The 60,558-nt window shown below is 39.2% G+C and overlaps 2 protein-coding genes across 2 annotated transcripts in view; both read right to left on the bottom strand.

The window, feature by feature from the left end:
- Nucleotides 1-586, bottom strand: part of STARD3NL (STARD3 N-terminal like) — a 26,670-nt gene extending 26,084 nt beyond the window's left edge. Inside the window, exon 1 of the mRNA XM_053467004.1 lies at nucleotides 453-586. The gene's annotated coding sequence lies outside the window, so the exon portion shown is untranslated. The remainder of the gene's footprint in view (nucleotides 1-452) is intronic.
- Nucleotides 587-4,150: 3,564 nt separating this feature from the next.
- On the bottom strand, nucleotides 4,151-53,918 carry LOC128497646 (transmembrane channel-like protein 2). The gene is made up of 26 exons (XM_053467810.1): nucleotides 53,873-53,918; nucleotides 52,985-53,032; nucleotides 50,031-50,367; nucleotides 44,016-44,168; nucleotides 41,199-41,289; nucleotides 38,089-38,170; nucleotides 37,078-37,184; nucleotides 35,914-36,012; nucleotides 35,379-35,521; nucleotides 30,101-30,248; nucleotides 27,479-27,667; nucleotides 24,886-25,065; nucleotides 23,190-23,336; nucleotides 22,922-23,050; nucleotides 19,653-19,720; nucleotides 18,202-18,441; nucleotides 17,269-17,394; nucleotides 16,701-16,779; nucleotides 16,110-16,233; nucleotides 14,961-15,119; nucleotides 6,618-6,810; nucleotides 6,182-6,375; nucleotides 5,919-5,977; nucleotides 5,145-5,230; nucleotides 4,817-4,985; nucleotides 4,151-4,459 (listed from the first exon to the last, which is right to left on the bottom strand). Exons 1-26 carry the CDS (start codon nucleotides 53,916-53,918, stop codon nucleotides 4,151-4,153), a joined length of 3,705 nt encoding a protein of 1,234 aa, XP_053323785.1.
- Nucleotides 53,919-60,558: the final 6,640 nt, after the last annotated feature.

Raw genomic sequence — 60,558 nt, 5'->3', positions numbered from 1 at the left:
ACATATAAATAAACACAAACATATATATGTATATATATACACATACATGTGTGTGTGTATATCTATATATCTATATCTATATATATATATATATAGATATAGATATATATATATAGATATACACACACACACACACACACAGTATATACATATATAGTGTATACATATAATCAGACACAAACATGTATATATAAAAAGTGTATAGATATATACACAGCAGTGCCAAGCTGGTACATGCAGTGCCAATACAGTATTCCACCAGCTCAGCAGCAGGAGACGTATAAATAAGCAGCTGATGTCACCGCTTCGTCCTCCCGGCAGCACTGCCTCTCCCTGCAATATCCTGTTGTTTTCTAACTCCGTGCGGCCTGTAAGGGAACGTAACGCTGCCAACTCCTGCCATACCCCGAAGCTACGCACCCGCGCAGATGCCTCGTCCCCACCCTGTTTACCTGCACCCCGGGACTCATGTGCGAGAACGGCAGCCTCCACCTGCTCTCCCCCAGGGCTGCACCGTTCTATGAGTAGTGCGGCGTAAGCCCCGCCACTGGGAGAAGAAGGCAGAGCGCAGAAGCAGAGAGAGGGGAGGGGAATCAGGAAAAGCAGCGCATTCATACAGCACTGGGTTATAGCAATGGAAGCATGCAGGGTCTTAAGGGGGTCTGCACTTAAAAAAAAAAAAGGGGGAGATGAGGTGTAATAATAGCAGAGATGTACTTATCGTGCTGCTGTGTACTAAATCCTGTAAAATGATAATATAACCCCTACAGTACAAGAGACAACTATCTACACCGACACAGGGTCCTTAGGGCCACATAAAGCTTCGGATGATCATTAGAATATTAACATTGTCCTGTTATAATGTATATATTATTTCTTTCGATTTTAACCCTTTCACCGACACATTTGCCAATGTGGTTACAAGCCTTTTTAATTCTATGTCTCCTACATAAAGAGATTCATAAAAGCTGGTTTTGGATTACAGAGAAAAAAAAAGTGTTTCTCTTTTTTTGAAATGATCTGCGCGGACATGATACGACATAATATATAAATACTAAAAAAATATATATTTTCTTAACTGTTTCACAAAGTACTAACAAAACAAATGATTTAGGTAGCATTTTTTTTATCCTATAGTAATAAAAACCCTGGCTGTGTCTTATGTTAAAAATGTGTGGTTTTAAACCTGCGCAGGTTTCAACATACACACGCAAGGTGCACCAAGAGTGTTTCATTTTAAGCATAATTCTCATTGTTTGTGTTAAAAATACCTACAAATATTATTTATTGTTTTTCAATGACAAGGCTATCACCAATCGCTTGATCATAGGACAAAATGTATTTAAATTCACTCATACTTAATATATGCTCTGGAATAAGATCGAGGGTTCCACGAGGGTATTTTGTTTGTATATAAATAAAAAATATAAATAAATATAAACTAGTTTAAAAAAATAATATACATTTATACAAGCAAAAATGAAAAATATCCCAGGTTTATTCATTTGTCCCCATTTTGGAAATACCATATCATGTATAGAGAATTTTCCTTTATATAGATAACAATAGAAGATAACCTTGAAGAAGGTAGCATTTCTGATCCGTATTGAAGTCCACAATTGTTGAGTGGGGCAGTAAGGGCAGTGTAGCTACAGTACCTCATTAATCCTCTTTCGAAATAGACTCTGTGCTGTGTCTTGGGTGATTTATTTTGGATGCAGTGGGAGGAAAGTGCGAATAAAATTTCTGATGCAGGGCAAAGTCTAAAACTATCTCCTATGTAGTGCTGCCACCTGTCCTGATATTTGCGGGACAGTCCCTACTGTGTGTGGCTGGCTGAATGTAGGCCTGCAGCTTTCCTTGTGTACCAGATATCTGTGGTCAGAGGACCATGGAGGCCTGTGAGCTGATATGGACCCCAAAGGCAGATAAGTCCAGATGAGAGCGTGACCCTCCCAGAGCACGGTTATTACAGCACAGTTTTAATCTGTTTTCCATGTTTTATAGTACAGGTTCCTTACAAGATACACCACAGGATTTGCGTGGCACAAGAACCAAAGAGATGAACCCTGCTTTGATCAAAAATGTGAGCAGTCACAGAATGTGCTTCAAACCACCGGTGAAAAGGAACACTGTCATTTTGTGTAAGGAACCTGTCTAACCTAAGGTGAGAAAGGGATACAAACAGAGAGAGATAGAAAGAAGCAGAGGTAGAGAAAAGAATGGAGATGGGGTAGCCCTAACAACAAATCAGTGACTGAAACATTAAGACCAACTATTCACTCATAGAGGCTGGTGTTAGAAAATCCAACGATAGCATCCAATATCTATATGAAATAGTTTTCATACGGGTCCCTGCCACATAAGAGCAGCTCATCCATTCATGAAGTTGCACCCTGTCCTTCTGGTGTTTAAGTAGGGGAGGGTATAACTTGAGCCAGAGGAGTGTAAGACGCATTTAGCTGCAGACTTGTGCAAATTGTTCAAAAATGATTTGGACACATTTTTTGTTCAATTTTTGGTCTATTTGTTTTAGGAGAACAAATTTTGGAAACAAATTTTGTTGTCATTCACTCTCATTCACTCTCTCATGCTCTTTTACACTTTCTCACATTCACTCACATAGTCATTCACTTTCTCTCAAACAGAGCTCAGAATTGTTGCTTGAATTTCATTTTTTCCCAACACCCTTTTTAGCTGCAAGAGAAGAAGTGGAGCTGCGCAGCAAGGAGATGGGGCATGGAAGCGTATTGACAAATTCAGGTATGCAGTGAAATTTACTTCAATTCAATCTCAAGTTTAAACTTGAAATAAGCCCACTAAAGTAAGAAATTAAAGGAAAGTAAGAAATACACTAAACTCATACCTTGCCATATACACATACCTAATGTTGATCCTCTGTAATTAAGGCTACAGGTCCCCAGACCTGATATTCAGATCACAAATACATATTACGTCCAGTTCACATGGTGGACATTTTAATTTGTATACATATGTAAATCAGATTTTTACATACATACATTTACATATTATCTCACATTTAGTGACATTTACATATTATCTCACATTTAGTGACACTTATACACACTCATGTACATACAGAGTCACAAATATAGATCCCTCCATCCTTCAAACACACATCTAAAGTACATTTAGGACCCCTTACCAGCTTGCCTACCTTTACAGGCCCAGGAGAGGACTCATCCCAGGTGCTCCAGTGGCCAGTAACAAGTCTGATCTATTGTTCTTTCTTGGCCTGCATCTGAGTGGTGAAACATTACATCAAATACCGGCACTTATAATCATTCAGCACACTGAGAGTGTTAATGGAGAGGCCTTTGCTAGAGGTCATCCTTAACTCTATGGGTCAGTCCCACCATGCATTTACTGTGCACAGAAGGACTGATCAATGGACTGAGGACCAGCAGTTTCCTGGCCTGGGGGGCATCTGCCCCTCATCCCAGTCTACCCCTGCCTCGATACACTCTACGACCAAAAGAGTGTGGAAAACTTGTCATCACACCTTGTTGGGCATCCCAGTTGGACATCCTGGTTATAAAAGCCTCCAGTATTCTCCACTTCTCTTACCATTGACCAGGACAGGTCTAGCAGTGCAGACATTTTACAAAATAACTTGTGGCACAGGTGGCATCCTATGTTTAATTTTATACACCTGTTAGTTATAGGTGTGACTTAAACTCCTAAACTCAGTAATTTAGAGGGGTGGTCACATACTTTTGGTCATATAGTGATATAGGTCATATACTCTGTGAGATAACTTGGGAGAATATTGCACATGTTTTATACAATATGCTTTTCTCATTTTCTCATATTGCAGCTAAAACTGTGGGACAACAATAGGGCTAAATGTGCCCCTTCCTACATTAACCTATATGGTTTGGTTGGAGGAAAGCCACATTTTGGAGGTAAAACATGTTCTCTTTAATTATATATTAGATTATTTTATTTTTATTTAGAGAGCTAAAGAACCACAACCCTGTATTTGAATGTCTTGAATGACAACGATTTTTGTACCAAAATGTATTAAGGTTCCTTTTGTAAGTTGTAGTTTTGTTATATTCTGAATGTTTTAGGCAAGAGTCACCCCATACCTGTCCATAAGCAATGTTTAAGGGATGAAAACAATGCTCTACTTTGATGATTGGTCTTCCATGCCATTATCCTTCTTCACAATCCAGTAATTAACCAACATGAGCAGTAAGACTTCCAACAATATAAATGATACTTTTGAAACAACTCCCCATTGTGCTCCCTGGTTGGAGTGGAAGGAGCTGTCTTGGTCATTCAAAAGATGGCACAGATGGCATCGAGGAGGAGTGTTCAATCGGCCACAGAGGAAGAATTCCTCCCTGTTTCGGACATGATTTCTAATAGCCCAGCTATGATGCTCTTCCCTTTGTCTTTGCCAAGCCCAGTGGCCTGGGTTTTCTGCCATTGCCTAGATAAAAATAGAAGCTTTTTCATGAGCTAGTTAGTCCTCGCTGGCCCAGACATATATCGGAACTTCTACATGGCCAACTAAAGACGTGTTTAAGCTGAGGACTGTGAGTTGGCCCGAGGGTTAAGGTACGTGGAACTTCCTCCCCTGCACAAAATCAGCTACTATGTGTAAAGCCAACAAAATCTTTCACAGTAATGGTAAGACATGATATTTGAGAGTTAAGTCATTCTCTTCTAACTTCATTAAATACCAGTATTTTGAGCTTATCTATACCTTAAACACTTTTTTTCATCAACCCAACAAACTCTAGCAACATAAATATGAGTTATGCATCCACATTTTACTATTACATACCTGCTCACATATAGTTCTGCTCACCAGGGCTTGGTGGCCCATCCTCACCCAGAGCTGGACCATCCTACTGTGGAATGTTCTCCTCTGGTTCTTCCATGATTTTCCTAGGGCCCAAAGGTATATCCCATAATTAAAGGGTACCTCCTCCTCCATCTTGTTAGCAAGAAACCTGAGGAACAATGGACATGTATATTGAAAAACACAGTTTTGATGTGCATACATGTGGAATGTACAGTTGGTAAAATGCATTAATTATAGGTATTCCTAACAATATAGTCACAGGCACCTATTTAGCACATTTCTTTGAAATGATTTTGAGAGGACTCACAATGCGACATAAAAATTTCCCCTGGTGTACTCTCTTCTTTCTAGGGCAGCTCTCCTGAAGTAGATTACAACCATGGCTAACAGGTACTGGAATATATGAGAGTACATTAGTGGCTTGACACTTGGCTTCTTGATGTAAGATAAATACATACAGTACATGTCTAGATAGATATAGTCACGTATCATCACATATAGAAAGCAGTAACCAGATGTTACATTTCACCAAAAACAATAGGCTTTGGCTCCACTATTGTTGCATTTCATATATCAGTTATAACATTATAACTGATGTATGAAATTCAACAATAGTGGAGCCAAAGCCTGTGAGTAGGAGCCAAGTGAGCATGAATTTAAGCAGCTTTGAAGCTTAAAATAACATCATCAGATACAACAATGTGATATTCGTTGCTTGTATTACCATACGACCTACGTCTACCAAAAAGTAAGGTGCAAGCAATGAAAGGAGAAACTGAGAATCGATGCCGGACGTAACAAAGTAACAGAAGGTCTATACAAGTTGACTTAGAAAACAAGTGATTTCCTAAAATAAATGATACCATAATGTTACTCTAATATTGAGGTTTCATTCAAAGTTGTGTAGGCTTGTGATCCCTGATGTGTTTATGGGTTGAATGTATCTTGAAATATATGCTCAGTTACATCTTTAGCAAGACATCAAGTCATTTGCTACTCTTCGCCGCTTGTCCCTATATAGGATCCTATTGCTAGAGAGCTCTGACCCTGCAGAAATCAAGCCCTCTCTGAAAATCCTTACCTTGTCTGAAATCCTCCGGCATCTGTCCTTAGCCAGAAAGGAGCGGATGGTACAATCATCTGTGGTTTTTAAAAAGGTAGGTTATATTCAGCTAACACAGCCTCAGTTTGTATTCTTTTCCGAATGCCAAATGCTATTTGTTCTTTAAATATTAGATTAAAAGCAAGTGGGTAACTTGTGATTGTATGAAATGATTTTGTGAACTTAAAAAAGAAAGTTGGTAAAAGTATCTATTTGTGGTGTGAGTGGAAAATGTAATTTACCAAGAAGCTGATAAAATACATCATCAATCCTGTCCAATGCTGCTGGTTCACTCCTCCAGGTCCGTGTGTGAAAGGTGTTATGTGCTCTTTGATTTGCAGAGAATCCTTCCTTGTCAAGACAGGCCTGTTGCTGCCTATTTTGCTCGGGCTTCTTTGTCATTTTTAAATCTGACGAATGTTCCTTAGGTTTTGCCCTAAGATAGAAGTAATCAGAATGTTGTTAGTTCTCCTCTGAGGTTCCACATAGAAAGCATACAATTATCTGAATATGTTACCCCATCAGATGGGTATTAATGTGCATCAGGGGCAGACTGGCGAAGGCCAGACGCCCCATCACTTTATGTCTTGCAGCTGCTTGATGATGTCTGTGTGGCCAACTGCTGGAAATATATGCTTGTGTAGTGTGCGCTTAGGTCTATCCAGCCACTAGCCTCACACTGTAGCACCTGATCTGCCACTGGAGCATGAGAGTGATGGAGTATGAGGTGAGGTTGGCCAGCGGCCAATCGGGTATTTGCCTGGTGTGTCAGATGGCGAGTCTGGGCCTGATGTGCAGGAAGATGTAGGGTAAGAGTAGGATGTAGGGTAAGTGTAGGATGGTGGTAGAAGAATAGAGATGTCATTCATCTCTACAGGAGGGAATTAAAAGATGCAGACTGGGAATGAAAACCAACCCTGGAAAAATGTGAGGCACCATCCCCGTATAATTGATTGCATGGTGGAGCTCATCTGCCCACATGCCACACCCAGGGCATAACTAGAAACCACAAGGCCCCAGTGTCTAAATTGCACACAAACATGTCTAAGCCACCTTTGCTACAAACTTGTCTATACTATCTTTGCCCCCAAACAGCTTGTCTGTGCCATATCTGTCCCCTAAACAGCTTGCCTGTGCCATCTCTGCCTCTTAAAAGGCTGCCTATACACCCTTTGGGTCTTTAACAGCTTGCCTGTGCCACTTTTGCCCTAACTACCATGCGTCTACCCCTAAACAGCATGTCTCTGCCACCTTCCATCTCTAAATAGTGCCACCTCTGCCCCTAAACAGCCTGCCTGTGTCACCTCTGTTCCTAAACACCCTGCCTTTAACACCTCTACCTCCTAAACATTCTGTCTGTGCCTCCTCTGCCCTCTTAACAGCCTGCCTGTGACATTTCTGCCCCAAACAGCAGCTGCTCAACCATGGCAATTCATTTCATAAAGCTCCAGATACCCTGTGCTTGTTTGCTCTGCTTAATGTATGAGCTGTTGTTACTGGACCCCAGCACTTACAATGGACTGGGGCACATCTAGCCCCCGACATCAGCGGGAACAGAACTCCCCCGACGTCAACAAGACCGCCCACCGACGTCAGCGGGACCGCCCACCGATGTCAGCGGGACCGCGTCCCGCAAGGGAAGGCTCCGGGTAGCCGAGAAGTTCCCAAGTATGGTCGCCCCACACACATCGAGGTCAGAAAGGGGTCACTTTAAGATCCATGGATGATTTTTACATTTCTTTTATGTGACAGTTTAAACAGTAAATACTGGCAGTTGCAGGTAAAAGCATACATGCTGTCATTACCTTTGAATTTCCTCACCTTTAAGTAACTTGTAAAATTTATGTTGATCTTATTGGTGTTTCAAGTACTTTTGCTATTTTCAGAGTGCATGATGTGGTATGATAAGGTGAAACGGTTATTTACTACTTACCATAGGCGGCGCTACAGGGGGAGCAATTGCCCCCGTAGATACATTTTTGCCCCCCACCGAATTTGGACCTCCTCCCCAGATGCAGGAGCAATTGGCACAATGCAATGTAAACATATGGGCACATTGGCAGTTGCCCAAGGGCCACGCATTCTGGGGGCCCTGTGGTGAATCACATTGCTGCCAGCAATGTGATTCACCACGAAGCCCCTAAAACAGTAGCACATCTGTAGGGGATGATCTCCCCAACCAGCCCTGGTCAGTGGGCGCCCGATGAGCAGGGCTGGTTAGGGAGATCACAATCCTGCTCTAACCAGCCTAACATTGGGGAGCGCGAGGTCTGTCACTTTAGACCTCGACTTCTGTACTCCCTAATCATGGGGTGGAGGCATGGCTGGTGGTCTGTGCCTCCAATAGAATTTTTGTTGTCATTATTTTATTCTCCATGCTCATTGTGGAGAGTTGGTAGAGCAGGTTAAAGCGGACTATTGTTGTAGGGGATGGGAAGAGAATTTGCAGTCAATCTGCAGATTACTAAATTTGAGCCTTGCCTGTTTTTTTCTATTCCCATGCACTTACATCTCCTGCATCAGTTATTTTGTTCACCTTTGAACAAAGTGCTAATGGAAAGGGGCTTTAGTGAATTTGTGAGTTGGACCAAGTTTGCTACTTAAAACTCACAAACTATTATTCATTACCGTTCTAAGACAAAAAAAATCACTTAAAGTTCCAGGCAAAAATGCAAACCGGATTTCTATATACTACCTCATTGTGGCCACTAGGGATCAGTAGCATATCACCAATACCTTGAATCAAGAAATAATGTTGTTCTGAAACACATAATACCATTCTAGTTACAGAATATACAATACGTTAGGCCAGTAGAACAAAAAAGCTATATGTGAATCTGGGCCTCTTTTCTGTAGAAACTGGTAGAAAAAAAGCAGTAAAGAACCTTCAGCAATTTGACTATTTATGTAGCATCCGTGTCCTCTGTCCTTGCTGGCTGTTCAAGGCCACTAGACAGACCAAAAGTCGTAGCTGCAACGGGAGACATTTGACAAACAATCCAACGAGTGGTAAAACATAGCAACTTTGCTCAGAGCAAATATTTTGAAATAGGCGCGGCATGGCCGTGCTAGAAGGAGAAAGAAAAGTGTGGTCTACCGTACAGCCCTTAGGCTAGGTTTCCACTTGGGTATTTTTTGCAAAAACGCCAATTCAGCCACACGCCGTTTTATTAGTGAAAAAACGCTGCGGCCAGATGTTAGCTGTTCTTCAATAGGAAATCGCACAAGGCCATATCCACTTGACGTTTTTCTGTTTGGCGTTTTTCAGTCCTCTGTCGTTTTTCTGCTTTTTTTGGGATCTGTGGCAGTTTTTCAAAATCGCGGCATGTTGACACTCTTACGTTGTTTGCAAGGAAATCTTGGCGTTTTTCTCCAATAGAAGTCTATGGGAGAGAAAAAACGACATGAAAACGCCATGTGGGTTTTGCCTTGGCGTTATTACTGGTGTTTTTCATCAAGAAAATTACGCAGGAAAGATACCCAAGTGGAACCCTAGTCTTAAAGGACTGGGTAATTTGCTCTACATTTCCAGTGAATTGTTTGTGTGGGGTCTTTGATAAGTATATGGGGTGCAGATTAGGCAGCCTGGGGTGGGGGCAACCAAGATCTGAAGCAAAGTGTTTTTTGGGGGAATAAAACATTTTTCAACGAGAGAGAAATGTGCTAGACGCACCTTATTGGGGTTTGTGGCTTGTGGTACTATGCAGAACACTTGTTTAAAAATGTGGTGAAGGCGGGTTGTCTTCTGAAATCTTTTAGATATCCATGAATTTATGCAAGTTACTATGACTTATTATTTGAGATTTGTCCGGTTATATTGTCTTGTGTATAAAAAGTTGTCATGTATGGGTTGTTTTCTGAACAAGTGTTCAATAAATTGATGAAGCCATAAAAATCTTGCTCTATGAGTTTTCTTTGCGGCGCCTCTCATTCTCACCTTTAAAAAAATGTGAAGGTCAAGAAGTCACAGACTTTCGGCAGACAGGTCCTCAATTGTTATGGACACCCTAGAAATAAATAACACTGTGCTCTACATTGCTTATGCGCAAAGACTCGTCAGGTCATTTCTGGTATCCAGAACAGAAGATGTTATATATTTATCCAATATGGCGTGCTTCATACAGCTTTCAAATTCTACAAAGCATGTGGGTAGCTTTAAATTTAGATGGGACCTGGTGGAATTCAATACTGCATTTGCTGCATTGTAATCTGACTACAATTGTGTACAAAAACATGTAGGATTACAGCCTGATTACTGCCTTTAGGCTGCTTGCTATCATGGTAACAGATTCTGTCAGAGGGATTTAAATGGCGGCATGCCAGCCAGCGGATCAGTGGACCCCTAGTCCTCAAATGCAGGTGTGCCAGAGGTTAATGGTTGGTATACATTCAGGCATATGTATTTTCTACCTAGAGTTTGTGTCTTTAGCACAAATACAGAATGTAACCCCTTTCCATGTGCCCACCCTGCACTATATGGTGTATTTGTGATCCTTATGGGCTGAGTGCACAATGTATGTACAACTAAATCTATTGGATACATTTACGAAGGGGAGGGGTCACTGCTTTTAAAGTTATTCAGTTTAAGTTACTTGTGCTATTCGGTTTGACACATATGGATACATAATAAATATAATACATGAACGGATGCCCAGTTCATAGCCAATCTACAGATAGCTTAACTTATCCTAAAAACAATATATAAATGTCACTAAATGTAACTAGGGCTGCAACTAACGATTATTTTAATAATCGATTAATCGGCCGATTATTTTTTCGATTAATCGATTAATCGGATAAAAAAAAACAATATGCAAATTTTTCGTTTATTTAAAAGAATTTAATGAACTGGATGTTAAAAAACAACTTAAAATTTACATTAACATTCTTATTTTGTTATGATGTAATAAAAAACAATATTTTCAAAGTACAAGAACCCAAACACAATATTTATGAAACAAAATAACCCCAAACATTCTGAAAAGAGGTGGACTATTACTGTTCAAGAAACTTTGCCCCAGCACTTTGCACTTTGCACCCAGCACTTTGCACCCAGCACTTTGCACCCAGCACTTTGCACCCAGCACTTTGCACCCAGCCCTGGCACTTTGCACCCAGCACTTTGCACCCAGCACTTTGCACCCAGCACTTTGCACCCAGCCCTGGCACTTTGCACCCAGCACTTTGCCCCAGCCCTGGCACTTTGCATCCAGCACTTTGCACCCAGCATTCAGCACTTTGCACCAGCACTTTGCACTTTGCACCCAGCCCTGGCACTTTGCACCCAGCACTTTGCCCCAGCCCTGGCACTTTGCATCCAGCACTTTGCACCCAGCATTCAGCACTTTGCACCAGCACTTTGCACTTTGCACCCAGCCCTGGCACTTTGCACCCAGCACCCAGCCCTGGCACTTTGCACCCAGCACTGGCACTTTGCACCCAGCACTTTGCACTGTGCCCCTGCACCCAGCCCTGCCCCCACATTCTGCCCTGCCCCCACACTCACACTCTGCCCTGCACCCACTCTGCCCTGCACCCACACTCACACCCTGCCCTGCATCCCCACCCCCACTCTGCCCTGCACCCAGTCTCCCACTCTGCTCTGCACCCACACTCACACCCTGCATCCCCACCCCCACTCTGCCCTGCACCCAGTCTCCTGCCCTGCACCCCCCACCCCCACTCTGCCCTGCACCCCCACTCTGCCCTGCACCCCCACCCCCACTCTGCCCTGCACCCACACTCACGAACCGCTCTGTGCGAATGGAGCCACTCGCACAGAGCGAACCGCTCTGTGCGAATGGAGCCACTCGCACAGAGCGAACCGCTCTGTGCGAATGGAGCCACTCGCACAGAGCGAACCGCTCTGTGCGAATGGAGCCACTCGCACAGAGCGAACCGCTCTGTGCGAATGGAGCCACTCGCACAGAGCGAACCGCTCTGTGCGAATGGAGCCACTCGCACAGAGCGAACCGCTCTGTGCGAATGGAGCCACTCGCACAGAGCGAACCGCTCTGTGCGAATGGAGCCACTCGCACAGAGCGAACCGCTCTGTGCGAGTGGAGCCACTCGCACAGAGCGAACCGCTCTGTGCGAGTGGAGCCACTCGCACAGAGCGAACCGCTCTGTGCGAGTGGCTCCATTCGCACAGAGCGATTCGCTCTGTGCGATCCGTGCACATAGACATGAAGAATACTTACCTCCGGAACGCGTCACATCCGTCACGTAGCTAAAAGAAGGCGGAGACTGCAGAGCGTGTAGCAGAAGCGGGGAACGCTCGCGGAGGTAAGTAAAAGGAGCCGAGTGCTCCAACAACGAATTGATCACTCGATTAATCGATAACGGAAATCGTTATCGATGATTTCCGTTATCGATTATTATCGATTTTATCGATTCGTTGTTTCAGCTCTAAATGTAACATATAGTAAAACTCCAAAACTGCAGCATGGGGAAGTGTTCCCTAACTCCAGCACTCAAAGGGATATATGCATGCATATACATCTTGAAATTGTTTGTTGTTTTGAAGAGACCCCTTGTCCACCACTGCAGCTAATTGTACATTGATCAGCAAGCAGGACTCTATAACCTTACATTGTTGATTGCGGTATCAGTGGTCAGTCTGCACAGGGTCTTCAGAGGTTCAAGCATAGTCTGGAAAGAATGTTGTTTCCAGAAAATAAGGGAAATTTTGAATATTTAGCATCATTTAAGTGTAAATGTTGCTTGCCGTATGCGTGCAAGCTATCTTTATAAAATAATTTCTGCTAGATGTCTATGGGTTGTGCTGTTAAAGATGAAATTCTGAGGCACATGAATCATTCAAAACCTTTTGCGCACACTGTAATGCAAACAGATTAGACTTGCTTTAGACATGCGTTAGGTCCAGGCCTTTTGGATACATATTTGATTTACATTTAAACTAATTAAAGCTACCTACAGGTCGAATGGCTTTGTTGGTTTATAAATCAGTGTATGTTTTTGGAGATATTTCAGCTAAAAGTAAGAAATTATCTTACCATGGTAAAGCTCAGATCTTTGGCTAATATATCCTAATCACTGGTGGGGCAAAAAAGAGGGGTCACAGGGGATGTAGCTGCAATCAGGTCTTAGCCCAAGATGGACTGTACCCAGTGAACCCTGTGCTCAGTGGTCCAGAATGGAGCAGAGAGATGTATTTCACCGTAAGCCCCAATATCTATTTTCCTACTCTTCTGGCATTGCCATGTCAGCACAGTATCTTGGTAGAAAGACTCATGTTCTGGTACATGAAAAGAGGACGGTCCTAGGCACAAATATTAGTGTATTTCATATGAATCCCTGCCCTTGCTATTGGAAAGGGAAAAGGACTTTTTAACCAAGATACCGTCAGTAAAAGAGACCTTTAGCCCCTTTTTGATATAAACACAGGTATCATCCAAACTGCTAGAACAATTAACTTATAATTAACTACTTTTCTCTCCACAAACTCTCAGCTTGACCTTCTACAAGCTGGTTTCTACCCACAGCATTCCACCAAGACCGCATTCACTAAAATAACTAAGAACCTCATCACCGCTAAAATGGTCACTTCTCACTACTTATACTCTGTGACTTCTCTGCAGCCTTTGACAGAGTTGACCACTCCCTCAATCAAATCCTACTACTCAGACCGCAACTTTACTGTCTCCTTCGCTGGAACATGTTCCTCTCCCATACCTTCTTGGGCCTCTACTCTTACCTATCAACACCTCTTCCCTTGGACAACTAATATGTTCCTTTGGCCTCCAATACCACATATAAGCGGATGACACCCTAATCTATATTTCCAAATTAATATATCAAAGTATTAATCAACTCCCTTGTGATATTACATCTGGATTATTACAACTGCCTACTAACCAGTCTCCCCCTCTCTCGCCTTTCACCACTCTAATCCTTAACACTGAACTAGATTAATATGTTCTTCACCAGCTGCTCCATTATGCCATTCACTCCATGGCTCCCCATACCCTGCAGAATCAAATTCAAACTTCTGTGCCTGACCCACAGAGCCCTTAACAATTTGGAACCCCCATATCTCTACCATCCTATCAAAATACACCCCTAACCACTTGCTTTGTTCCTCTTATGAACTGCGCCTCTCTTCTACTTCCTACTCCTGTATTGAGGATTCAACACGTGCTGTACCCCCTCTCTGGAATTCACTACCCCGATCTGTCAGACTTTATCCCTTGTATGCAAATTTCATACCTTTCCTCCTAACACTCAGCCAGCATCCACATCAAGCCATCTAAATGATAAACAACCTCTACATATAATGCTGACTCAATCAACTCAATCCAAGCAGTCCTATCCTACTGTTTCACTTTTCTCTCAACCATCTTCTTCTTTTGTATCAGTTTATTATGTGTGGTTTTAAATTATTTTACTCACTCTGAATCTGCTGGCACTAACAAAATAAATGTATTTAACAGAATACATTAAAAAAAAGTAATTTATTGACCCAATTAAAAATGAATGCTGTGCCCAAGATATACAAAGCTGGAAAATGAAGTATACATTATGTCTTTATTTCCACAATAACTTACAGTATTTTCCTTGGCAGAAATATAAAGAATGGATGTTTTCATACATTATTATGCTATTTGTGTAATTTTAGTGCAATGAACAACCATTTTTCCAAGAATAAAATCACTCCTTTTTGGTGCCAGCATGTTATCAAACTTGTGCTATAGTACTTGTGCTTTATTTGTGCATGTTGGTATGTGTGTGCGCATTGATATAGGATAAATATATATATATATATATATATATATATATATATATATAATTGGATATAGCCATACTTGTCCAACAGAATCAACAGTTAAAGGACAACATATTATTTAAGCATTTGTGTCATTATTATTACCTAAGATTGTTGTTATGCTCAACATATTGAGACACTAAGATAATGGAAGACCAAAATGCCGGCTCAAAAGAGCCTTCAATGTCTAGCGTGCGACCCGTGTGGGTTTATCCCAGGTAAGCGGGATGACCCACCTATAGGTGGGCCCATTTGTCTTGGCAGAGGAGGGCTTGTAACAGCTATACGAGGTGCTGGCATTAGTGACCCTTCCTTTTTTGCTAATCCAGATCCGCTGTTATTTGTAGCTGTTGTCCCTGGAAAAGGATGTATTTGTGAGGAGCAAGGCTGATTGTCTGAAAATGAGAAAAAAAACATAACATATGAGAACTCATCTTTGGGCAAAGTATGAATGCTTAGCAGTTGCTTGAATAATTGTGAAATAAATGTATAGTCAGCTGTAAACAATGATGCCACAACTAGAGCTGCTGCTTGGTTACCCACATTTTTTAGATCTCCTTTTACTCATTTTGTTTACAGTGTTCCATAGATTTGTGTTTATTTGGTAGTATATGGATATCTACTTTTTTTACTGTCAAAAAGTTATAAATTTAGTAGCTAAACTTTTAGAGTAGCTAGGGGAACAACAGCTCACAGAGCACAATTATCAGGTGGCCCAAGCTCACTAAACCCCTGGTTCTCTGCTAGATGATTAGTACATTCCAGGTAACCTCTATACCACAGATTGAAGTAGGCATGACGAGAAATGACAGACTGTCCCACATTCCAAGCACAGTATCCCAAACCTTGCTCGTACATAAATCCTTATGTTATACATTATTACGATCAATCACTGATCTGATGCCTAATGTGTCCAAGAAGTAGTCTTGGTGCACAACTCCAGGCCTCAAGGGCTGGAGACAGGTCACATTTTTGGGATATCCCTGCTTGATCATGGGTATCTTATTTCAAAGTAATGTATTGAAAATTCAAATGTTTATACATAACTACTCAAATATATGTTTTAAGGAACCTACACACTAATCTAACCCAAGTTTAAGCCATAGCCCTCTGAAAAGAGAACCAAAAAGATTGCAGTTGCAATCCTCAATTTGGTGACGGTTCTTTTTGTTTCTAGAAGAGATTTGGATTTGTCTGAAGAAGATACCTCTGAGGTATATATGACAGTATATCTTAATTAGAATGGCCCCAAAAAAAGGGATCACTTTCCATCAAAGTCTAATCTAATCAGTAACAGTGGGAATCCCAGGAGGAGTAAGACAAGATATACATTGAGAATATGGTCTTTGTTGCATTTCACACTGGCCTGTGTGCTTTTTTTTTACCATTTCCAGCTGCTTGAAGTCCAAGGGCATTTCTTGCACTTGGAGGAAGTAATTCTTCTAGGTCTCTCATTACAGAATTAGCTTGGGTATTGTTGTTTCTTTTATTTTTTTCCTCTTCTCTTTGCTGAAAGAGAAGAACACATGAACATATATGTCTTAACACTGAAATCTAGGTCAGTAGTTTACAAACCTGTTAGATGTGCCTTTTATTCTATTTTTTTTGTTAATGTCCCTCCTTTGCAGCCTCATCCATGGTATATGGGAGAATGCATGGTCTTAGTTATTTATAGAAAAGAACATGTATCTCACATAATACATAGGAGAAATTTGCCCCTCACATAATACAGTGGGGTGTGAAGCATGCCATATAGACAGCCTGTACTGTGCCCTGTATTATAGATGTAGGGTAAATAATAATACTTCTGTGGCCTTATTATTCATGCAAAGAACACTGCAGCCAGTTATAGACATACAGGCTATGCGATGCCCCATTTTATACACGATGTGCGATGACCTGGTTTACAGTATATATATTCTGAGTGACTGTTGGAGGCATGAAAACAAAGTTTTCCCTTGTCACTAAAAACATACCATCTGCATTTTCTTCTTCAGATCTAAGTTTGCTTGTTGGTAAGCCTTTGAAACAGCATTGAGGTAATAAATAGCAAGTCTGAAAAAAAAAACAATAAAAGTACAGAGAGTGCATCAGCAACACATGATAACAACTACATTATCGTGCATTGGTATTACACTTTTTAAATATGTATAAATATTTTTTTATGAATATTCAGCCAGTTTAGATAACAATTTAACTATAAAGCTATCCAATGCGTTTTCATAATTACAAATGTGTAAGAAGAAAGACACATTCATAAATATTATACATATCAAAACATATTAAATAAAAAAAAGTATAATAATCAGCGATCGATAGGTTGATAATGGGAGACAGATTAAAGTCAGGATCTTTAATTGCACTCTTTTGAAAAATACATCCTTGACATCGAGGAAGAAGACAAGATAAAGTTATATCTTACCATTACCTAGGTAACTACCAACAGATATTTGGTAGATTTAGTTCAATAGTTCTCAGATGTCCTTTAGTTAGACCAAAATCTATATATGAACATTTTTACAACAAATCCATGATGTTACTTACACCATTAGAAGTATCGCTGGTATAATCAGTCCAGGATTTGCAATTGAACTGAGAATTTTGGCAACAAACGGTGGGAAGTCATTTTGCATGGTTTCTTGGATAACATCGAACATTCTTTTTTTACCACTTAAAAAGATAAAAATTCTATTGAGTACCTTGATCTTGTGAGTCAAATAAGAATAACAATAAGGTTAAATGTGACAATATAAGATACGACAATAAGATTAACACTCATTAAGATATATTGGGACAGAAGAATAGGGCACTGCTCTTGTGTGCTTTCAATTCATTAGGTGGTTAAGGGAGAATGAGAAGAAAGGATAGCTGTGCTTGGAATACCACGAGCATTCACATTTTGTACACACACAGTGAATATTAAAGCACTCACTTGTTGAACATTCAAAAATGATTGATTTATTAATAAGCAAGTTAAATGCCAATTATTCAACCAATATATTAACAAAACTGGGTTGTTGTTAGTGCAAGGAATCAATGTGACCCAGCATAAACTATATTTAATTAAAATAGATTTACATTTTGGATAAGAGGCATGTTGAATCGAGGATGGTGAACATATATTTATTATTTACTGTTTCAATAAAGGTGTTATACTTAAGCCATTTGTTATTAAGAAAGCATTTACCAAGATTATATTGCTAAATATGGAAAAGAAAAAATGTCGGTGCGCTAGGCTAGTCTCAGGCTCAAATAATACAAATGTGTAATATGAGGCCTACCAAACAGTGTGAGCATGCTGCAAATACAGTGTGTTGGCTGTACAATGTATACAAAAAACAAAATACTGTCTGCGCTTCTCACCCTAATAAAGTTGGCAACCTCTCATTTATATTATGTTTATATATTTGTTGCCAACTTTATTAGGGTGAGATGCGCAGACAGTATTTTGTTTTTTGTATATATTGCTAAATATACCTGAAAGGTCCACAGTCGAAGGATGGTGGCAGAGACATGATTGTGTAGGCTACCGGCAGTAGACTCAGAAATAAAATAAGGAGTAAAAGGCCCATGTAGAAGTTGTTTGATTTCGATGCTTTAAAGACACGCTCGTGAGGAACATTACTGCTCATGACTGCCCAGCACTGGAAATACATAGATGTAAGCAATCTGAGAACATTTATTCCAATTAATCCAGGTGCATAAAAGGAGCCCATCCTGTGAAAAATGAGAACATATTTAATAAACCATATGCTTTTAGGATATTTTATATCTCTATAAAACAATGGATTTATGTAGTTTTTTTTTAATGTTCTAACCACATTATTAATCATTTTGTTATATAATTGTGTATGTACGTGCAATGTAGAACTAGTATTTCTGTGGAATTATAAATTGTCATTTGACACAAAGTCATTTTCTATTTTCATTACTATTTCCACCATATCCAACAACACTTACACCAGAAATCAATGATTAAGCGAGGAAACATTTATAAAAACAATACAGAAAATTGTGTTTACTGCTTTGTAAAAATGTAATTTAAAACCAGGAAATGGAAACTTTTGTTTTTGCATGTTTCAGTTATGTTTTGTGAAAACATCATATAGAAAAAATTATAATTTTACATTTTATATGCTTAATTGTGTGTTGTGATTTTTTTTTTATTTAAACATTCATTCATTAGTATCTAGATTAAATTATATGAGGAGTTCAAAAAGTTTAATATCAGCTTTTTCAATGCTAATGCTAAGAAACTTGATCACCACCTATCACAAAATAGTCAACAGCACAAAAAATACAAACTAGTGAAAGCAAAGGCGTACGCATTCATATTCAGGGGTTGCTCCTTCATTTATAATAATCAATAAGTACACAGAACAAAACAAGAATTCAGTGCATACCTAGCAAATACCAAAGAAGGTTTGAATTGATTGAGAGTTTCATTTGGGTTTAAATGCAATGCATTGATTCATCTTCTGTGTAAGCAATGAGAGCCATGGAAAATTAGATAGGATTTACCAAACTTGGGGTACTAAACAATAATAATGGATATACAGTGTGACAAAATCTCCAATATTTTTGCCTTAGGTTTTTTTGAATTTAGTATTTGCTGGGTAAGCAGTGCATTCTTGCTTTGTTTTGTATTAAACAGTCAAATGTAAGCTCCTTTCCAGAAAAGGATTAACATTTAAAATGAAAATGGTTGACTAGTATGACTCATAAACAAATATTTTACAAAAACTATTGTACCAAATTACAATTCATGAGTGATAATTAGACACCATTGGATATATGGACACAATTGGATATTTACTATAGCTAGGTTTTAATGTATAATCTACCTCACAACTGAATGAATCAAAAATGTATGAAGTAAAGAAAATGTATTCAGTTAAATTTGATAGTCTTAATTCATGTTTGCTTACCAAATCATTCCTTGATTGAAGACCAACCCAAGCACATTGCCGCTTATGTCAAATTCAGCATAGGATGGCTGTACACAAAACAGTCATAGTTAAATGTTAAAATGTTCGGTATGAATCGGTAGAACAAGGGTAGCATGGCTAGAAGTCTGTTATTACAAAATTCCCTAATGGTGGTATCAGGATCTGCCCTGAAGAAACAATCAAAATGTCATCAAAATCCAGTCTTTACTCTAAAGATAGTTCTTAATGACTTTGGCTGTATGGTTGGGTTCATTGTGATGCTGCCAATCAGATGCCTCCCTGATGTTATTACATGATGGATAAGTATCTGCCTGTACTTCTCAGCACTGATAAGACCATTAATTCTGTCCAAATCCCCAACTCAGTTTGCAGAAATGCAGCCCCAAACTTACAGAGAACCTCAAACATGCTTCACTGTTGCCTGCAAACACTCATTGTTGTGCAGCTCTCCAGACCATCAGTGATCAAATTGCCTTCTGCTTCAGCTAATGAATATCAAAACAAAATATGACATAAAAAGCCTTGCAGCATACCTCCAAAGGGTCCACATGTCATAGCAAAAGTGGGACATTGGGGATCATGGGCCAGCTAAAGGGGTCCTTTCATCTCACGTGACCAACCCACGAATCTGTAAAATCAATGGAAGTCTGTTCCATGTGGTCACCTTTTTATGCTCTGAAGCTTATGGCTTGGCGGTGGCTCTTAGGGTAAGATGGGCGGGGGTGCCGGCTCCGGTCCTGCCCAATCCTACACTTGACCCAAGTCACTCCCTCCTCTCGCCACAAGCCTCTATACGGGTGGCCTAATTTGGATTCCTCAAATGGTGGGGTTATGTTGATGTTTCATATATTACATGACAGACATTCTTTAAAGTCATCAGACTTGACCTATATGCATCACTGAACACTACATAAGTTGTCACAGACCAGTTTCCAACTCATATTCATTTTCAAGATGTTTCCTTGCCAAAAAATGACCACAGAAGACGCTACGCAATGTTAAAAGATAATCACACCCAGTTTTAGTGTGTGTAATAATCATTTCATGGCAATATTTTTATTTCATTGTTAATATTACCTTCTTTTCTTAGTACCAGTACAAATACTCTTGAATGCCAACTTTTATGGGTACAGTAAATATTTTTTACATTTGAAAACATTTACTTTGCTCAGCAGCCATAATAATTCTGCTATGAGAAAACTGTAAAATGTCCCTGCTGCTTTAGTCAATTCAAACTGTTTCTTAACTTATTAGAATAGATCTATGCAAAATAAAGTCTATAGATTTTTAGGCATATTAAAAGCTAGTAAAGCTAGGGGAAGTGTGATGCTTATTAAAAGCTAGGGGAAGTGTGATGCTTATTTATGGTCTACTTTAATAGCTTATACTGCTAATGACAATCACAGCATAGTTCAATTAAAGTTTTGACTCTATTGACAATGGATTTTCCCATGCTGTTTGCTTAAATGGGTTCTTGTAAAGATGAAAATGTTTCTCAGAGGGTAATTCTATAAATCCTCATGGGGTCACATATCGCAGTGGTACTAGGCACTGCTTCTTTACAAAGCAATAAAAATCCTTATTACTGTATGACTTCCTAAAACTGGTCGATTCTTTACAACTTACATATGTTAAATTGAAAGAATTGTAGGATATATAACATACGAATTACTGCAGTAACAAGAATATAAGAAATATCAGACTGTATGTGAAAACTAAAGAATTCTCTTTTCTGAATATGCTTGATCCAATAGAGACTGGGATATGTCCTGTCTTTGTGTAATTTGTCCTTCCTTTTTGCCTACTACTTTTCAGAGCTTTGACACATGAGGGACTTTTTAAAACTTTACTCGAAACACAAAATTTGATGGCACATAGGAACCAGTCCACCTATGTAATCTGCACATTTTTCAGGATGTAAAACTCAGATCTAAGTTAGTCCTTGGTCTTGTCTTGGTCCAGGATACCTTTATGCCTATCCCCTGCATGCTTAATCCCTTTGTGACCATGTCGACGTACAGGCATGTCAATGAAAGGTAAGGCAAGATGCCCCCCTGGAACTCTCCAAGGCGACCAATAGAGTCGCTTGCACCGACCTTTAACTCCTGACTCCTTCGCCGTCAGGAGTTTAAGGTCCTTACGAATGACTCTATTGGTCGCTCGTACGGACCTTTAACTCCTGAAGTGGGGAGAACAATGGTCTCCCCAGGCCGAGTCCCAGGAGCAGGGAGACCTCCCCACACAGCGTTTCGCCGTCAGGAGTTAAAGGTCCGTACAAGTGACTCTATTGGAAGGGAGCTCATTAATTGTGTTAATGCCAGAGGTGCTCCCTGCCGGTGACCAATAAAGTCGCTCGTACAGACCTTAAACTCTTGGAATGTCCCAAGGCCAAGTTTCGCCATCAGGAGGTAAAGGTCCGAATGAGCGACTCTATTGGAAGGGAGCTCATTCATTGTGTTAATGCCAGAGGAGCTCCCTGCTGGCGACCAATTAAGTCGCTCGCACAGACCTTAAACTCTTGGAACCTCCCAAGGCCAAGTTCTGCTGTCAGGAGTTAAAGGTCTGTACGAGCGACTCTATTGGTCGCTCGTACAGACCTTTAACACCTAGACCAGGGAGAACAATGGTCTCCCACAGGCAGGATTTCGCCGTCAGGAGTTAAAGGTCTGTACGAGCGACTCTATTGGTCGCCGGCAAGGAGCTCCTTCATTGGTTGAAACCAGAGTAGCTCCCTGTCCACGACCAATAGAGTCGCTCGTACAGACCTTTAACACCTGGAGCAGGGAGAACAATGGTCTCCCACAGGCAGAATTTCGGCGTCAGGATTTTAAAAGTCTGTACGAGCAACTCTATTGGTCGCTGGCAGGGGGCCTCGTCTGACATCAACCAATTAAGAGCAGCTTCCCTTCATTGGTTGATGGCAGAGGAGGCCCCTGCCGGCGACCAATAGAGTTGCTCGTACGGACCTTTAAAATCCTGGCATCAAAGCTGCTGCGTACTGTTACCGCGTGAACCCCGTATTAACCCCTTCTAAAGAAAAACGGCAAAAAAATAAGAAAAAAGAACGAATATTCGCCCGAACTGAACACAGGAATGGGCAAAATTGTTTTCCCCACAAAGATGAACACGAAGAGTTGGCCGACGCCCAAGTCTACTAAATATACTATGTTTTAAGTCAACTCGTATAAAACAGACTTTATATACTTTTTTGTACATTTTTTTAAATATATGTATATTAAAAAACTTACAAAGCCTGCTTCCAAGTCCCAGCACCAACAGTAGTTCATAAATCTGACAAAACAGGCACGGAGGAAATCCCCAACAAGGATGGTGACGTATGTGACAAGTATGTCTGATACTGTCAAACGAACAAACTCCTGAGAAAATAAGTTTAGTAGGAAACCATGAAAAGCAGTGGAACACTTAATTCTTCAGTAACACATAATGATCCTAAGCACCACAACAAACAATGAAAGGTTTGCACTGGAGTATGTATATATCACAGAATATTCTTACAACTCCAACATTGGTTTCCCAGCAAGGACCTCTAGGCACATCAGCAGGATGTAGAGGAGGTGGGGTGGTGTTTGTAAATATAGATGAGTTGTAGTAGTTGTATAAAGTCCAGTAGGTTATATTCTTTATGATTTCCTCTTGAGCTAGCTACAAAATATAAAAAACTGGCATCATTATTTGCAATAACACATATATAACAATATATATACATATATAACAATATATATATGCAAAAACACACACACACGCACACACACATATATATATATATATATATATATATATATATATATATTTACACACACACACACTAAATGAACAAAGGTATTGGGACATACATCTTGCTTATTGAATTCAGGTGTTTTAATCTGACCCATTGCCACATGTGTATAACATCAAGCACATACATTTATGCGTGGGGATGTGATAGGATGCCACCTTTGCAATAAGTCAGTTCTTGAAATTTCATCCCAGGTAGGTATTCCACGGTCAACTATAAGCGGTATTATTGGAAAGTGTAAGTGTTTAGGAACAGCAGCAACTCAACCACAAAGTGGAAGCCCATGTAAAGTCAAAGAGCAGGGTCATCGAGTGCTGAGGCACAAGGTGCGTAAAAGTCGCCAACACTCTGCTGATCCCATAGCTAAGGAGTTCCAACTTCCGCTGGCATTAATATCAGCACAAAAACTGTGGTGTGACCTTCATAGGATGGTTTGCCCTGGCCAAGCAGCTGCATGCAAGCCCCACATCCCCAAGTACAATGTCAAGTGTTGGATAGTGTAGTATAAAGCACGCCGCCACTGGACTCTGGAGCAGTAGTAACAAGTTATGTGGAGTAATGAATCACGCTTCTCTGTTTGGCAGTCTGATGGACAAGTATGGGTTTGGCGGAGGGATAATGGTATGTAGCTGTATTTCAGAGGTTGGGCTAGGCCACTTACTTCCAGTGAAGGAAAATCTAAATGCTTTAGCATATCAAGACATTTTGGACAATGCTATGCTTCCAACTTTAGGGGAACAGCTTGGGGAAGGCCCTTTTCTATTCCCTCATGACTGTGCCCCAGTGCATAAAGCAAGGTCCATAAAGACACAGTTGGATGAGTTTGGCGTGGAAGAAGTTGACGGTCCCGCCCTGACCTCAACACCATAGAACATCTTTGGGATGAGGTTGTGAGCCAGGCCCTCTCGTCAAACATCAGTGCCCGGCCTTACAAATGCTCTACTGGATAAATGGGCAAAATTCCCACAGAAACACTCCAAAATCTTGTGAAAAGCCTTCCCAGGCTGCAATAAGGGGACCAACTACATATTAATGTGTATGTATTTAGAATACAATGTCATAAAAGTCCTTGTTGCTGTGATGTTCAGGTGTCCCAATACTCTTGTCCATATAGTGTGTGTATATACTGTATATTACACATGTTGTGTAATCTTCATCTATTATGGTTCCCATTTGGTGGTGACTGATCTGGTAGCTTCCTGCTACCCTCTTGTTTGGGTGCTGCATGCCAAGGGACCCTGTAGCAGCTGTCTTTGCAGGCTTATTAACCAACCTCTACCATAGTTTGCATTTGTGAGCTGTGTTCCAGTTACATATTTTATCTTAACATTTGCATTTAGTGAAATAAGATTTTTAAACACAAGTTTATAAACACGTTTAGGATATATCATAAGTACTAATGATAACGTTTCTCACTTTGTCATTGACATCATCCATCAGAGCTAATAAGAATGTATAAAGATTTCCAAGGAAGAGAGCAAAGATCCTGCCCAGCTGCCACTTCAGTGCCACACGAGGGTGGTATTCTTCCAAATTTGCAATAGTTTCAAATAATGGTGGGCAAAACATCCCCAACAAGGACATGACAATTTCAACCTGTAAAACACATTTTTTTAAAAATGTTTTTTAGAAATCAAGGCACACCGTATAAATTAATATAAAGTATTTCATAAATGTACATACAAACTAATTAAAAAGGACATCCACAATCCTACATTAACCATGGACACTCTGCTTGTTTGAAATACATCCTGGGGATGATCTGGAGTTATAAAGCTATGTTCCAGGCATTCTTGTAAATATGTTACACTTATAGTGATTGACAAATAGTAAATACCGTATTTGCTCGATTATAAGACGAGGTTTTTTTCAGAGCAAATGCTCTGAAAAATACCCCTCGTCTTATAATCGGGGTCGTCTTCTAATCAGACCTCAAATAGAGGTCTGATTAGGAGACTAAGATCCAGATCCCCCGCACCGCTGCAGGAGACCTGGATCCTCCTGTCGTCGCCCCCCCACTTACCGGTGCTTCCGGAGGTGAAGTTGGCAGCGGGGGTTTGTATGCGTCCGTCGCAAATACCTTCCCCGACTGTCAGACATCAGAGTTCCAGAGTTCCTGATCTCTGACAGCCGGGGAAGGTATTTGCGACGGACGCATACAAACCCCCGCTGCCAACTCCACCTCCTTCCGGCTGCCGCGGAATGAGACGTCAACCCGCTGCCCTGGCAATACAGCAGGAAATTGGAAGCACCGGTAAGTAAGTAAGTGTGTGTGTGTGTGTGTGTGTGTGTGTGTGTGTGTAGGTAGGGCATTTCTGGAATGCCTTACACCCCTATATGCCACTCTGGCACTTAGGGGGTTAAAAGGCATATTATGGGGCAGAGTGGCATATAGGGAGGTATAAGGCATTTCAGGAGGCAGAGTGGCGTTAAGGGGGCATTTAATAGAGCACTCTGCCTCCTGAAATGCCTTATACCTCCCTATATGCCACTCTGCCCCATAATATGCCTTTTAACCCCCTAAATGCCAGAGTGGCATATAGGGGTATAAGGCATTTCTGGAGGCAGAGTGCTCTATATAATGCCTTTTAACTCCCTTAATGCCACTCTGCCTCCTGGAATGCCTTATACCTCCCTATATGCCACTCTGCCCCATAATATGCATTTTAACCCCCTAAATGCCAGAATGGGATATAGGGGTATAAGGCATTTCTGGAGGCAGAGTGGCACATAGGGGGTCAAAAGGCATACCATGGGGCACAGTGGCATATAGAGGGTTAAAAGGCATATCATGGGCCACAGTGCCATATTGGTGTGGCAAGCCTGGGGGCAGATGTGCGTAACTGGGGGACAGGTTGGAAAATACAAGAAATAAAAACAAAAAAAAAATATTTTTCTCAATCATAGCTTTTATTAAAAAAAATAGTTTACATGAATTAACATTTACTGGTAAAACTTTTTTCCTTTAGGGTCGTCTTATATTCAGGCTTTTTCTTTTTTTCCTAAGTTAATATTCAGATTTTGGGGGGTCGTCTTATAATCAGGGTCGTCTTATAATCGAGCAAATACGGTAGTTTGTTTTCATTTGCTTATAAGACAATTTCTGCATTGTACTAGAAATGTGTTTGAGATACCGCCAGGATCTTTTTCCATTGGTCCTTAGTGAATGAGCTCTGGAGATCTTGTTCCCATAATTAGATAAAATGTTAAGGTTTTTTTTAGCGGAGATTCGTTTTTTTGTATATTGTGAATAGCAGGTGGAGTCAATAAACAAGAGAGAGTCAGAGTAACTCTCATGACCAGGTAGAAAGCAGTGTAATAAGCCAGTTGGTGGTAAAATAATCTAGCCCCGAAGGAGCACCTCTGAGGAGGTACTGTGTCCTCATAACTACTATTCTAGTCAAGTGATTCCTCTACTATTCTACTATTCTAGTCAAGTGGGTCGCTTTATAATACTAGGCGATGTCCTGTATCCCCCCCACATCTCGTTTTGTAGGAACCAAATATGTATATGCTAGTCTAGGTCTATTGGTTGCCCATGTATGTAAGGAATACTCGCTTGCATAATCGGAAAAATAATCTTGGGAGCCTTATTGGTAATGTTTGAAGGAGGTACAATATTTGTGGGAGAATATTCATCTTAAGGACCCTTACCCTCCTCAACCAAGTTTTATGTGGGAACCTCCATCTGCCCAGACCCGATGGGATCTTTGCCATGAGAGGGAGAAAATGTATTTCATAGAGTTTTGATGTATCCGTGCATAGGAAGATGCCTAGCTATTTAAGGGCTGTTGTGCACCAGCAGAAGGGGAACTGTGTTTTCATAGTGAGTGTGTCAGACTCTGTGAGATTTATATTGAGTATCTCCGAGTTTGCTAAATTGATCTGCAGGTTGGAGAGTTGGCCATAGCTGTACAGCTTTGCCATGAAGTGTGTTAGAGGAGATGTTTATCTTGTATTTAAATGGTTAGAGCTGATAATGAGATAATGATAGTGAGAGATGAAATACCTCATTCCTTTCGTACCATCCAACATTCTGCATTTTGGAGAAAGTCTGTGAGCGTTTGACTACAAAGTAGATGAGATAGCCACTCCCACACAAGCAGCATATTATCATGACATTGGCCAGGACACGGAGGAATCTTGTAAGGTGGATATTTTCATTTTTATTGCTTTCCTCTTCATCTACAATTGATTCCTAAAGGGGAGAATTTTGAGCATAAAGTACATTAATGATGTACAAATGAAATCACTTTTTTATGTACAGTACTGTACAAAAGCTTTAGGCAGCTGTGAAAAATGCTGTAAAGTAAGAATGCTTTCAAAAATAGACAAGTTAATTGATTATTTTGATAATTTAACAAAATACAAAGTGAATGAACAGAGGAAAAATCTAAATCAAATCAAGATTTGGTGTGACCATGCTTTGCTTTCAAAACAGCATCAATTTTTCTAGGTACACATACCCAAGTCAGCGATTTTGTAGGCATATAGTTAGGTATATGATTGCAGGTACTAATGATCATCAATTTAACAGCTGTGTAGAAGGAATAAAAGTGGGTATGTTTGCTGAAGACAGTTTAATGTCAAAAGACATACACTATGGCAAGACTGAGTACATTAACAAGACACAAGGTAGTTATAGTGCATCAGCAAGGTCTCTCCCTGGCAGAAATTTTAAGGCAGATGTTCTGTACAAGCTCTTTTCAAGAATAACAAAGAAACAGGCAATCTTGAGGACAGTCGATGCAGTGGTTGGCCAAGGAACCTTAGAGCAGAAGATGAAAGACACACCATGCTTACTTCCCTTTGCAACTGGAAGATGCCCACCGGTGCCATCAACTCAACATTGGCAGAAAACAGTGGGACCCGGGTACACCCATCTACTGTCTGGAGAAGTCTGGTCACAGGTGGTCTTCATGAAAGACTAGCAGCCAAATAGCGATTCCATGCCGTAGAAACAAGGCCAAGCGACTCTACTATTCATGAAAACACGGGAACTGAATGCAGAAAAATGGCAGAAGGTGTCCAGACTGAGGAGTCAAAATTTGAAATGGCTGTAGCATAAAGCAGTTTGTTCGCCGAAGGGCTGAAGAGTGGTACAAGAATGAGTGTTTACAGGCAACAGGGAAACATGGTGGAGGTTCCTTGCAAGTTTTGGGCTGCATTTCTGCAAATGGAGTTATGGATTTAATACTCTGCTCAATGCTCAGAAGTACAGGCAGATACTTATCCATCATACAATGCCATCAGGGAGGCATTCCAAACATACAGCCAAAGTTATCTATCTTCACTGTAAAGAAGAAGGTATGGTATGGGTCCACAGAGCCCGGATCTTAACATCATTTGGTTTGTCAGGGATTACATTAAGAGAGAAAAGCAATTGATGGTGCCTAAATACACAGAAGAACTTTGTGCAAGTGTACATGAAAGAATTGATGCTGTTTGGACAGCAAAGGGTGGTCACACCAAACATTAAACCTGTGCATTCGGATTCGTACAAATTTGCCAATTTCGTTAATTGGTATGAATAACCCAAAACGAGAAGGCACCACATACAAAACAAACTCGTACTCTCTTACACAGTGTCTCTCAATGTCTCCCTAACTTCTCCACTGACAGATTCCGTGTCCCTGTCTCCTTCCCCGGTTCTTCATTTGGCTCTTCTTATTCTTTTCTTCTTCTTCCACTTTTCACTGCTATTCGCTTTGTTAACCAGACGTCCTGGAGCACTTTTGCAGAGTACTCTGATAGGCAGGAACAATGCAGATAGATTTGTGTGGAAAGATACGTGCAGAAACACTTCTGTTTCTATGTGAATCCATCATTATTATTCTGGCCTCTCTGAGTGTTTCCGCAAAAGGATCTCTCCTCCTGTCCCTCCAGTCGGGGAAGGACTGCTCCGGAGTTAATAGAGGGTATAGCAGGGACAAGTGGACAAAGAAAGACAGAAGAACAAGAAGAGGCAAGAAAAGAAGTGGAGCTGCTGGAAGTGAGACATGGACACGGAATAAATTGTCAGAGAAAGTAGGGAGACATAGAGAGAACATGAATGAGAGTGTAAGTGAGGTGAGTGACATCAAATTTTGTTTTTAAATGGAAAAACCATCTGAATTTTGTCCGAAATGAAAGGACAGGGAACAACATTTGTTGTCCAAAAAAGGAATGGACTGTAAAAAAAAAAAATGTTTTTGGTCCATGTGCACAAGTCTACCAAATATTACTGTGCTTTAGACTTTAGACTTCTGTTCACTGACTGCATTTTGAGAAATGATAAAAAAAAAACTGTTAACATGCCTTTTTTTGAAAACGTACTTACTTTAGATAATTTTTGTACACCTGCTTATAACTTTTGCACAGTACTGTAGGTCTTTATTATAGAAAAACACAGAACACACCATCTTTTTCTGTCTCATTGAGATTTGCTCTGCTGATGAACCAGAAACACATCAGCAGCTGTAACACTGCATTATTACCCTCTCCCTAAAGACAATCTGCATTTCATCTAACCAAGTAAAAATAAAAAGAGAATATCAATTTATTCAACAAGTCTTCACAACTGTGCAAATGGGAGTAAATGCCATTAAAAGGAAAAAAGGCCAAAAGCATTTTAATTAAATAATGCATTTACCTTAAAGCTGGTAGTTATTGATGCAAATTTATTATCTGCTGTCTCTGGGTTTCCAATCAAATAGTCCCAGCTGGTAAACATCTTAAAGCTAAAATTGAAATTCCCATCATCGCCATCTCCTGTGCTTTCATTGGCGTTACTAGCCATACTAAAAAAAAAAAGTATTAGTAGTAGTAGTAAGATTCAAAATCAAGCTTCCCTCTCTCTGTATTTTACCACACTTTACATTGGTTCCCTGATGGGTTCCATGCTTATACTGAGTTGGATTCGCTCTTTTTCAACCTGCTAAGAGAATTCATTGTATCACACTTAGAATAGTCTACCAGAGCTCCGAACTGTGTTCCCTCACCATCACAGAGATAAGGCTACAAATCACGCAAGCACTAAAGGCTTACAGCCACCAAACCCAACTGCAATAGGATTTCTCTGCTGGCATGAATATTTTTATATATATATTTTTCTTTTAAACTGTTGCTTTTTTTCATTTTTGCTGAAAATTAACTAGACCTTGTGTCAGGGTCCATCCAGACTGCGGAGCTGCATATCTCTGTTTTTCCCTGCCTTGCCTCAGTTCCCATGTTTTGCTGTACTCCATTCCTAGATTTCCATATGCTCTGTTCTGTGCGTCTGGTTCCTTGATTCCAGTTCTGCTGTTTGCTTCAGCTCTTTATAAGGTGTGTCCCACCCATTTGTTATGTTTGGCTGAGTCTGCAGCCTAAAAGTATGTCCTTGGTTTTGTGTTTAGATTCAATGTTTGGTTTCAGCTTATTAGTGATTCAGTAGGCAGGGTTTAGCATTAGGATCCACCGAATATTGGAGTACTTTGGCGTAGTGATGGGCTAAGCATACTATGGCCATATGATGTGACGGAATCTCCAATTGTTATCACATAGTCCTAGGCTAGTTCCTGTATTCATGTTTGTCTGTCTCTTATGTACCTTTGTCCTCTTTTCCCTGAATCATCTGAGGATTTTGGTTCCTCTCTCCTCTCCCCATGTCCCAGTTAAGATGTCCTATCCTTGCTTAAAGGAGAAGTGTCCGAAGATTCCGGCTCCTCACTCCATCCCCTGTGTTCCTTGCCTTGTTCCCTGTCCTTTGTTGTGCCCTGTATCATGTATGTCTTGTCTGGTTATGTTTCTTGCTCGGTCTCCCTGTTCCTTGCTCTGTCCTCCTTGCTTGCTTTGTTTCTATTGATACTCTGCTTAGCTTCCATACTCCTAGCCTGGAGCATCCTGTACATGATTCTAGTGCTATGTCTCATGCCTGCTCCAGGGTGTCTGCAGGATATCTCTTTGTTTTGTTCTGGACAACATCCGCTGCTATGTCAGGGCGCTGGTATGTGGCTGCATAACACTAGGTGCTCAACACCCGAGTGAGTGCAGTTGTCCTGCACCAGGCCCTGTCCCACTCCGCTAATGCGCAATAAATTCCTGAACTCCATCTTTGGGTGCTCCGGGTCATTACAGTCATCTGTATGGACCCAGTCCATACAGGTGTTCGTCTTCGTGGGGGAAAAGATCTTTGTATTCCACAAATATTCGCCTGTGTTCGGTTTGGGCGAATATTTGTATATATTCTTCGTGTTAACGCGGTACGCACTACGCAGCAGCTTTGGCGCCAGGATTTTAAATGTCCATACGAGCAACTCTACTGGTCCTTTAACTCTTGGAGCAGGGAGTTGGTTGATGCCAGAGGAGGCCCCTGCCGGCGAATCTACGGATTTCCGCTCGCGTTAACTCCTGCAATGCTGCATAGACAATGTATGCTAGATGGGGAAGGGACCAGGGATATTTGTAAATGAAGAGGAACACGAAGATTCTTCGTGTTGTGTGTCTTTGTCTTCGTATATGTTTTTGCCGCTGCTGCCATGTTCGTATGTTTGGTATTCGGGCTTCGTGTTCGTTTTCATGTTCGCCCGAAAACGAATGCACAAGTCTAATACTAACCCCTCTGTGAATGAAGGGTTTTTCATACCACAAGAGGCTAGAGTTATTTTTAATGTAAGTATTTTGTGTTTGAAGTACCCACACAAATTATGGATTGTTTTGTGTGGGCACGTACAGCCTTCTTTTGGAATCCTAGAAATACATAAAGCATAATAACTATTACTAGTGCTTAAATGAAAAACTACTACAATAAAAAATGCATTTCTTGCAATGTCACTTATAATTTAATTTACACAGTAGGTGTCACTGCTGAACACATACCTGACACAGAAAACGCTGCCCTGCAGCAGCAGCTTCTGCCCCGCTTTCACGGCCCAACTATTCTTGTCACTGATTGGCTGCTTGAAGCAGTCAGACTGTAACAAGAAAGTGCTCCCATTGGAGTATATATATACCATGCAGGGTGATGTGTTCCCCATCTCCTGCAAGGCATTAAGCTGGGGCATTTGAAAAGGAGCAAATGCATGTACGGGATTCTGCCAAATCCCCCATGCATTTGCAAAATGAACCACACAAGTATCTTAGAGGGCCATGCAAGTACCTGCATTCAACCTGGAGAGACCCTCTTGGAAACATGTTAATTTTTTTAAAGGACGCTGCCATCTTGCAAGAGTTAAAATCTCTCACAGTGGCGCTTGTGATCGCTCTCTTTTGAGGGGCGGGTTTTCGGTGCCACTGAATGCCTCAATATTAATCGTTGATTGCCTCCTTATGGCTTTTTTATCAGGCATCCATCGTCATACAATATATGACGGACGTTGATCTCTGGGGGAGGGGCCACACTGGGGACATCGAGGCATTACAGCAACACTATTTAAGCGAAGAAAGCAATCTTAGATCTTGGATCACATTCTAAGCTTCTTTAATGTCATGACGTGCCAGGCATGTCATTGGTCGTTAAGGGGTAAAATCAGTTCAGTTTTATAAAAGTGCAATTACTTAATTTTCATTTAAGTTTTACAACTTTCCTGAGTTTAGATATCATAGTAAGAAATTCTTTAACATGCTATTTGACTGCATTATTGTAAATAAACTTGTTATACACCTTGTATGAAGGTTTTGCAGCCAGTCAGGACTTTAGTGCTAGAGATAAAATATCTGTTTTTGCAGATAACACCAAGTTGTTCAGGGATATAAATGTGGTGTTTATGTGAAAGATAGCAAGGTTATGAAATTCCAAGGTCCTATACCTCCCTCATAAAGCAAGACCACTAAGAATAAGCTGCAACGGCCATTTGTGTAATCCTAATAGGTGACCTTACATTATTTGCTTTGTCTGTGGGATAAAGATTTTGCTGAGATGGCCTTAGACAGACAATATTCATTATTTTCTCTTCATTTTGTAGCCTTTCGTTTAACTGTTTTCATGACAACCAAATCGTTAGCAACAGTTCCCAAAACGCTTACTTTAACTATATTTATGTGTAATAATAAAATGCCTCTTAAATGCGATATTTCATGGTTCTGTTTCACTATGATGGGCGTAGGAACCCCTAAAAATCTGGGGGGGACAGCATTTTCCCCCATCAGATCCCCACTTTCTCCCCATCTCTTTTTTTGCAAACACGTACAATAATATATAATTTGAAACACTAGTAAAAATAATGTATGTTTAATACATTAAATATAGGAAAAACATTTTTTTAAATATTGAAAAATTGGACCCTAGGCAAGCATTTCCTTTGGCCGCGCTCTACTCTCCCTAGCATGAAGTCACTCCCTCCGCTCCCACATCAAAAAAAATATATGTGCCACACTGATCGTAGATTAGGGGAAGACTGTGAGAGTGAGTGCAGTCTTCCCTCCTTCTCACTACTCCGTGACATTAAATCCAAAATAGAGGGGCAGAGGCTCAGCACTGAAATGGTAAGGTGAGTTTATTTCACACAGGCAATGTTTCGACACACAGGTCTTTCACGTTGCCTGTGTGAAATAAACTTACCTTACCATTTCAATGCTGAGCCTCTGCTTTGGATTTGGATTTATTGAAGGACTTAGAGCCAACTTTGTCCCCAAATAGCCCAGCCTGAGCCAACTTTGTCCCCAAACAGCCCAGCTCACAAATAATTAAATCAATTCATCCACACATTAATTCATTATTTCACTCATTCACATAATTCATCCACATGTGGATTAATTCATTCTCTTACTCATTCACACAATTCATCCACATATTCATTCATTCTCACTCTTTATTTCAATATGCTTACTACCCCCTTTTGTTACTTTTATCCCCCTTCTCACACTATCTACCCTCTCCCTACCCCCCCTTCTCAAACTATCTACCCTCTCCTTACCCCCCTTCTCACACTATCTACCCTCTCCTTACCCCCCTTCTCACACTATCTAACCTCTCCCTACCCCCCCCTTCTCATACTATCTACCCTCTCCCTACCCCCCCTTGTCACACTATCTACCCTCTCCCTACCCACTTTGGTCACTTACCCTGCAGTCCTGTGGTGGGAGCACGAGACCTCTGTCTCGCTGCTCTGCCGCGATACGCGCGGCTTCACTGCTGAGCGCCAGCTTATGACGTCGGGGCAGCGTTGAGGCAGTCGGCGGCAGGCGGGTGGCGGTAGGGAGCAGAGGAGGCAGAAGGACGCCGAGCGGTTGGTGAAAACGACCGCTCGGCACCCCTCTCCTCCTGCGGCGTTTCTATTGGGGGGGTTCCTACGGCCCTGGGGGGATTTCTTAATTATCGGTCCCCCCCGCATGAGTTACTGGGGGGAATCTGTCCCCTCCATCCCCCCCCCGGTTCCTACGCCCATGTTCACTATATTTCATGTTTTAATATATTATGGAAAAAACTGTGAATTTTATGCAATTCTGGGCTTATTAATTGTGTTCTAAATGCTTGACTTCCCCACACAAACATCTAGAACAATATTCCTAACATTTATAAAAGAGACCAATATGCAGCAGAAAAAAATGAAGCTTTCTATATACAGTAACATACTTTATCTGTGCAATTTGTTTTGCTGCATGTTGGTCTCTTTTGGAATAGACTCTTGTGAATTTGTGCATTGCTCGGAAGCTATTTTTCTATCCTGCTGTGTTCATCCTGTTCCCTGTTGCTTCAAGTACTTTCTAAGAGACCCAAAAACTTAATTTGTGCAGCACTGGTGCACAAAGCACATACAAAAACAAATAGCACAATACCCAGATCTGCAATTGTTTTATATAATACTCTACAGAAAATATAAAAATATAGCATAAAACACAGGCAGACTAGATGGGTCAGATGGTTCATATTTGGTGTACAATTGTCAGAGTTGATGCACCCATGGTCTACATGAAACATGTTATTTTATCTAAAGCTTTCTGTTACTTACGTTCTAATGACCACCATAAGGCTGTATCCAAATACCCCAACACCAACCAGAAAATAAGACAGCGGCAGCCTAAATTTTAACCAACCGACTGTACGTTGGTTATTGTAGAATCCATAAAAAAGAACAGAATATTTGGCATATCCCTGAAAATAATTAAGAAGGATTAGCAGTTATAATAAACAGCCTATCTATAAACTATCTGCATTATAATGGCTAGCATATACTGTATTAAAGATAAACAGCACACAGATAAATACTGTAATTACTTTAAAATATATAATACTATAACTATTTCGGTTGCTTGTGTACTGTGAAATACCAAAAAAATGTTCATACAGTAAGAAATCTACTGACAGCTCTAAGACGTGATTACTTATTTGCTTCTAATCTTTTCATTCTGAAGATAACTGTTATAAAGTGACAGATGGTCAAATACAAGCTCCATTTTAAATTTGGCCTATTCATCCTCCTACAGTCATCCCACAAAATGACACAGTCATGTTAAAGGGGATTAGAGAATATAAGTGTCATTTACCTCAAAATCCCAAAGCACTGAGAAATCCATGGCAGTTTTCTCATCTTTTCTTGGAACAGTTTTACGGGGTAAACTTCCATAAGGCAAACCCATTAGAATCTGTTTGGGACATATAGATGCATGAGGATCCATAAACACTGTATGTATATATATATATATATATATATATATATATATATATATATATATATATATATATATATACATACTCTGTGTAAGATGTAATGTGGAAAATCAAATTAAAAAAAAATTAATATATATAATAAGATTTTGCTTTAATAATTAAGTATAATAAGTATTAGATTAAGCAGTAGTTTAAAAATACAAATTAAAATGTTAGAATTTGGAAATTAATAATAAATAACAGAGTTAGATGTCTATAGAACCAATAATGAATCATGTCCTTTCTCCCTTTAATTTACTATTAAACAATGGAAAAAAAAAAAAAAAAAACATTTGTCATGATTTAACATATAAAAAATATGCATATCCAGTGTTTCCAAACTAGATTAAAAAAAAGTAAAATTATGATATGCTGGAAGTTGGGCCCTAACAGTGGCTAGAAAAAAAAAACACTAAACAAAACTATATAACTATACAAAACTAGACAACAATGGAAATATGACCAGAGGCATATTGGCATGTTCTGACTCCACACCCTTTAAAGCTAGTGTTAAAAAAAGCATTTGTTTACACCCACTTTGCCATGTATTTTTCAGGGTGGATATGTGAATGAACAGAAAACACTATTGATTTATATTCAGCACGACCCCGAGTACAAAAATATCCTTCATGCATGGGTATATCACGGTTTTTGGGCATTATAGGGTCACAGTTAGAACATGCGCTTTTCAGCTCAAATTTTGACATTTGACTTTACTGGGTCCATGTTTCATTTGAGGCACAGTAGAGTCCCCGTATTTAAATTTGCCCAGGTGTCCACACAGCCGCCCTGAGCCCCCAGACATGCCATTTGATGCCAATCTCGCTGTTGCTGAATGCCTCAACATCAAGGCATTTCAGCAACACCGTTTAAGCATGCTGTGCCTGTGACGTCGTTGGTCATTAAGTGGTTAAATACATAAACCATTTTTGTAACATCTCCTAGAGTCTTAGATCTCAAAATTATGAATAAAGGAATAAAAAATAGGAATAAGGCCTCACCTCTGGTATTACCACTAGGCCAAATATTAGACCAAATAATACTAAATTCACTCCGTACATCCATCTCAGGAATATAAAGTATGAGGCTACAGATGAACCAAAATGACCTAACAAAGATGAAAAAAAAAACAGTGCAAAAATATGAATTTTATTAGTATAAATATTTACACTAATGTAACAGTATATTATTTTAACAATATATCTATATATGTCATCTGACAATCCTTTTTACTTGTTGTTGTTTATTTCTACAAAGCCAATATAATGATTTAATAGATAACTTTATATTTTATACTGCTTTCTTTTATTCCACTTTTATTATGGGAAACTATATTCAGAGAAAGAGACATATACCTGTCCTAAGATCTAATTTGCTTTCTAAACAAACACGAGGGAAAATGGCCCAAGGTTAGTAGCACCTGGGTGCAGAACCCCCCCCCATTAAATAACAAATACACTTGCAGACTAAGAAACACATACACATATTAACACACACATACTCTCTTAACAACATACATAGAAACTAATGGCAGGCAAAATTATGAATTATTGACACACCTGCTCTGCCCATTTATTCTTGCTGTAAATACTTTGTGATCGTGGAATGAATTGTAGATCCTCCCTTTTCAGGGACATCCCTTTAACCCACTTCTCTAGTCTACTCTTACATAGTGTGTATCTTAACGAACAATGTACATTACCTGTTAACTTTACCTGCTAGCTATTTGCTACAAACAGTAGTATGTTCATATAAAATGTCTTATTTATGTATTTTGTATTGTAGATGAAAAGTTTGCAAATCTGAACATTTGGAGAATATGTAAAATGGTCCTGGTGCAAATAACAGGATTCATTTTTGTGTCATTTACTGAATTTATTAGCTGGATTGAAATGGACATTATGTTATTTTAATATATAATCCAATTATAGATAGAGGTCTAGATCACAGAAGAAATCACATCTGTTCTTGATAACACAAAAAATATATATATTATTTTGTAGACAACATACTTTCCACTTCCTTTATCTTCATTTCCCATGGAATGCAAGCTGTTTTAAAATTTTCAAAGTCCCTTTTAAACTTTATCCATTTCTGAAAAACAAAATCATTACTTATATCATTGTAACACTGATTCATAATCTACTAGGTAACACTTACTATACAGCACTGTAGATTTATTACATTTTACATTTATCATAACTTAGAACATATATTTAAAAAGTACCTAGGATACCAGTCTTACAGAGCTGTCAAAACATAAACCTCCTTGCTTACTGTTTCTAGAAGTATACAAACCATATGTATGCAGTTATATAATTAATCTTAGCATTGTCTGATTGGGGTATAATGGCCCCGGTAGCTCATGTGGTATTAGTCTGTTGAGATATATTTAATGGGATTTAAACTAAGAGACTGGGTTATTTTTAAAAATAAGATACATGTATGCCTTATGTATACCTTTAAGTGAATTGTATGGGATACTTTTAGAGATAAAAAATAAAACAGAGCACCCCAATCAAAGGGCTGTCAACTGAAGTGGGGACATTTGGGAAATGCATATTACATAGAGCTGGATAGTGTTTATGGTGTTCTGATTGCGAAATACCTATCACCTGAACCAAAAAAAAACCTTGTTGAAATGCTTAATAGTAGAATTACATTTTTACATTGTTGGCTGGCCTGCATGATATGTCTTCTCAGTCAATCTAGCCCTTGGTCCTTTGGCTGCTTTCATTATGATAATTTTTTTCTAAAACATTTGCTATTATTTTTACACATGCTATAGCCAAGAATTTATTTTGGGAAACTGAGAAAATTAATTGGGTCTTCAAACGACATTTTAGTAAAATAGACACTACGTGTGGTTTCCCGGAAAACGCTCACAATGCTGTTTAAGCTACTTAGGCATGATTTTTGCATTATCCAGGAAAGAAATACTCTGTATTTGTATTCTTCAAATAGAAAAAGTCTTCTTTATTCCTTAGACTGCAAATTATTTTCCTGTATTTACAAATTTGCACTTGAAATATCCATTAATTTTCTAGTGCAATTACAAGAATATTGTTGAGTATTGACCTTTTACTTTAAAGGAAATTAAAAGGACAGTTTTGTCCATTCATATGAATGTCTTAAAATGAGAAGATGCTCCCAACAAAACAAATGAATACAAAGCAAAGAGCTCTGAATTCTCACACTTTTACCCACTCTAATTCACGTAATCTCATTCACTCTCTCTTAAGCCCTCTGAATGTCTTCCTACCTTCTCTGCCCACCTCTTCCATGTCCCTGTCTCCCTGGCACGCAGTTCCGCCTCTTCTCTTGCATCTTCCAGTTTTTCTGTCTTCTTTCTTCATCTGCTGCTCTTTGTGTCTTCTTTGTTCATCTGTTTCTCCATGGACATGGCCTCCTCCTGAATTTCCCCAAAAGGGCTGAGCCTCTGGTTTGGAGCTTCCCCCAATTGGTGGAATGGGGGAGAGGCTGCCCCCCTGGCTTTTCCCTTTTGCAGAAGTGCACAGTGAGGCCAGAATAATGCAGATAGCTTCACTGAGAAAGACAGGTACATAAACTCTTCTCTTTCTCAGTGAATCTGTCTTCATTATTCTGACCTCCCAACAAACTTCTTCAAAATGGGGGGGCTTCTGGGCACACACTTTCCCCCAGTTGGAGGAACAGGGGGGAGAGGGTGTGCCCAGAGACTCTGTCTTTATCAGGAAACAAGGACATGGGCACAGAAGTTAGGGAGACACTCGGAAAGATAGTGTCACAGAACGTGAAAGTGCATGAGAGAGAATGAGGGTGAGAGACAAACCAAAAGGGGTGGAAACATAATTTGGGGTCCAAAAACGAATGTACCAAAAACTAAATGAAAAATTTGTCTGAGTCATATTTGTCCATTAGCACAGGTCTAGCATAGATTCAAGGCAGGGATTAGCTTTGCAAAATTGTGAAGGAGGTTGTACCATATGTACAGAGGTAACTAAATTAAAAGATAACCAAAGTCTTTTGGTAACCAGAAATGTCTGTCTAGCAAATGTAAATGTAGCAAAAGCATGTAAAAATGGAGGCGCTAGAGTTTTTGTAAGCGATGAACAGTATGGCCTAATTGGTACCAAAGAAACGTGACTGGCTGGTATTCATGACTGGGCAAATGTAAGTGTTTATGCACTTTTTAGTAGAGATACTGTAAAAAAAGGGGTGAGGTTTGACCTAGGTTAAGGAGATAGTGTATGCTAATACTGGGGATAATGAGGAAGCCTTATAGGAGGAGGGTGAGTCCATATTAAACCTGAATTAAGACCTAAAACTCAAGAAATAGCATATGCTAATACCAGTAATAATGTGGAAGGAAAGTTTGTTAGAAAGACGGAAATTTTTAATTATTTTATATGCCAAAAAATACCCGCTGCAGGTTTGCAAATAACAGCTCCAAAACGCTTACAGCAGTCGTGACTAGCTGACAGAGGACAAAATTATAAAGCTACCAGTTAAGATCAATAAAGCCCCAGGATACTCAAGTACATTAGCCAGATGTTGTTTTTGATCTTCCAGGATTTTAATTTGGTATGGTGCCAAAAGTTTGGCGTAAACTAGGAGTGGTAGCCACATTCAAAATTGGATCAAAATCAGACCCGTGATCTTGACAATTGTGGTGAGAAAATTACTTGTTAAGGAATAATATTCATAGATACTTTTTCTCCAATACTATTGTTAGTAGGCATAATTTAACACCAACACATTCCTACTGTGATAAAGAAAATAGATTAAAGTTAAAGGAGATAGGTAATGTAAGAAATCTTTTTCATGCTTTTATTCTTTCCCATACTTGCATGTGTGTTAGAATGAATGCATACGTATGTGTTGATGAGTATGAGTGTGTGTAATTTGTGTGTGTACCAAACTGTATGTTGGAAGTCGGGGGCAAGGGGCAAACAAGGCACAGACAAGTTGTTTGGGGACAATGATGGCACAGGCCAGTTGTAAAGTTGGGGGGGCCTGGGGTTTCTAGTTACACCCCTGTATGTTTGCATTATCAAGATCTAGGTTTTCAACTCTAAGGTCATGTATAAAAAAAAAGCACAGTATGTTTTCCATAGTTGTCTGTGAATAGTCTAATACTTACCTTCAACATCATTACTTTATATGCATAGAATTTCTTTCCTTTACCCTTTCCCAAGGCTCCTTCAAACTTCTCCACAAACTTCTGAGCATCCCTAGTACAAATACAATTAAAATATACAGTATCTTAAAGAACAAATACATGATTTACTGCATAATATTACATAATACAACAGTTCACAGACGTATTTTGGATTATATATGAATGTTGTAGCCTTTTGGATGTATATATAAACACAGTAAAATAACACCAACTACTCTAGATTAATTTTCTTCAATAATAAAACTAGGAAAAATGTTTTAATTTACCGTGGCCTTCTGAATCAAACCTAAATACTCAAACATGACCTCACTCTCAAAGCAAAACATTTCTCCCCAGTTTAATTATATACGAACATACTATAACCGTAAAGTCATGCCAATGGTTCCAGTGAAACACTTCCAAACATTTCCCTGATAGGCCTACAATCATATATAGAGACTTGATCTTATCTAATGAAAAAAACCCAGAAAATTACAAGGTTCTCATTCACCATGTCAGTTACTTGATGTGCTTTCAGAAATTGTAGATCTCGAGAGTATCCATGATTACAGTATTACATTCTTATATTACTTTAATTAAAACAGTAAACCTGATCTGTGTCTAGATAGGAGTAAGAGAGACTTCTTCACATGTACGATCTCTAGTTGCCAAGCCTTTTCACAAGCTGTCTGCTCAGGCAGAGATCTGTAATGTTGTACTATGGTTATGTTATGTTAAAGTTCTTATTTTCATTCAATCCATAGCAGAATATCATTGTTTACGTTAGTTACCAGTGACCTAAATGTTTCTGTTTATCATATATGTTTTTTCAATTCTCCGTTTATTGAAACATGCACATCGATAAAACACAAGGATGACACAGTCGTATTGTACAGTGTGCAAAGGTACACAAAATAAATGTAAATTAACACGGCAAGAACGATCCATGGTATCACACAGTAGAATACAAAGACATGTACATAAGAGGATCACATGAGTACCGCATGCCAGAGTCGTGCAAGCGCCATTAGTGACGAAAAAGGCACAAGAGAGAATCTGGAGAATACAATGTAGCAGCATGTAACGTTACAACATATGAAACGTGAAACAAGTAACGACAAACAGAAAACCTTGCATCTCACCGCGCAGAGAAGTCTGCAATGATTTGTATATGGTTACAGAACGCAGCAACTAGACAAAAAGGCCAGCACGACACATAGTCAGGGGTCAACAGCAGGGGCGGGGAGGAAGCATCTGGGCATTTATGCCCTGTGCCGCTTAGGGAAGCCGCCCGCAGCCGATGTCAAACAGGCGAGACGAAGTCATGAAAGATAACCAAGGGTACCATTTAAGGCTGTTCTTATATTCCCGCCCCTGGGATGCAGCCACCAGGTCCTCCATTTGATAGATAAAATTGACCCTAGAGATCCAGGCATCAATTGGTGGAGGACCCGGTCTCTTCCAGAACCTGGGGATAACCGACTTGGCTGCCTGGATCAAATGGATAGTGAGAGACATCTTGTAGGTCCCAAAGGAAACATGAGTGTGGAGGAGTAGCATAGATTGGGGTGAAGCAACGGAATCGTGGTCAGACACCTTGACAATCACCCCAGCCACAGTCTACCAGAATGGACGGATATCCTTGCACTCCCACCACAAGTGGAGAAAGGAGCCATCCGCCTCCGCGCACCTCCAGCACAAGGGGGAGTCCTGGGGCAAGTAGTGATGCAGTTCCAGGGGAACCTTGTACCATCGAGATAACAGCTTAAAGGCGTTTTCCTGAATTCTAGTGGAGAGAACACTTTTATGAGTAAGCAATAACATTTTGTCCCATTCATCATCAGCAAACTGGGTGGAAAGGTCTTTCTCCCAGAGACTGAGGTAAAACGGCTTTGAGGTGCAATGGGCGTCAACTACTAGTGCATATAGATGTGAGAGAAGATGAGGCGGTTCTTTGGGGAGAATGCATAACTGCTCAAAATTAGACAATTCCCTAGTGAGTAAGGCATTAGGGAGGAGACATAGTGTTTTAGTCGATGGTGTAAGAATACTGACCGAAAGGGAGGGGGGCTTGTCCAACCAAAGCTGTAACGGGTTTAAACTCAGAGCCCTGGAGAAGATGGCAAAGTCTAACAAGTTTCGTTGCCAGACGTGTGAAAGAGCCAGGTAAGCTTCCTCGTAAATCAGGGGGGAGAGTCGGGTTGTGTGTGAGGGGAAGGAGAGGGCACGGAGAGGATGTGAGAAGGCGACGGCGTGAGAGTAGCGTAGCCGAAATCGTGGGGTGCCAACCAGTACCACTCCACATTGGGGACCCCCAAACCTCCCCAGATTTTGGGCCTGACCAGGTGTTGGAACGATAGTCTAGGAGCGCGGTCCCCCCAAATGAATTTGCGGAAAACCCTATGACAAGCTTTGAAGTATGCTTTGGGGAGAAAGATAGGTAGGCATTGCAAGAGATATAAGAACCTGGGGAGTATATTCATTTTTATTACCCCTATACGACCGAACCAGGATATATGTGGCACAGCCCATCTGCGAAGATCGCCGTGTACTGTGGAGAGCAAGGAATCAAAATTCAGTGATTTGAGCTGGGAAAGGTCCGCCGAGATCCAAAGACCTAAGTACTTTATAGCCTTATGCTGCCAACGAAAGGGGAATTGTGTTTATCATATATGTTAACACCATCAAATTGTGGCTTTAGAAGGAAAAAAAAACAAAAACAGAGCAATTAGGGTTTTAGAAGCAGAAATGCAGTTTTAAGCGGATTAATATCTTAACACATTTTCATCTTAATGTCACCTTAACACACAGAGTTTCTTCTTCATGCGCCAGGGCTTGTTCCTAATGGTGGCTATCAGTTTTTTCTTTTCTTCTACTTGTTCCATCAGTACTACCATTTCTTCTTCAGTCATAGATTCTTCATCAGAAGATGAGGAGGAAGACTGTGAATCGCTGTAAAATACAAAAAACATTAATATGACCCATGTAAAAGACTCTTGCTTATTCCTGTAACATGAGTGGTCCTCAACTGCCCAACAGTCATATCCAGTGTCTTCAGTCACTGTGCCATTGAAGCTACGGCGGGTACACAGTAAGCAAAATATCATCATTCCTTACAATCATAAGAAACTGTTTAATCACATAATCACAGCAAGTAAGATTATATAATTTTAATACAAGCTTAACTGTAATCTATGATTGGCAAAAAAAAAAATAATAACAATAAATATATATATATATATATATATATATATATATATATATATATATATATATATATATATATATATAGATCTATTCAGCTAAGTTGTTTGCAATGAACCACCTTGAGAAAGGTCACAGATCATACACTTTCATTTTTACAGTGAAGTACACTATGGAGACACGATTTGTTACAAGAACAGTATGTCCTTCTTTTGTTATTTCTTATTTTTTTTCTACTCCACTCTCTTCCATTATACCTTGCTGTTTTTGCCCTTGAGCTCATTAATGCCATCTCCTTAACACCCTGTATGGTGGAGGGTGCCCAGTATGGCTAAGTATGTGTCTCCTTTTGGGAAGGTAAAGTCAATAAAAGTATAGTTAACAAGTGAAAGGGCAGTGGAAGTGATAATTTCATTAATAAATTAAATGTAGCAGATACCACAAGGTGTGACACCTAACTACACATGTATTTAACAAAATAGAACAAAATGATCTGCACAAATTAAACACTTATCATAGTGCTTTGATTTTATATATATACCTCTTTCTTACCAAGGCTTCTTAGTGTCATAATTACCGTATATCTTTTGCTATTTTTACCATAAGTAGGTTTAAAGAAGATACCCCTTTTCCTTCAAGTGAGAGAAGTTGAAGACAAGTTAGAATAGGTTGTGTACCATCATCCCCATTATGCATGTGCGGTTAGCCAGACATGGAAATGATACAGTGCAGCTTTTAGTGAGACTAACAAATTGAGCCAGACAATTACAGTGGTATAGCATAACTCTCATTCTTATATAGCAAGCCAGACAATGATGATCGTGCAGCATGACTCTTATCTTTAAATAGTAAGCCAGACACTAAGCATGGTACAGCATTACTTCCATGTCATATACTAAGCCTGAGAGTGGCACAGTATAACTTCTATCAATCTAAACAGCCTGACAGCGGTACACCACAACTACCTTCATTACACGTACTGAGCCAGACACAGACGGTGGTACAGCAGTAATCCCATCATTACATATTCATCCAGACAGTGAAGGGGGTACAGTATAACTCCTATCATTATAAAGTGATCCAGACACAGACCATGGTACAGCATGCCTCATTTTACTATATACTGAACTAGACATTGATGCTGGTGCAGCATAACTCCCATCACTATATACTGAGCCATACATTGACAGTGATAAAGCATATCTCCCATCACTATATAATGAGCTAGACATTGGCAGTGTCAGACATTGGCAGTGGTACTGTAAACTGAGCCAGACATTGACCGTTTGCACAACATAATTGCCGTCACTTTATACTGAGACAGACTTTGACAGTGGTACAGCATAATTCCCATGACTATATACTGAGCCAAACATTGATGGTGATACAGAATTACTCTCATGACTATATACTGAGCCAGACATTGACGCTGATGCAGCATATCTCCCTTGACTATGTACTGAGCTAGACGTTGATGTGGTACAGCAGGAGTGATGGACTGATAGGATTAATGGTCTGGTACTGTTTTTCAGGGTTTGAGCTAAGCCCTTAGTTCCAGTGAAGGGTAATATAAATGATACAGCATTCAAAAACATTTTAGACAATTGTATTCTTCCAACTTTGTGGCACCAGTTTGGGAAAGGGTGTTTCCTGTTTAAGCATGCATGTGCCCCTGTGCACAAAGCAAGGACCCTAACTATATGGTTTGATGAGTTTAATTTGGACCTGCACAGGGCCCTTAACCCCATTGGGGTGAACTTGACCTCACAAATGGGCACAAATTGCCACAGACACACTCCAAAATTTTGTGAAAAGTCTTCACAGAAGAGTGGAGGCTATTAAGCTTCAAGGGAGGGGGCAACTGCACATTATTCCCTGTAGTTATGGAATGGGATGCCCAACAAGCTCATATTGGTGGGGTGGTTAAGTGTCCACATACCTTTGTTGCGATACTGTATATGAATATATTTTCGGATTTTATTTCTCATTAGCACTAGCTGTATACAATTTAGAGATAAAGCTGTAAAACAATCTGTTTTCTCAAGTTTTTAAATATGTTTCATACTAAATGATGGATTATATGGATTCATTTGGTTTAAAACGAAGGCGCTACTTGTTCTAAAAAAACAATACATAATATGTGTGGGTGCTCTAAATAAAAAAAAAAATACAAAAAGTATGGTTGAACAAGCAGGCTGAATCAAATTTAACATGATTGCTCTAAAATCTACTTTTTTTCTATGTATAAAATATAGCATAATTCACTTACATGACTTATGTCATTATGATACATCATAGGCTTGAACTAAGGAGTCACATATTTGGATTATTGTAACATAGTAGCATAGTTCATAAGGTTGAAAAAAGACCAAAGTCCATTAAGTTCAACCTATATACATATTGTGTCCCTACTGTGTTGATCCAGAGGAAGGCAAAAAAAAACCTTATGAAGAAGATGCCAGTTGCCTCATAGTGCTATCATAGATTTTTTTTATTATACTTTTCCTTACTGAAAGGTGGTTTATAAATGGAATAACCTTTCAGCAAAAAGGTTAAGGGTTAATAGAATGTAAGTATGCATGGCTGAGCACAAGGCTATCCAACATAGGAAAAAGCCAAAAAAACACTTTAGGGTTTACAACATTTAGAATAATGATTTGATTGCCATTAAAATCTGTTTATGTGTAAAAAAAATAACCTTAGACATCAGATGTATTACATTTTTGTCGATGTCAAATTGTAACATCCATGGCATTAAATTGCTGACATGCAATCAGAATTTTTAAATGTGTTATTATTCCTGATATAAATCCAGTTGCTAAGTTACTCTGCAGCTCTGACCTCTAGCATTACCAGAGAAGACTAAGAAGACTAGATGAAACAGTCTACTTAATTTGCATTATCTGTAATGCAGAAAAAAACAGGTCCCATTTAGCAATGAGTAGTGTGTGTCCCAAGGGGTAACGGATGATAAAGCCCTGTGGCTGTCTAGATTTAGCAATATTCCACAGGATATTTTTTGTTTCTTTGGCCATTTTTGTTGTTAATAGGAGAACTTAATGTTGTGCCGGGCTGAAAAAAAACAGGGAAGCACTGTGTAGGAGTCAGTGTTATTCAAATGGATTGCCTGTACCAAAAATGCTCCAACGTTGTATGGTAGTATCTTAAGCATATAATATACTGTATGTTAGTAGGCAGCTTCAAAAGGTAGCATTATAGCAGGCAGCAGGGAAGCAATAATAAGGAAAAAGCCACAATTTAGAACTAAGGCTGAGAACCAAGCAGGGAACAATGTAAATTGTCACACTAAAACTTACAAAGATACAAGCTTACATTTCAAGTAAGGAATTCTGCAAACTGATTATTAGCAAATGCAGTTTATATGCACAGCTCAAGTTGTGATCAGATGAATAATTAGTAATAGGATTTGCCATTTAATTGGCCGACCATTAGAGCAGTTCTTTGATTTATGTGGATGGGCATTAAGTCATTACCACTTGCCATCTCTTTTTACACACTAACTGCCTAGTTCCTCCTTCTTTAGCTACCCATCTAACGGATTGATGCCTTATTCTAAAAACCAGGTCCAATTAAATACTTGATCAGTTATAGAGGGGAGAAGAGAAATAAATGACAGAATGCTTAAGATACAAATAGATGAAAATCATTAAAAAAACCCCAAAAAGATGCAGTACAAAATACACATCTAAAATCTAGTATTACATTAACACGGTTTTTAAAGATCATTTTTATCTTCCACAATTTTATATGAAATATTAACTAAAGAGGGACAGGACTTTTAAGAAAAATATGTATTTTTATTAGTTTATTCTTTGTTTTGAGGAACACAGGAAAATAAATTTAAATTGAATCATCTTTTATTATTAATATTTGTACCATTGTGTCATGGTATGACTTAACTTGCCCTGAAAAGAAATGTTTTTAAACAAAAGAAATATATGTATTTATATATATATATATATTACTTTATGACCCAAGTGAAGTGTCAGCTGTTTATAAGTCACCTAAATATAACTAGATAAAATGTATGGCTTATCCTTTTGAAGGGAAAATCTGTCCAGAGATTGTGCATTCAAAGGGCTCAGAAACAGGAAGTCACAGGAATAGAACACCTCAGATGTTCCTTATTTAGATAAATGTGAACATTGGACCACTTCCTTCACTTCTTTTCAAATCTAGCTACCTGAGAGGCAATATTACCTCATACTTACAATACACACATACGTCCCTTGGGAAAGTCAATAAATATTGTTCCCTGTAGAAGAATGTGCGGCGCTCTGTGATTCTCTGCAGGAAAGGAATATTGTACTGTCTGCAAATGCTCATGTATTCTTATTTTATTACTACATAAGTGTTCACATTGCATAACCTATTCCGCTATTCTGCATGCAATAGCTATGTGGTCCATTCCATTTTCATGTGTCCCCACTGCAAAATCTCCCCATATGCTTTTTCCACCCCCCAAATGATAGTTGACATTAATGTGATTCGGGAGTCGGCAGTAGAGTGTGGTTTTAAACTCCCTGAATTCATTATGTTGTGTAAAGGGCCATTCCTGCCACATTGGAGTGGCTGAGCTGGCCCTGATATGCCTTATACCCCCTTTATGCCACTCTGCCTCCAGATATTGCTTATACCCCCCTTATAGCCCCTATTTACCACTCTGTCCCCCCTGATATACCTTATAACCCTATATGCCACTCTGACCCCCACATATACCTTATATCACCCCATATTTGCCAATCTGCACCCTTGATATGCCTTATACCTCCGTAATACAACCCTGTGAAGGAAGGCCCTGTGACGCCGGTGCTGTGTCATAGAAGCCCCAGCGGAAGTGTCGGGTAGCAGCTGAGATTGTCTGCACGCCAGAGAGGAGGATCTGAGTCCCCTGCAGCGCTGCGGGGGATCCTCCTCTCTGGCAGCTGGTGAACGTCTGCGCAATGCGCATAGACAACCTCCGCTGCTGCTGGCTGGTACTTCCACCGGGGCTTCTTTGATGGAGCACCGGAAGGTCATGTCACTAGAAGCCCTGGCAGCAGCAGGAGATGTCTGCGCGGATCGTGCAGAAGTCCACTGGCTGCCACACAGGAGGATCCAGGTCCCCTGCAGCTCTGTCTAACCCTATTAATACATACTTTCCCAATTGTCAGGAGGTCCAGAATGTGGCGTAAGATGTCTTGTTGAAAGCACTTCTATGGATTCCCCAATTTTTCCATGTTTTGTCTTAATCTCAGAGACTTCATGCATAGTTTTGTTATTCCAAAGGCTATCTGAAATTTAAATGTGGCCATGGCGCTATGGTATCCATTTAAAGCTAAAATTCATACACGGCAAATACATTATAGCATAGATTTTATAACACAATTCATTACTTTAATCTACTGCTTTGAAACAAACTTATAAATAATCGTTTTGGTAAGGCAACTACATTTTCTCTCTAGTAAGTACATTTTTTGTATATATATAGTGTCATTCAAAAACAGGAGATACATTAGACAAAACAGGAATATTCTCAAACCTTTATTACCAAAAAGTATTCTGCACTGTTTCGGTGAAGTATAGAGTAGACAAGAAACATGTATTTACCTGTTGTTCCTTTTGTCTTCCTTCTGCTGGTCACGTTTTTTCCCCATTTTTTTCTCACAATCCTCTTCACCTTTTACTTTGATATTGGTTGTTTTTCTTCCCCTGTTTCTATAACCACGTTTGTTCCCATTGCTAATGTCTTCATTTTTATCTTCATCATCATCTTCATCATCATCATCCTCCTTTTTCCTACTTTTCAGATTTGATCTGTTTCTTGCCCTCCTGTTTCCTTTCGGTGAATCTTCCTCACTGTCGTCATCATCGCTTTGATTTCCTCTTTGTAGTGACTTCATGCCCCTTGTCTTCCTTTTTGTTCTTTCATCCTCTTCTTCTTCTTCTTCTTTAATGCATGTAATGAAACGTTCAAAAACACTGGATCATTCTAAACGATAAACTAAATAATGATACCATCCATTCCATTTGGATTGAATCTGATCTATAATGGTGTAGTGCAATGCTGTAGAACACCTGTCATGGAAGGTTGTAAGCAGGCCAGGAAATCTGTGTATCCATGCCTGATTATAAGATGACCCTGATTATAAGAAACTCAACTTTGTATCTCAATGAAAGAAAAAAAGAAAAGGCATGACAAGACAACCCTATTGGAAAACAAGATCAAAACCACTGTTTTTGTTACTCTCTCATACACACATACTTACACTCATTTATGTGATCAAGAGGGGGATTATTTTAACACTTACCCTTTGTTTACTGTTTAATACTGTAAAATGTATAAAAATGAAAATTATGTAATTGCTTTTATTACTTTATTTTCATATTACTTATTTTGCGGGGACACAGTATCTCAACATTAAGTGTGTAAGAGAGAGAGGATTTTAACCACACATAACACTTAATTGTCATTTATTGCATGTGATTCAATAAATGTAAAAACATATTGTTCTGTTCTCGTCTGCCTAATTCTTAAGCAACCAGGCCTATGAATTTGGGGAATTTAGGGATGGATGCCCCTAGGCTTGTCAAAACCTCTTTTCATTTGCAGAGACAACAGCCCCAGCAATTGCTGCCCCTTTTTGGGTCTTCAAGGCCTGCCACAATCCAGGGGCATTCTGCAACACTTCTTACCTCGTTTACATCAGGTTTGAGGGTGTGATTGACAGGCCAGTGATGAACATCACTGAAAATATTGCAATTACTCAGTGGTGCTGTGGATCTGTGGTCTGAATAAAAGATGACCTTGATTGTAAGACAAGGTTGTTTTTTCTGATTTTTTTTCTGAAAAAACCTTGTCCTATATCAAGCAAATACAGTCATTTCATTACCACTGTCTTCAATAAGAAAAGTCAAGAGTTGTTTACTAACAACTAACTTGTTTAACCCCTTCGTGACAATGGCTGGTTTTATTTTTTGTACTCTTCGTGACAATGGCTGTTCTAACATTTACGCGGTGCATGTGTTTAGCTGTAATTTAAATCTTTCTCATTTACTGAACCCACACAAGTTATATATTGGGGGGGTTCAGGGCAAGAAGGTCTTTCTTTATTATTTCGCTATTTTGATTGTATCATATAATTTACTAGAAAAAGGATAAAATATGGTGACAAATTGAGGAAAAAAAATTACTTTTTCTTTAACTTGAATTTTTTTAAATCAACTATAAAAGCCCTGTGTGCTACCATAAAAGAGTGCATGAAAATATATTTGTGGATGTTGTGTAGTTAAACAGCAATAAAGCTTTCTGGCCCTTTAACCCCTTCAATCCCAGGGGTTTTTGGTACCTCAAAGCCCAGAGCAATTTTGCCATTTTTGGGGTATGTCGGTTTAGCGATGATTCTCTTTTCCTGTGAATATTGTATCCATGTAAACTATATATTGTTTTTTCAAGGAGAGATAGAGCTTTCGTTTGATACCATAGTTGGATGATTAGCTGAAAATTTAGAATGAGAAATTTAGTAAAAACTAGCGAAGATTAGAAAAATAAACTAATTTTTTTTTACATTTTCCCCAAAATTAGGTAAAGTGATGGAAAATCCCCTCCAAGTTTATTAATTCAGGTGTCCTGATTTCAGAAATACCTAATTTATATAGATTTTCCATACTTTCCCAGCACCATGGAGCATACTATTAGGTGTACAATTTTGTATAATTTTTATGCCTATGGCTTAACGGGTTTGGGGGTTGTGAACGGGGGCAGGAGGGTTATACTGGCTAGATGTTATGCTAGGGCAATGGGAAGTAAGGTTTTTTAATAATTTTTTTATTATCTTTTTTTATATATTTTTTTTTAATTTTTTTTTTATTTTAATTTTTTTACATTTTTTTTATTTTTTATATATTATTTTTACACAGAAATGGCAATGACATCACAGCTCATGTTATAATTTTTTTTTGTATTATTTATATTAATATTTTAATGATTTATTTAATATTATTTTTAAATCACTAACCGTTTTTTTTTTCTGCTTTTCTCTTACAGGACGGGAGGGGGAGTGAGAGAGATGGTCTCTCACTCCCCTCCCCGCGATCCCCCTGCACCGATCACACAGACCTACATAGAGATCTCAGCGTCTCAGCAGTGACGTAACCCGGAAGGGAATGCCCGATCGCGCGTTTGCAACTGCGCGATCGCGCAATCGGGCAGTTTACCGGTAACAGCTTACCGGCTTTCATGCCGGAAGCTGTTACGGGCGATCGGACAGCAGAAAGCCGGCAAAGCCGGCTTCTGCTGTCAGTGGGGAGTCCAGGCTGTCAAACGACAGCCTGGTCTCCCGTGCAGTGGCAGGGATGTGTCCCTGACGCTGCACGAAGGGCTGGACGTACCGGGACGTCCATAGGGGTTTCTTTGTGGGCGTTTTTTGGACGTCCCGGTACGTCTATAGGGGATTGAAGGGGTTAAGTTAAAAATAGCAGGAAATTCTAAAAATGACATATAATTAAGTGTTCAGCTTTATCTGTTAAAAAAAAGTATACAAATACTATTGCTTGATTCTTACCATCAGTATCTGAATCTGTTTCCAAATGGCCATCAATCTCAATTCCCACTAAAAATAAAGAGATATTATAAATGTCAAAATAAATTAAGTTTAAACACTTTTTAATTTTAATGACAAACCCAGCCAAGTATTCCATAAATGCAGTCAGCTTGAACAATCTCTGTATGCATTATACAGTCCTTTTCAAAATATATACACCAAACAGGCTGCAAAAGAGCAATAGTAAGAACCCTTTTTAGAATAGGCCTCCTGGTGGCTATATGTAGAATTACAAGCAAAACATACATACAGTAAATAGCTTCTAGTAGTGGCTACAAATCTTCAAATCATGTTTTCCCAGCAAAATCTTCTACCTTCCCCTCTTGCCAACCTTTCCTACTTCTTAATGCCATAAAAAGCACACTCACATGTGGTGTTTCATGTGAATAAATACAAATGTAATGTTGTTACTATAATGTATCTTTTAATTGGCACCATACAAATTTTCATTATTTTCTTACATTTCAAGTTGTGACTCATTTAGTGCTTTTACAACTGTGTGCCGGTATAGTTATAAATTGCACTATTATCATTTCCAATACCTTTTCAAAATCCTCCCCATTGCCTTGTATAGACATCTTATGTAGCTTGCAACTCTTATCCTGTTTTCTTAAACAATTAAAAAAAATATACTCAGTCTGTCACAAGAAACTATACTATACATCATTTTAATAAATACCCCTGGTGGTGAACTTGCCAGTTTAAATACATTTATATTAAATTAGATACATGCTCAAACTAGTACCCAAAGACAGTATTATATATATACAGACCCTTTGAAAATGTCTCTATACCAGGTATCAAGCTGGGAAATCAACCAATAAAATTATATAATATTTGTATACTTACCATCTTCCATGATAACCTCTAGATGGCTTTTCTTTTTTCTTCCCATTCTGTCGTTTGACAATCAGCGTATGTTTGGCAAACACTGTCCACAAAAGCTTATTTGGTACTGTTTACCCTTTACCCTGTTTACTGGTCCTTATGGAAGAACATTTTCAAACTTTCCCTTTTGTCTCCGGTGAAATTGCATCCAGAACGAGTAGTGAGATATCCATTGATCCGCCTTTCATTTTCAACCTGGACAGCACCTGTGATATTAGATTACAACAAATATGACTTAAACATGAAGGAAAAACCTTTTGCAGAGGCTTAGGGGATCAGATGGTGCATCTTGTAACCTTTTAATGGAGAAATCATGTCATGTGTCAAGGATTGTATTTTTACAAGGATAATTTGGTTATCAGTTGCTTGTTTTCTCCTGATAAGAAACTGGACTGAATGTAGAGATTTTTTTTAATTTGTAGAATTTTTCCTATGTAAATTTGTTTATATCACTAGTACAACATGAAGGTAAATTGTCATAGATTGTGATGTTCTAGTCATTTGAGTTTTATGTATTATTATTTACAAGGTAATTAATTGTGTGTTTGAATTCATTTTGTAAGGTTAAATGCTTCACTTTATGTTTTTTGTTTTAAAAACATTGGTTTTTTTATATTTTGACTCCCTTATCCTTGCACCTCCCCACCCCTGGTTTTATAACTAGTCTAATAAAACCCATTTTCTAGCTCAGCATTCTTGGTTGGTGTCGACCCTATATTTCACTCCACTTAGCTCATTGGGGGCACCACAATTTCTAGGAGTCCAAACAAAAGCACAACTGTATTGCAACACTACAATCTCGAGCAGGAGACAAAAGAAATAGGTTTTGTGGTGAATCTTTCTAGAAGAGATGTAAAAGTCTTTGAAAGCACACTGTGCTACCCCTAATCCTCAGCCCAAACCTGATTTAGAGAATAGTGTTCAGCTTCTGCTAATTTGTACTAAGAAAATAATTTTGTCTAGATCAATGAAGCATCTGCAGTATACCTTGCTCACAAAAATCCTTGTTCCCAGTGTTTTGCTCAACTCTAATGCAATACCAGAAAAATAGAAACTATATAAACATAGAATTTGACATATAGGTTTGAAGTATGAGATAAATGTCATTATCTGTGTCTCTGTACTGACCTGACATGATTATCCATTCTCCGGTACTTAAACATTACACTCCCTCTTTCCTAATAAAAAGACTTTAAAAAAACATTGAATTTGAAGGCAGATAAGAAACATTTGGTGCACCTAGTCTGCCCATATTTCCTGCTGTAAAAAACTCAAACCTTAAATGGTCCTTGTTCTTGTCTTATGTTCAGCTTACCCTTATGACCAGGGCCGGCCCGAGAATGGAGCCGAGTGGGGCAACCGCTCCAGGCGGCACTTTTGAAGGGGCGGCACTTTGCCCAAGCCCTTTTTTTTTTTTAAAGCCGAGAAGAGAGAGAGGACGCTGAGTGGTTTTATCTTACCAAGTTGTAAGTACCCGCTCGGCGCCCCTCTCTCTCGGTCTGGTTGCCGGCTTGTAATGTTGAGCGCCGGAAGATGATGTCATTTCCGGCGCTCAGCATTACAAGCCGGCACCGAGACCGCGCAGGGAGACTCACCGCAGGACTGCTGAAAGGTAAGTACGGGGGGGGAGGGTAGATAATGGGGGGGCGGCAGGGAGAGGAAGGGTAGATAATGGGGGGGGGCGGCATTTTAAACTTCGCCCCAGGCGGCATTTTGTCTTGGGCCGGCCCTGCTTATGACTCTCCCATGAATGCACTGTATTAACCAGCGATGAAGATGCCTAGATACAACTTCAGATGTACAGTGGAAGACTAATATTTTGCCTACAGGATTATTGTTACACTTCCCATATATGAGGTTTGCCTATGGTTGGCTTAAAGTGATTTAAAGGGATGTTAAAGTGATTTAACAAAGTACAAGAGGTAAATTTATTTCAAAAGAGGAGAAATATTAGAAGAATAGGTCATAATCCAAAACTAGAGAGTAAGCTTAGATGTAAGTAAGTACTTAGATGTAATGTAAAGAAGTTTTACTTTACTGAAAGGATGGTAGATAAGTGGAAAAGCCTCCATAAGATTTTAATTACTGCTTGTTCATATTAACCAATATCATCATATCAAACAACCCCATGTTTGATTTGAGCTCCTGGACTCATCAACATTTTTGTTTGTTCGTATATGATATCCTTTAAGTAGCAATTTGGTATTTTATTTATAATTAGTATATCCAGCAACTTTGAACAAAACTCACAATCAGGGATAAAAAGTGTCTATACAAGGACATCAGTGTTTTTAAGTGTCCAAAATTCATTGGTTCCTATTCAAAGAACCTACCTGTGCACACAGACTTATTGATGCCCTAAAGTGTGGTGGATTTCCTGCACACGGGCCATATAGGCCTACAGTGCACCCATGTGAATGAATCACCTAGTTATTTTTTCTAGGTGATTTTGTGGATCAGTAATACCTTCCCTTGTTTTAGAGCTTGTTTTCTGTATACATAGGTTTCATGTTCTTTGTTAAGGACCTAATTGTATACTTCCTTCTGTCTGCAGAAATTAATTGGAGAGCTGCTAAAATTTAGGGTTTTTTTCACTCCCAGAACACAACCACTATTGTGAATCATTCTTCGCATGTAAGGTTGCTGCTCAGTGGCATTAATTAATAATGTGCTGGTAGGGTCTAAAAAGAATGGATCATGCATGTCTAATGACCAAAGCACTTCAAGTAAGTTTATTTTGGAGACCTCTTATTCCTATTATTAATCATGTGCAAGACTGTTTTTAAACTTATTTTTTTAAAGTCTTTTCAGATGTAGGTACAGGTTTTAAATAAAATTAGATCTATTTGATGCAGGGAGTGTAACCCTATGATACAAACACAAGCAACATGTGTTTTAATGTTTAATGCTGTATTATGTTCTCTTTTCTCAGAATTTGTTTAACACAAAACCCAGATAATTAATCTGTAGGTTATCTGCATTTCGGGATTCCATGGTGTCATGCTGATGTCCTTAAAGCAGTTAGTTTGACGTATCAAGTGAATTCTACTTTAAGTTTTAATTTGCAAAAATGCAAGAACAGTGATGTATTTTATTAGTGCTGTATAATTAGCTAGCACAATGAAAGCATTCTAAGCAGAACGTGTTTGCATGTAAGTTGTAACAGCATCAAAATTGGCTTGTATTTGCAAATCATGCCATTCTTGAAAGTTTTATTACAATATTAACATTCAGATGGATACAATATTAACACTAATCATTGGTATATCATTTTAAATTTGACTTTTATTATTATTATTATTGTTTATTTATATAGCGCCAACAGTTTACGCAGCTCTGAGTGACGCCACTGTGTGTGTTTAGAAGAAATAGATCATTGCTGTGGTCTCTCACGGTATATGACTCATGGGGGTTGCAGTTGTTATTTCTAATATATATATATATATATATATATATATATATATATATATACTATATGGACAAAACTTTTGGGGCACACACCCCAAATTCAATTCAATTATTGAATTCAGGTGTTTCAGTCAGACCCATTGTGTTATACGCGTACCTGCTACCTGTTCCCAAGCAGCACATCCTCCTAATGTCTGGTCTGCTGCGAGATATAGCGGTTCTCAGCCAAATGCTTTGCTGAGGCAGCAAAACTGGAAGTGACATTTGACACGATTGCCATATTTTTTGAGTCATCTTGGACGCCTCCATTTTGTTGGTATTTTTTTTTTTTATGATGTCATGGACACTCGTTTGGCGCCAATTTTGATTATTTAAACCCTTTTTTCCCTACGGCACCCAATTGTTCAGCTGTTTTACAGTGTACTTAGTTTTTGGGATTTCTTGGTAATTTAGACCCCGGCTAGTATTTGACTTCGGTTAACTGCTGCCTGCCCTGACCCAGCTTTGTTTTTTACTTTGTTGCTGATTGTGTTTCATTTTATACCTCGCTACTGGTCTGGTTTGACCTTGGCTCAGGATTTGACCCTGCATCTGAGTTTGCCCTGATGTCTGCTTTGGTGTACCCTGGTTCTATCCGTATTACCCTCCCGTGTTGTCAGTCCTTCTATCACACTAGAGGTTTTGGTGATGTGTTCCGGGTGGGTGCAGCTAAGTTCTCGCAGCCGTGGAGTAATCTAAGGCTCAACAATAGAGAAAAAGGGGCTGTCATCGGTGAAAACCCTCAGCTGGGCACTGACCCAACTCTGCATAGAGGGTCCAGCAGGACTTGATGTAACACATTGCCACAGGTGGATAAAATCAAGCACCTAGCCATGCAGTCTGCATTTACAAACATTTGTGACAAAAGTGGGTCATTCAAGAGTGGTAATGCAATAGGATGTCACCTTTGCATTAAGTTGGGTGAGAGCTTTATGGAATGGGTTTCCATGGCTGAGCAGCTCCATGCAAGCCTCACATCACCAAGTACAATTCCAAGTGTTGGATCGAGTGATGTAAAGTACACCGCCATCGTACTCTGGAGCAGTGGAAATGTGTTCGGTGGAGTGACGAATCACGCTTCTCTGTTTGTATATATATGTTTATATATATATATAGGGCAGGTGAGTGTTTGTGGTCCCATTGTCCTCAGCCAAACTAAAAATGAGATAGGGGTCATACACAAAAGAAGCATTGCAAAAGGGTGGCATCTTTGTTGAAATGTGTATTTGTGCCCTAGATTTGTTTCTATAGTATATTTATGTGGTAAAATATATCCCCTGTATGATAAATGCTGATAAACACACCATCCATATCCATGCCATGTAAGGTAGCCCAGGTTCATTTGGTAAAATGAATATAGAAGACTCCTCACATTGCAATTAAAGGCCTGCACTTTACTTTCAAAAAGAGCAATTAAACATGATGAATGTATTGCAAGAATTAAGACTGGATATAATCTGGAATGTGTCAGTTACAATGTAAGTTAAAACCAAAAATAGGATCAAGGACCTATTTTTACATATTATTCTTTAGTGTGCACTCAGCTCTGGCCATGTGTTTGACTCTCTTGTTTTAGCCTTGTTTATTGTGCCAAAGACGCAGAGACAAATCCATGTGAATAAATGCAGACTATAGTTTCAGCAGAACTAACCAATACTGTTTTTCATTAATTTCCTCAAAGTGCCAAATGTCTGTTAACATAAGCAGTCACGTATGCAATTTAAGATCAAATTATCCAAGAAACCATTTTGCACTGCATCTAAAATAGCTTTTACTTTCATGGGTATGTCATAAGTATACTTACTTTGTACTGTTTATAAAATATGAAAGCCATATATAGTATATGACTTGCATGGTGAATTTAAAATGTTTTTTTCTATTGGAGAGATAAGGTAACTCATTGGCTTATATCTTGAGCCATTTTTCCAGATTTTCATATTTCCTGTTTTATATCATCGTCTTTAAATGTATTCATAAAAAAATCTCTTCCGTCTAATTTGCCTGAAAGATTCCCCACCAACAGCTATTTTTCCTCACACTCTAGAATAGCTGCGCTGAAAAGCTATTACAAAAAGCAAATACTATGAACTGTGAAAAAATTACAGGAGAATAAGGAAAAAATGTTTATAGTTTCCATTTAGTGTTTAAAATAATTCAGTTACTCTGGAGAATGTGGTTTTGAAATTGAATGCAATGGATGGAGAATACAGTTTTCTTAGAAAGGAAGAATGAAGAAGAAAAAGGCCACTTCTCAACATATAAAAAGTAATGCTTAAAACTCATAATTTCATGTGTATAAAACATTAAATTGTGTTGATATTAACATAATATAACCTAGAGCTAATAATGCAAAAATCCCACATAGTGCAGGGGCAGCACTTGCGTGTCCTAGTCAGTAATGTATGAAAATGATACGTGTCCTGGTAAACATGGTTGATGTGGTCACCCTAATGTGAGCTAATATGACTTCTTACATGCAATTTCACTGGATTTAATTCCCAGTTTTCTGGAAGTCTAGGATGGCAAGCGAGTGCTGATAAGAACAAAACAAAAAGTCTTGTTTACCCTAAGGTACATCCAGTATCACCTATAAGGATGACCACTCATGGAGGAGCTCTCTAAAAGCAGTCATGCAGGGAACTGTTTTTACTCCTCCACGTTAGGTTTGCAGAAGTAGGTGGACTGTTGGTGGACTGTTATTTAGCCCCAGGTATGAGGACTTTATAGGGAGGCAGCCTCTAATTGGCACCACATGATAAGTTAAACTTTGAAAAGAACAATGCCATGGTTTTGCATCACCCATACTGTATGTATCAACCAAATCCATACCACATAGCCCAGGTTTGTTTGGTAAGAAAAAAAAAGATAGGTGTAAGTATATCATATAGAGAAGTATATATTTACGTTTTGTTTTGCAAAGAAATTGGAAGACTGACCAACTGGTTAGTATATACTGTCTTTAATACAATTTTTCGTTAACTACATCAATACTAGACAGCCTGATTTAAAACTCTGTTTATTTGGAACAAGCACATCTATTTATGCACACAAACATAATTGGATCAGGAGTATAATTCCATCACTTCCAGACAGCTTGGCGCCTCCTTACAGTTCTATGGCCAGCAATGCTCACCCTACGAAGAGTCACTATTTCTAGGTGATTCCGAGGGAGCAGCATCAATCCCATGGTACCCAGGGCC

The sequence above is a fragment of the Spea bombifrons genome, chromosome 5 (genome assembly GCF_027358695.1).
Source record: "Spea bombifrons isolate aSpeBom1 chromosome 5, aSpeBom1.2.pri, whole genome shotgun sequence".
Lineage (NCBI taxonomy): Eukaryota > Metazoa > Chordata > Amphibia > Anura > Pelobatidae > Spea > Spea bombifrons.
Note: the sequence above shows the minus strand (reverse complement) of the source record. Positions and strands in the feature narration are given on the sequence as shown.

Bases quoted from the DNA above. Each gene is read 5' to 3' on its own strand.
- LOC128497646 (XM_053467810.1), bottom strand. From the start codon at position 53,918: ATGGGAAGAAAAAAGAAAAGCCATCTAGAGGTTATCATGGAAGATG. The intron at 53,033-53,872 runs GTAAGTATACAA...CTTTATTTTTAG, and splicing joins AGAGGTTATCATGGAAGATG to TGGGAATTGAGATTGATGGC. The intron at 23,051-23,189 runs GTAAGAATATTC...TTATTTTCTCAG, and splicing joins GGGAAACCAATGTTGGAGTT to GAGTTTGTTCGTTTGACAGT.